The 72,089-nt window shown below is 36.0% G+C and overlaps 1 protein-coding gene across 1 annotated transcript; it reads right to left on the bottom strand.

Annotated features, from left to right (window-relative positions):
* Nucleotides 1-27,101: 27,101 nt before the first annotated feature.
* On the bottom strand, nt 27,102-56,537 carry LOC149576038 (2,3-bisphosphoglycerate-independent phosphoglycerate mutase). Its single transcript, XM_089816164.1, has 2 exons — nt 55,915-56,537; nt 27,102-27,461 (listed from the first exon to the last, which is right to left on the bottom strand). The coding sequence occupies exons 1-2, from the start codon at nt 56,120-56,122 to the stop codon at nt 27,202-27,204; spliced, it is 468 nt and encodes a 155-aa protein (XP_089672290.1). The 5' UTR covers nt 56,123-56,537; the 3' UTR covers nt 27,102-27,201.
* Between the last annotated feature and the right edge of the window lie 15,552 nt (nt 56,538-72,089).

Raw genomic sequence — 72,089 nt, 5'->3', positions numbered from 1 at the left:
CTTGCAGGTTCCTCTTCTACTTCTTTATTACCATCTTTCAAAAATATAGAAAAATACATATGCTCATGTCTCATGCCCTCTAGGAACTTTCTTCCATTAAAAAAAAACATATTCAGGCATTACTACATACATTTTTTTGTATTCCCTTCATTGGCTTTTGCTTAAGGAAATACATCCATTGTGAGGGAATAGGTATTTACATGACCATTATGTACAACATGTGTGTCAAACTACCAAAATATACCTAGCAATATATAACATACATCCATGGGTATGATATCACATATTACCTCATCATAGTAGCTTCCAATCTTGAGCTTCACTAGACACTATTTACTGGCCATGACATTGTGGTCATCCTAAACCTAGGAAATATAATATAGATGTGGGTGTTCCTACCTCAATGTTTAATTTTGTAATCATCTCCTCTAACACCAAATTGTTATTACTTCCACCATTGATAATTACATTGCAATACTTATATTCACACTTGCACCAAACAAGCTCCTCCTTTGATTGAGCTCATTCTCACCATGCAAGATGACTCTTTTGTTAACTAGGACTTATCCTCTTTCAACATCTTCAAAATGTGATAATTTGGCATCTTCATCAACATGTGAAAAATTTTCCTAGTCTTTAATTTTCCTATCTATCCTTCCTTGGAGGTGGGGACATTCAAATTCTCTATGAACTTCTTCTCCATAGTGAAAACATGTTCCACAAAAACCCCTTCCAAATCCTTGTCCTCTTTCTCTTCCTCTTTGATCCCTATTACTCTACCATGGAAATGATTGTAATTGTTTCCCCTTTGATTCTAACTACTACTAGTGACCTCATCCTTCTTTTGATCTTCATTTTGGCCTCCATAAGACCATCCACCAGATCTTCCACTTTGTCTACTCTTAAAGTTATTGTTTAACTTTTTCTCTACTCTAGGGAAAACTGGTATGCCTCTTCAATATTGTTCATTCGGACTAGAATCAATTCCTCTGAAATGGTTGACCTCAACCCATTAAGGTAACTTGAAACTTTCTACTTGTTATCTTTTGCATGGCCTATTCTAATGAGAAATTGGTAGAACTCTTTTCTATACTATTAAATAGGTCTTCCTACTTGCCTTAACCCTTGAATTTTCTTCAATAAATCAAGCTCATAATCAATGGGAATGAATTGTCACTTCAATTCATCTACAATCTATCCCATCTTGTGATTTTCTCTTTTCCTCTTCTATTTCACTCCACTTGGATCTCCTATAACCAAATCTTTGTACGATGCCTTCACAAACTTACCTTATCAGGATCCTCAATATCTTCATACTCAAAATATGATTCTAATTCATTGATCCAGTTGATCAATTTCTTTGAGTTAAAATTTCTCAAAAATTTGGGAACGCCAATCTTGAGTCTCTTCCCAAGCTTGAAAATGGCCTTGAAAATGTTTTCTTCTTCTTGGTTCATAATTTTTCCATCTTCCTCTTGAACAACATTTTCTTCTTCTCTTTGATCCTTACTTTCATCTCTTATGACAAGATTCATTCATTTGTGCATATACTATTTCAATGCTTTTATTTGTTTCTAGGGGGCTCTAAAATCCTTAGGTGGCATACCACTAGCTCTTCCACCATGTTCCCTTCATGAAGGTATTTTCACGCTTATCATTGAAAGCCTAAACCACGATCATGGTACAAATGGCCTCACAATCAATGATCTATCCACACACTCATCTAAAATTATGGTCCTAGTGTGAATTGTCTCATAGTCAATGATATGTCTACACACTTAATAACTCCTACTTTGATACTACTTGATGAAGTCTTCTCCCCTTAATACCATGAACACACAATGGAAAATAGATAAATAACACAATTTTGCAAGAACTAAAAATGAGCTTCTTATTATTTTCAAAAGAATGGAATTACAAATTTTTGAAATAAAATATGTAAAGCCACATGGGCACCTTCCATGCAATATTCAACAAGACAAAGCTACAAACCACCACTAAGAATTGGTATCTCTAACCATTGTTGTTTATTAATGTCAACCACTTACTCATTTACAAGGCATAGTCAGACGGTCATCATTGCAACCAAGCTACTCTACATAGGTCAAGTCGTGTACATAAGAAAGTATGTATTGAGCTCTATAGGAGTCGAGTAAGTTGATGGTCATCGAGTATTTTAATACGAGCCAAGCTCAACAATCACCGAGAAATTTTCAAGCATGCAAGTGTTTAACGATATATTGTGTGTTGAGAACTATATAGATCAAGCAATAGAAATGTCAAGTGTCAAAAAATAGTAAAGGACGAGCAATGTAGAATTTACACAAAAGTTAGGAATGGAACAAATTCTGAGGTAACATGTCTTCAAGCTAACATGGAAGGAACATTTAATATTTTTAGAGGTTGTTACAGAGATTTTTATGCATGAATGACTTGGATTACATAGCCTTATGATTTGTGATCAATGACTCAGATGGAGAGGCTATTATGGAACCATCTAGAAAACTCTTTATGAAACTCTTTAAATAATGATGATCTTAACCTAGATCATAGTGTGCATAAGTATGTATGTGAGATTGAGCAAGAGAAAGAATGGAGAAGTGTATGCATGTGAACAAGGATCAGGATCACATAAGAAGTCAATGAAGGGTTATATTAACACTTAACAAAGCAAGTGACCTATTCATAGGAGTGAAGTGAAAGGGAAAGGCAAGTAATATCATATCAAAGGAGAGGATCAATTAACAAGGAGAAGACTCAAAATCATCTTATAGAGCAAACTGAGAGTCAGGTACTAAATCGGTTTTAACTAACTTGAGTCTAAGTAAATCTTTTAATAGAGTGGTCTTAATAGATCTTCATAAATCTCCTAACAAAATCCTTACTTTTTTGTAAGTGTCAAATACTCTAACAAGGTGAGACCTAGCAGTCTCTTAAGCTTTTAACAACCTAGCAGACCCCTCATAGGGTAGATCATATTTTATGATTAAACATTGTAACCATAATAGGTTAACTTCATTATTGCAGTAGTGAAGATTTGTGGGTATTATCACCACCTTAGTTTTACCTTCACCTTGGAGGATTTTTGGGTAACAAATAGTGTGTTATGTGTTTATTTTCATGCATGTGATAGATTAGATTTATATGTTGCAACAGATTTACATTACAAGTTTTACATGCACAAGTTTACTGATAGATGTGCGTGAATTGGTGAAAAGTTTAAGTGATTAAGTTTATGATTCCACAACCCCCCCCCCCCCCCCCCCCCCCCAGTATCTTGTTTATCCTATTTATACCTCCATCAGTGAACAAAACTTCCCTGGACAACCAATGGGCCTTCCTTATATAGGCATTTTCCACTACCTAGCAAGGTTCCAGACACTTAGACCTAACTCTTGAGGCCAGCCATTCTAAAAATATATTATTTTATTATACTTTATTCCATAGAATAGACTCAAGACAATTTATAAAGTACATTTTTGGGTAACCCAACTTCTGGAGACCATAACTTGCAAATGGTTGACAAAATTGGCTATTCAAATCCCTTTTCAAAAATAGGAGCTTATGCTCTATAGTTTTTAACCACACAAGCATCCATTAGCTAAGGTTTGACCTCCTTTTAGAACCATTTAGGCCCTCAAAACTTAACCTAAATTTTTTATACCAAAAATTCATACCGAAAATATGCAATAACTTCACCAATACATATGATATGGAAATGAAACTTGTCAGGTGGGATGATATATCTAAGATGAACCTCCACTTATGAAATTAAAATACTCAAAGCTCACATGACCAACTTACTACAAATGGTAAGCTTCAACAAATAGCAACTCTACACTAAAACAACTCTTATTGAAATATATATATATATATATATATATATATATATATATATATATATATATATATATATATATATATATATATATATAAAGAGAAATATTTTTGGGCGATGCAAGATTGTCATTACACCTACAAAGCTCCTACATTAGTAATGGATATCCTAGACTAGGATGCAAAGCATAATAATAATCCTTTTGGGCCCAAATTTGAACCTTGAATAGTTGTAACAATGTAGAGTCACAAATTGGCCCTTGATATAGGCCTTCTTCAAAACTTAATCTTGAAATTTGTGAGTTGTGTATAAATACAATTTTTTACCCCTTATTTTAGCAACTCAAGTAGTCGGGTAAAAGTACAAAGTTGTGTCACCTATCAGAATGACTGAATTTGAGTATTTCTATCTAAAATTCAAATTTTTTAAGACATATGATCTAGATAAATTCATTCTAGATAAGTTATATATGGTCTCACACTTTTCCAATTGGAAATGTCTATTAAATGCATATTTTATACGAGTTTGTATCCAAGTACTAAATAAATCAAAATATTTCAGAAAAGTGGTGTTTTAATAACTCTTTTAATTGAGAATTAATATCACTCCAATTGAGCAATTCAATTGGGAATCATCAAGGCATTTTAGGACATATTTGAAGTTGAGCATTCAAGCATTCAAATTCAGAAATGATCAAATGTATGTATTCCTTGATGATTAAAGGAAACTATTAATTCCTAGCAAACAACATCAGGTTTTGTAAAGGCTTCAAGACAACAAGTTTATCAAACGTATTTGTGTATGTAAAATACTTACATGGAACCTTAGATATGTTAAAATCAATTCAATATCAAAAGATTTAATACTATTTAACAATTTGAACTAAAAATAATCAAGAACATCCTATGGATCTTTGTCTCAAAGAACTAAAGAAATAATTTATCAGCAAAGTGCTCCTAAAGTGACAACTCTTATAATGAGAATGCATAGCTTCACTAAATGTTGAGCTAAAATGCAAATTATATGAAAATTATACTAAATGAAGATCAATTGCCCTAGTCTACATGCTTAATTTGATTCTTGATTCTTCCATTATGATATTTCTATGAATTAAAAACTCTCTATTCTAATGAGTTTAACTATAGTTTGGATGCTCTAAATGAAAGTGGATACTTTTCTCTAAGAATGCATCCTATTTAGAAGATTTTCTCAAAAGTGAGGGGTTGAGTTAATTAACTATGATTAGATGAAAGAGTTAAGTTGTGTTTGTTGGTGTGTTCCTTCTAGAGGGACAAGATTGATTTTCCAAAAATGAATTGTCAAGATAGCAAATCCTTGGAGTGATCCATGTGCAAATATATTTGATCTCTTGTTGGTGCTTTAGTTTTTGTTTCTTGGTGGTTGTTGCTAGATTTTAGTAATATTTAATTCCAATAATTATTTAAATTAGTCAGGATTGCAAATTGAATGGGGTGGATTATTTATTTAAAAGAAATATGCAATCAAATGATTTATTCAATTGCATAGTGGTGTAATTTTTTGAATTTAATTGATCCAGATTGCTTGAATTTAATCATTTGATAGCTTTGACATAGCTTGACCAATTTGAGGTGTATACAAATTCCCCTCTTTGAATCAATGTGTGAAGTGTGTTAGTTCAAGAAAGGTTTGATGTTTAACTCCAATTTAATGTATGATGCAACTTTAATTGACTTGATGATACAATGATGATCTAATGACAATAGAATCTCGATATGAATCCCTAATGTGTGATTTTGACTAAATTTTATGCCCCAATGATGTTTTCAAATTTTCAACATCTACTGCCCCTTATTTTAAATGTCTAATTATTTTCAAGATCCTAATGATTGTATGCCCCCTTGAGAAATGAATCGAAATGAATTTGTAAGATATTGATGAGTTTCAAAGTTTTAAGTATTTTTCAAAATTTGAGTGAAATCCCAATTTTGATTAATTTACTACTATGAATAATGAAAAAGAAAATCCAAGGTAAAAAGAATTGATAAAAAGGACTTTATTTAAATATATTTGGTAAAAAAACCCTTTTAATAGGTCATATTTTATATATAAAGGTTCTAGTTGACATTTTAACCTATCATTCTCACATTCTCTCAACCCTTTTCTCCTTCCTTGGTTGAAATCATAGTGGGACCAATTCAAAAGCATAGGTCCAAAAGGGGGTTGATATTTAAACCTTCAACTACCTATAGACCTTTGATATGCATCAATTCTCATCTATTTTTTTGTTTTCTTTCATAGATAAATATTTAGATTTAAGCATTTTTTTCAATTGAAATTTGACTTGTTCCTATTTCTCAAATTTAGAAGGTTTGGGTTTCTCATATTCCTACTTAGATAGAGCATCTTGGTTAAATAGATGGTGTTAGAACTACTATGGGTCCTCCTTTAGATTGAGGTGGTGCTATAGTGATTAGTTATAGATAGAGATAGATTTTACCCCTATTGATCATATGCATAATGATTGCGCCCTTTCTTTTAAAGATTCATCAGTTGAACTAATCACCAACATCTCCCTTCAAGATTCATGAGATGGTTTAACAACCTCCTCTATCTTATATAAGCCTATTGGTTGTATTGAGAATAAAAGGGTGATTTTTTGGTGCAACAAAAACTCCCACTCTAATAAGTGGTATCAAATCTTGGTCATAGGTTTGAATCCCCTAGGGTGACATTAAGGGGGTATGATTGGACTAATTGCAAACTTCTCCTTTCAAGATTCATGACATTGTTTAATAGCCTCATGGGATTTCTATAAGTTTAGTGATTGTATTAGACATTAAAATGTCAATCCTTTGGTAGAATAACAACTACAACTCTTAAAGTAATTAGGTTTCCACAATCCATTAGAAAGGAAAATAGTTTTCTAGAAATTGATTGTGTGTACAAATTTTGTATCATCAACATTTTGAATTAAACACAATGATCCATCATCTTTTTTTTGTCTACTCTCTTACACTCTCCTTCATCCTAACGTTGAATCATTGTGTGTAATCTGAAATTTTGGATTATTTATGAGTAATAACTATAAACTTTGAACCTTTAAATTGATCACCAAATGGAAATATAATAATGCACAATAATATGAAATTTAACACCATAACAAAAGAGTTTTTCTTCTTAGGGAAAACCCCGTCAAGGGAAAAAAAAATGTAATGGGGATGATACCCACAAGATCGTGACTAATATTAAAATATCCCTTTTAGAGGACTTGACACTGTTAGGAGTCGATACAATATATTTAGTACAATTGTCCCTATTAAAGGACAAGTTACTGTTAAAGGACAAAACCCCTATTAAAAGGTTCCAACCCTACTAGGCGTTGATGAGAACAAAGTGTGCACTACCTAGAGAGAGAAGGTTAAATCCACCTATAAAAAGACTCATTGTCTAAGATGTGAAGGTTAAAGCCACCTTCAAGAATTTACAAATTTAAATGATGAATTGACTGATGACAACACACTTATCTTAATAGTTCCAATGAAGTGTACTAGAAATGATAGCAATTCCACTCATACGTCTTCTCAAATCATTTGAAAGTCCTTCAGCTCTACTTTGATACCAAGCATCAAGGATTGCATGTATAATAAGCATTCCATATATTACAAATAAAGAAATTACATTCTTTTATACAAGTTACAAGCAAGCAATTATGTCAATCTATCAGGAATCCCCCCAATGCATAATTAAATAAATAAACTCATGCTAAGGTATACACACCTTTAAAAAATATACAACAATTATATAACTTAAATTGCATGTTATGATCCATAATTAATGCTCAACGCATTAATTAACGTGCTACACCATCTTGTCAACTACCAAAACAATATTCCATATGCCACATGTTAGAAAAAAAATGTTGCATGAACGAAATGATCTACAAATCTTGCAACACATTCTTGTAACATGCATTATGCCCACAAACTAGTCTAGATCACAATCATGTTATACCCAAAATATTGCAACCAACTCTAGCATAATTCCATGTCACTAACCCATAACTAGTCTTCACTAAAATAACTAACAAGTTGTGACCATAGACCTAAGGTCTGCATTTATCCTATAACATAAATCCATGAGTGTATGCTTTAGAATGTTGTACATTATATGTATTACATTATGATTAGTAGCCTGCAACACAGAGAATCTAACTTTTTCTTGCTTCAATCTAAAACTAAAGAACATATGTTGACATCAATGAAAAAACATGTAATCAAACCATCATGTCAACAAAAATTCCAACTTAACAATCTCCCATAATCCTAACAATCCCAAGAGTCTTCCCTTTAGCATTGATGGAAACATATAGTGAAAAAACATCAATCCAAAAGTAACATCTAAATACAACTTTATGAATATCCTCAACATAGATCTCCCTTAGACATTCTTTCCTCAAATAGAGATTGTTCACATGATCTCTCCCCCTTTGACATTAATTTCAAAGGGTGTCAAAATAATTTCAAACATCTAAAATAACAATCTCTCTCACAATGATGATCTCTCCTCCTTTAGGATAATTTCTTCCCTTGGGATATAAATCTTTGCACTTCCTCTGATTATGATTGTTTCTTGGGTCAAGACAATCTACAACCAAAACCTGAAAACAAAATCTAATCCTTAGAGCTCTCAAGCTTAGCTCTACACTATGTGACTGGTCCCCCTGAGGAGTAGCACCAAGGATCACATCCAGGTGTGTGAATATACTTTAATTACTTCTGGAGTAATCCATGCATGCATCAATCAATTCTCAAAAGGTGGGACCATCACCCCAAGCATACTCCCAATATACTCAAAGGTGTCTCTAGGTAAAGGCCTAGTAAATATTTCTTTGGAAGGCTTGCAATGTTAATTAACTTTCAGTGTAATTCCTCATTCCATCCTTGGAAACAATCATGTTCACCATCATGTCACTCATCAAAGAACTCTGAAGAATTCATTGCTCAATTGGAGACATTCATCTTGGGAAATTATATGCTTCACTTTCCTCTAAAAGTTGGTGTTTGTTTTAGTTAGGAGAAATTATTCCTAATTGGAAGATTATTAACAAGTGCAAGTGAATGATTGACCACTTTTGAAACATTTCTTACAAAGTATGCATAATTGTCTTTAACTTCTTTGAATCCTTCAATGCATGTGACTTTATCAGTAAGAGGAGCATTGAGCCACGTTTGCACATCCTCTGCCTACTCCACTCTCCCAATTTATTCAACAAATTCAGCAAATAATTTAACTACTACACTAAGTATTTGAAAAACATCGTGTAGTCTTTAATTTGCAATCCATTTGATTTCTTCATCTGAGTTGAGAATTAGGGAGCAAGAAGAAGCTACAACAATCAATTTTAGAACCTCATAGAGGTTGAGCTTAAAGGAAGTTATAGCCATGTCTTTCAAAGAACCCGAACTTCCCTTTACAGCAAAAGCAATTAATATTGCCAAGGGAGCACTTTAAAACCACCCAATATTTCTCATCTTGTTGCCCTACAAAGTCTCAAGTCCAAGAGCAAATATGTGCATTTTAAATACTTGGCAACGGGTGAAGCACAATGTATCTATAACTTAATACATTTTCATTATTTGTGTGGCAGTGCTTTGTGGAATTTTTGAAATGGTGTCATTATAGTGAATCGAGGCAACTAATGATGAGTTATGGTTTTCAAAAGTCTCACTATCTAAAATGGGAAAAAATGAAATGAAAAAAAATTGAGTTCCTAAAATTGTTGGGGCGTACTCTAATGTAATAAAATATAAAAAATAATAATAATTTAGGGTTGGTTAGCCTAAGGGTCTAGGGTTAAAAGTTCTAGAACCTTATTGGATCATGGAAAATTTTCTATATAAAGAAGGTTTGTAGGGTTGTCTAGGAAACTTCTAGATACAAAGGTATGAATATGTTTCACATTTTACATATATCCAAAGTACTGAAATCGATTATCAATTTAACATAGGAGAAAATGATAAAATAACTAGAAAACACATTTAAGACTTATGAATCAAATGCAATCATAGTCATTCTTTTGAAAATATGCAAGTTCAAAATCCTTCAAGTATGAGTATGAGCACACAAGTTTAAGTCCTATTGTGCATAGTTTCTCCCCTTTTGCAAAAGGTACCTCCCTTTTATTACATAACCAAAGCCTTATATTTTTAGACTCCTTTTGTAACTAACTTTTTTGGTTGGTAACTACCCAAGTTTTTGATTAAGGAAAACAGGTTTTGAAGGGTGCCTAAAACCCTGTACAAAGCTTATGATTTTCAATAAGCACAAAAACAAAAATGGATCCAGTTACCCTCTAGGAAAAGAGGTAACCATGGTGAAAAATCTGATCACCAACAAAATCAAAACATCCAATTAGGAGCCAAAGAAACCAACAATGGGCTCCATCTCCTAAAACCAGGCACAGCAAGGGAGCTCATGATTTGCCCTTTGATTTAGAGTCTTCCTTGCCCAACCTGAGAATCATATCTAGTGGAGGAAAAGAGGGCTTAGATTTATTTCTTTTTACTGCAATTCATCCATCCTCCACCCTTGCTACCTCACCTAGCCAAGCCCCAAAAGAAGAAGAGACGAGGCCAGGGGAAGAAAAATCACCCAATAGATCAATCTACTTGGGAGGAACTGTAGAAGATAGGCCCCTACCAGGACCAGGAAAAGCAGCCAAATCAGGGATAGGATCCAGACCCAAAGGCCAGACATCCACAACGTCCATTGTCCCCGAAGAAGCGTCAGCCAAAAGAGAACCAGCCACAGGGGAAGAGCCATCCTCAAGATCAGACTCGTGTACTGTATAGTGCTCGGAGGAGGTCCCATGCCACCAGGAAAGAGGATGCCTCAGCTTGTTCTTCATAGAAAAGCAACAAGCAGCCAAGTGACCTGTCATATGACACTTCCTGTAGCAGAAGGGGATACCTTTGTAATCTAGCATTTGGGTCCAAAAGCCTCACGAAGAGGCCAAGCATATATGCTCAGGGAGGCCCTTTGAGACATCCAACTCAACAAGAATTCATGCACATTTCGAATGGAGAATATCAGAAGTAGCCGAGTCCACTAACAAAAAATTTCCAATAACATTCCCCACAGATTTCAAAACAGAGTCAAGTCAGAGATGCATAGGGAGATTCGGAAGCCTAACCCAAATAGGAACCTTGTTGAAGGAGTCTGTCAGTGGGTCAAAATCCATATGCCACGGTTTGGCCATGAGAGGGAAATGACCTTGCCATGAGAAAGAATAAGACAAAACACACTTCCTATCCTCAGCAAATGCAAACTTGACAATGAAGAAACCCTTAGCAATCGAGAAGATCTAAACACCATTGTCTAAGATTTGTTCCCAATGCTCGAAGATCCATGCATGAAGAACAAAAAGAGAGGTCCAAAAACCGCGGAATCAAAAAATAGCAGCTAGGGCAGAGAACTCCTCTATCATAGAAAAAATTTCATTAGCAATATCTTGGTCTAAAACAACCCTTGTTGGGCTGGAGACACTCACCAAAGAGGCCTCTTAGGAACAAGAAGGCCTGAAAGAGAGACCCGCAAGAGGAGCAGTGTCGTGCAATCTGGCCTCAAAAGTAGGCACATCAGCATATGAAGAAACCCAACCTCGCAAACTAGCAAATGAGGCCAAAACAAGGGTACCCACAATGGCACTAGGCACGGCCGAAGCAGCATTAACCAAAAGGGGAGGAAAACGGATGCCATCAGGAGAAGACATGAGGGTACCCCTCCCCCGAACAGCACCATACATCACAACAAACCCTAAAGGCAGTGGAGGAAAATCGTCATCAATGAACACAAATGCAAAAGCGAGAGCTAGGGATGGATCCACAGATGCGCGCGTAGGGGATTTTGAAATTCCACAAGCGCGGAAGCCATCAAACCCTAATTGTTTTGATATGTTAGAGCATGGAGTTACTCGTATATTTTCCAACCAACTCTAACTTTTACAAAATTAAATCCAAAACCCCAACTTTAACAAAAGGAAAGTCAAAATCCTTCAGTAAAACTCAAATTCTGACCTTTTTTTGTTACAATGAGTAACTTAGTCATTTTACAAAAGGACAACTTCAAGGCATGACATTTTGGAAGAAAGAATAAGGCAAGGGTCCCATGGGAGGGGGGTGGGTAGCTCTACAATATTTTTTGGAGGGGGCTATAAGCTTTAATTGGAATGTTTTCTTACAAATTAGGAGCTCCAACTTTTCAGCCCTCTTAATTTGAGCAAGTGAAAATGGGGTGGCACTAGATTTAGCCCCACCAACTTATGAGTTTTTTCTGCCACGTGTCAACAATCTATTAATTATTTAAAAACTTTAATTACGATAGTAATAAAATAATGTTATTATAAATTTAAATTTTTCAAGTGATATTCATAGAACCACTATCTTCCTTAAACTTAAGAACTAAATTTTTAAAAATTTTAAGCTAAATTTTTTTTTTTTTTAACTCATGAAGCTGTTCACCTTTAAATATTCCTTAAAAGCCACCCAAAGCCGCCCCCCTCCATGGGACTCCAGCGTAAGTAATCAGTTTTGTCGGTGTGAGCGTCACAATTTATTTTCAATGCCTAAATTATGAACACCATCTTCACCATACTTGTCAGTCATCTGATATGAACACTCAGTACAAATTATTTCTTCGGAGCCACCAGACATTTACATTCTTTGATGTTTTATTATTTTTCTAAACTTCTCGCAATAACTACATTCATCGAATTCAAACTAATGTTCTCAACATTTGTGATTGAAGGAACCAATGACACTTAAATTTTTTGAAGATGCGTGACTTTCGTTTATAATGTCCCTCATAATATTATAATCATCATGTAGCTCTCATTTTTGCATCTACACTTAAAACTATTCACAGCTTTTCCAAACCTTTGTATTCTTATTCTTGTAGAAACTATGGTAACACCTTTTCACTTGCTCACTACATCTTGGTGTTTGTCAAAGCCCATTCATTTAGTAAGTTCTTCACGTGACTGTACGTTCAATCATTTTGCCTCTCATATTTCCATTTTGTGTAAATTTGCAACCCTTCATTTCAATCTTTGATGCAACATCTATTACAGTTGAGGTGTTTCCTCATTGTGGCATTATGTCAAACAACTCACAATCTATAGCAAGGAATTTCTGTGATATGAGATCAATTTCAAGCATTTTTTCGAACATTTTATGTATGCAGTCAAGGTATCCACATTTCCTTGAAGCATCCTGAATATAATACTTGATTGAAATCGCCTACAGATATGCAATGATCAATATCTATAACCTGTTTCCAAACTCTTAGTGTTACTCGTCTATGAGAATGCTATCCAAATTTGTGGAGGCTACATCTTTTCATCTACAGAGGTCTGCAATTGTTTCATTTTATTCCTTAGATGATGTCTATCTCTTTCTTGTTTGGTTGGCATCATACGAACATATATTGTAGGTTGCATCTGTTGTGTAGTTTCAAAACCTTTTTCAACCTGTCCATTTAAAGTTTATCCTTTGTGGCGAGACTCCCAATTTAGCACAGGTAGACAGATTGCTCGCAGAGATCATGATTTGTCTTCACAGCTTGCCAATTACATTCTTTAAACTTTCTAGAGTCTTGTTTATGAATCCATTTTCTAGAAATCTAGCAATTACTTATCTTCAACCTTACGCCTGCTAACAGAATTGTATCTTCTCCAAAGTTGCCAATTGACAGTTGTGTACTTTCCAGATAGAGTTTCCAAATCTAAAAGTTAAGAAACTAAAATCACAACCACCGAAAGGGGAGGTTCCGAGTTAGAAAATGTAAGAAGTTAATGATTTGACTCGAAGGATGTAAAATGTTAAGGTTCTGACCAAGAAGATGCAAAAAGTTAGGGTTTGGGAACAATTTGCTACAGAGTTAATGTTTGGGAAATCATTTTGTAAAAGGTTAGAATTTGGAATCAGGATTCACAAAAAGTGTAAGGTCTTTGGAAAATTGTCACAAAAATTTAGGATCTGGGAAAACTCTTGCAAAAAGTTAAGGTCTGCAATACATTACAGGCAAAAGCGGCTAAATTTCTTAGAAAATCTTTAATTTTGGTGGTTCAAGATCTAGGCAATAGCTACTCTAACAAGCAATAAGGACTGTAAAAGACATGGGATGAACCCAGAATCTCTGTAGAAATTAGTCTATTATCCGTGGGAATAGAGTCATCAAGGGAGGTAATATAGGAACTTATTGGAGAAACTAGACGGTAAAATATATGTAGGGTAGGTACCACTAGTGTGGGCAGCTCAAAGATAATTATACAAAGCTATCACAATTATCCACCATGAAAATGCAAAAGTTCAAAAAGAAGTTACAAAATTCAACTTCCAATTGCTTTCATTTTTAGTCATAAGAAAAAGTTATTTATTATACCATTTTCTTTAGTTTTATAGACCCCAATAAAGTGTGTATATGAAAGAATGAACTTACACAATGACATTCAGCATGTTTCATTACAAGGTATCTTTTTGTATCACGATGTTAAGCGTGCATGCTTGTTTGTGAATGTCATATACTTTTTGCTAACTAATCCTTTGAGATCATCTTTAGTTTATTTATTATTTAGGAAGTAGTTTTATGGCAGTTTAATTATGTAACTATTTATATAGTTTTACTCAATTGCTTGAACATTTTTTAGGTTGAATATATTCACTTCCTCTTATAATAAATCTGGCATTTCATTTCATATTATCTAGGCCTGTTATAGTGGTATCAAAGCCAAGTTGTTGAAGAAGAAGAATTTAGATTGAATAGTGATTCCAATGCATTCTTTAATTTCAATTGTTGGAATAGTTCTTTCTGGAAAAGAGAATTACCATGAATAGTTTCATAAAGTTAAAAGTACACTTGTTTTTAATGATTTGTGGGATGATGTTTGTGAAAGCAAAGATGAAAATGAAGAGCCAGAGCAGCCTACAGATGAAAAGGGCCTCGTTATTTGGAAGAGTAAAGACAAAAAGGCTTATGCTCTCATCAGTGCCTCCATTACAAAAGAGGTAAGTAGACATAATCTCTTGTAAGAGTGCATTTGCAGCATTAAAGAATCTCGAAGATCTGTATGATTCTCATTTAGAACTTGAAATCATTCAATTATTAATGAAGTTATTCAACTTAGAAATGAAAGATAATGATCCGATGAAGTTGGCCTCTAAAATTAGTGTTTTATTTCATGATATTGAAGCCACGAGTGTAAAAGTAGATTTACAACTCACTACTTTTATTAAAGCTCTTTATCCTACCTATTCACACTATCTTGAATCTCTTCAAGCTAGTGAAAAGATGAAAGATATAACATTTGACAAACTTGTAGAGAAGATTGCAAAGAGAGAAAAAGCATTTGGGAAAAAGTTTATTCATCCTAATATCAAAATGTAGAAATTATACATGATTTCCAGGCTGTACATGGGCATAGAAGATTTGAAATTAACACAAAAAATAGAAAACCAATCAAAATAACAACTTAGAGTTACTCCAAATTTGTTTCAAATGTCACTATTTCCTTCCATTTTGCTTTGGTTCGACCATAAATTAGTTTTTATAGACTCTTTGGTAGTTTACAACTTCCCAACTACCTTTTGAACCAACTCCTTACATTCTTTTAATCATGATGCATTTTCATGACAACATTTTATGCATTTTATATATTTTGCATTACAACTTTTACAAATTTAACTCTAAAATTGACAAATCTTTGCATAGACACTTCAATCACCCTAAAATAGACTTAAATTGACATTTTACATCAATTTTAGCCTTTACAAGGCATTCTTTCATATTTTGACCACCTTGACGACTTAAGACCTCCTTGCACAATTTTGATACTTATTACAAATGGCTTGTCTAGCCTTTACAAATTGACAAAATAGACTCAAATACATTACAAATGACTCAGATAAATTTAAATATCTCATATAAGATCTCTTATCCTCCTTGTTTCTTGTTCTTAAGGTGCCCCTACACCATACTCCCAACCTTGAAAAGTTTCCAAGTCTCTTGGAAACATGAAATCAATAACTTGCAAGAAAAAAATTAGACCAAAAATCTTCATCTTTACCTTCATTTCTCTTTGCCTCTTAATGCCTTTATCACCATCATCTTTGTCTTTGAGGACACAAAACTGTCCTCAAAATTATATTCTCAAATACTCTTATCAGTGGAGCATTAATGGATGCAACTCCACAGTGTCTTATCAATAAGAGATCCACCTTTACAATGCTTCTTCAAACTCACCAAAACAACTCTCTATGTGCCTCGCCTAGGGGTCCCATCCTTCCTCTTTTCCCTAGTCTTTTGGCATCCACTTGGACCTTCCCATGGTCCTAACAAAACTTCCTTTTTTGTCAACACAACAACACAACACCTTCCTTTTGCAGCAAGATGGATGAGCACCTGCAACCAAAAACTCACCAACAAATCAAAACCAAATCTTCAAGGTCCTAGTTTGGATTGTCTCCTTCAACGCTCTACCCACACACTGAAGATCTTAAAGCTCTTATACCAATCTATTCACACTATCTTGAATTTCTTCAAGCTAGTGAAAAGATGAAAGATATAAAATTTGACAAACTTGTGGAGACAATTGCAGAGAGAGAAAAAGCATTTGAGAAGAAAGAATCACTTTCAAATGCTGAGACTTTGTGTCTTGCACAACAACATCGAAAGTTGAGTCTTCTAGACATGATAGTAGCAACACAAGTCATGGAAGAAGACAGTCTAGAGGTAGGGGGAGTAAAAACTATCAAGGTGATAGACAATATTCTGAGCCACAATACCAGCATAGAGATTATCAACAAAAAGAGAGGCAATCTATACAATGTTATAGATGTGGAAAAATTTGTCATAGTGCCAATCTTTGTCGAACTCCATGGTAGAAGATTTGTGACAAGAAGGAGAAGCCACCAAACAAAGGTAACCCTCCTAAATCTACACATTATGTTATAACACATTGTAATGTTGGGATTGAAGAAATTTTTAGTACTTCAGTTGTTAGATACTAGAGCCACATGTCATGACATTCAAAAGAGACTTTTTTGAGACATTCAACGATCAAGTGGATGGAGTAGTATATTTTGCTAACAAATCTAAGTTAAAACCTTCAGGCATTGGATCTATTAGACTCAAATTACCAAATCTTGTTGATTACATGCTTTCTAATGTTCTTTATCTTCCACAATTGAAGAGAAAATTAATATCACTTGTGCATATTAGACAACAAGGTAATTCAATACATATGTTCGATGGTATTATTGAGATTAGAAGAGATCTTGATCATGTAATTATAATGACTGGAGTGGAAGATGATAAACTTTACATTTGAAAGGTACTTCATCAAGTTCTCAGAATTATGCAAATTTGTCACAACATTGTAGTAATTTTTCTTCCAGCTTGTTATGGCATGCAAGACTTGGTCACATTAACTATGATAGTCTCAGAATTATGAAAGAAAATGGTATTCAAGGACTTCTCACTATCCCAAAACAAATTTCTCAATGCAATGGTTGCATTTTAGGCAAACACAGTAAAGAACCTTTTCATGATTCTATGTTTAGAGCTTCTAGAAAGCTGGGTCTCATTCACTCAAATTTGTGTGGGCCTATGCCTTTTCCATCAGCAAATGGAAACAATTACATTATGACTTTTATTGATGACTATAGCAAGATGTGTTGGGTTTATTTATTAAAAAAGAAATCTCAAGCTTTTGATACCTTAAAAAACTTCCATTTGTGGATTAAAAATGAAACTCAACTCAATATTGAAACCCTAAGAAGTGATAATGGTGGTGAGTACACTTCTAAAGATCTTGAGAAATATTTGCAAGAAAATGGTATTAAGCATCAGACAATTGTTCCTTATAACCCACAGCAAAATGGTGTGGCAAAACATATGAATAGAACACTCATGAATATGGTAAGATCTATGGTGTTTTTAAAAAATGTTAAGTTAATGTTTTGGGGAGACGTAGTTCTTTGTGTTGTCTACATAAAGAATAGAAGTTCTTTTGCTATACTACAAAGTAAAACTCCCTATGAAATGTGGCATGGTCATCTTCCAAGTGTCAAACATTTTAGGGTTTTTCATTCCACCTGTTATGCTTTAATTCCTACCCAACTAAGAAATAAATTGGAAGCTAGGAGTAGAAAATGCATTTTTTTAGGATATTCTACTACTTCCAAAGCTTATTGTCTATATGATGAGGAGAACAAAAAAATTGTTATTTCTAGAGATGTCATATTTCTTGAATTTGAAAAAGATGCACACAGTATTGACAAACAACTTGCTCATCTTGATAAATTTCAATCAAAAAAATCTATCATGAATGGGATAATGAACTTTCAACTCTTGAAGGGGGAGGGGATTCCCTTTTTAGGTCAATCTTTGGAAGTTATAGAGAATGAAGACAATATGAAAGCGAACAATTCTTAAGAAACTAAAATAGTTTGTGAAGAACCTATTGAAAGAGAAGAGAACAATTCTAAAAAATCTAAAATTGTTTGTGAAGAATCTGTTGAAAAATATTATGAACCAGCTTGTGAGGAATCTAATTCAAAGGCTCTTGAGATTGAGAAAACATTAGAGCAATCAGTCCAAAGATCAATGCGGACCAAGAAAATTCCAAAAAGGTATGTACTATGAAGATGTTGAATTAAATTTTTCTATTGTTTATGAACCTCCTTCATTTCAAGAAGCAACAACAAGTGATGCATGGAGAAGTGCAATGCGTAGGAGTATGATGCTCTCATAAAAAATAGAACTTGGAGGTTAATGGACCCTCCAATTGGAACAAAACCTATTGGTTGCAAATTGGTATGCAAGACTTGTAGCAAAAGGATATGCACAGAGAGAAGGTGTTGATTACACCGAAACTTTTGCTCCTATAGCAAAGTGGGGAACTATTCAAGCATTGTTTTCTTTAGCAGCACAAAAAGGATGGAATATTACATCATATGGATGTTACAGCCTTTTTGAATGGAGATTTGAAAGAAGATGTCTATATGCTACAACCTCAAGGTTTTGTTATCAAAGTTCATGAACAAAAGGTAAGTAAATTGGTAAAATCTTTGTATGGTTTGAAGCAAGCACTGCAAGCTTGGTATAAAAGATCAACTGAGCACCTCCTAAAATTAGACTACATGCAATTTAGTCTAGATGATGCAACTCTCTTTGTCAAGAAAATTGGTAGATCAATTGTGTATCTAGTTGTTGCCCCATTTTTCATTCTCTAACCGATTAGAAAAAGTGAGTAAGTGAGTACTTGTGTTTAAATGATAAGAACGAAGTCTTGGTTTTGTTTGAGTCTAGGTCTAAGTCATTTTAGGTTAGGCGAGATTCTATCAAACTTTCCCTTTTCTCCCTCTCCTCATTTCTAGTCGGGTGGTTTTTCATTTTGTCGAGTGATCTTATGGGTGGGTTAGTGCCTAGTTTGATGGAGATTCATTTTACTCATTTAAAGACCAACTACAAGCTATCTTTGTCTATGGCTTATCACTACTTGAAAAACTAATGTTGGCAAAAATTTGGAAATCATCTTCTCCTCGACGAGTTTCTTGCCCATGATGATGATTTCCCGCGAAGAGCACTAAATGATACACGCACATCAAAAACATGCAAATAACAAAGCATCATGCAAACAATCAATGTTTAATCTACAATTATGACTTTAGAAAATGGTTCACATTCCTTATGGCCCTCATAATCATCCTCAGTAGAAAACTCAAAACTGACTTCTCAGCAGCAAGTTTTCAACCCATGAAGTTGGTTTTCCAAAAAGGCAGTTTGGAATGAAAAGGAATGTTAAGTGGTCCTCGAAAAGGTCTTCGCATCTCATTTAGACATTTTTGACTTCAAGAGAGATGATTGTCCAAAAGTTTGACTAAGAAAGGAAACATTAACAGAGAAGTGGAAATTGTCTTCTCCTCGACAGGATTTCAACCCATGAGGACAGTTTCCCCAATTTTAAAGAAAAATCAACTTAATGGTCAATTTTAATTCACAAGTTGTATTTAGAACATGTCAGAATGATAATAAAGCAAACATAACCATTACGGAAAAGAAATAATAATCAGGATCTAACTTGGCGGACATTCTCCCACAGAGTACTCTAATGGTAACTTCCCAAAACTTAAAGGAAAACGAGAAAGTAAGTTATAATGATATAGAAAGTTATTGTTAAGTGCAATAGAATGATGAAAAGACCTCTAGATGTCCATTAAACTCTCGCATTTACTATTCAACAGGTATCTCCTTAAATTGATTCGTGTGGCACAAATTCTGAAGATCAACAGTTGAATTGAGGCTCCCATATATAGAAACAATAATAGTTGAATGAACTACCGCTCTTTCTTTGAACTGTTATTCTGTTAATGTGCATAAGCTTTTCAAAAAGCCAATGATTGTTGCATTAGCCATTCCTTTCACTTTCTCAATTCAAATCTTGTCCTCAAAGTCATGGCAACCAAGTTTGTGGGTTTCAATGAATTGACCGAAATCAAATTCAATTGCAAAATTTCACTGACACTTCTCTCCACTTCTACGACATGGAGGATTTTCAAAAGAGGGTAAAGTTTGAGCAAATTCACCCCATCACTGAGAAACTCTAAGGATGCAAGTTGGTCGAAGCCACTAGTTTTCCTATTGCAGTTCAAGCCCCAGAGCTAATCTATGAATGCATCATTACAACCTGGAGACAAGGTAGATTGTACTACCTAATGACACAGTGTTGATTTCAATTGACAAGCAAACTATGGTCAATTGCCTCTATGTGCCAGAACAGGAAGAATTCTCAGACTTGACCTTTGAGGGAGTAGTCTCTAATTTCTCCGCAAAAAAGATGATCTAGAGGAAAGAAATCATGCAGACATGGTTCCAGAAACCACAGAGTGCTAAGAGTAAAGTTCCTCAAACTTTATTTGGGACCAACCTCAAACTAGAGATTATTGATATTTTGGTTCTCCTACATAGGTTGAAAGGTGAGGTAGAAGCTTTGAATTTTGTTGAGCAGTATTTCTTTTTAGTACAAGTCATTTGCTCTAACACACAATACGTTGATTGGGCTCATGAGGTAAGCGAAATTTTGCCCCATGCTCTCCGTGCAGCCAAATTTTATAATACATTTTATATGTCCTCTTTCCTCATCTATATGTTTGCTTCACTGCAATTATGGCCAGGCCTCTGAAGAATTGAGAATTTTCCTGATGATGTGAAATCTTATCAGTTTTATCAATGCTTATAGTTACAGAATAGTTATGCAGAGTATGTGAAAGTAAATGATGCATTTACCATTAGGACTTGCAGGGAATTATAGGGATGTCCAGAAAGGAGATTCAATCATGAAGCCATGGCCGACATCAACCAGTTTGGGAGTCATTTCATTCAATTCTAATCTTTCTCTTATTTGCGTCTTTTAGCTTTTGATGAATTCCCCTTGAAGCTACCAAGGCATCCCAGTGACATGCTCGTGTTGATTGAGATTGTGCAACAAGCCATTCAAGTGAACATATTGAGTGAGAGCTTGAAGAAGAAAGGATATGAATTCCCCATGAAAGTGGGGGCTTTTAGTTGCAACACTCGCTCCAACGCCAAGAATATGTTGAAGGTATTTGAGATGAAGTATAAGATGGACATGTATGAAATCCTGAGGCCCATGTTCGACCCGAATGGGTATGCCATGGATGTTTTGCAAATACGAAGTGTAATAAAGTATATCGCCACCATTTAGGATTGGTAGGCCAACTACAAGGATGAGTTTGAGAGCCATGATGGAGCCTTTGCCAGATTAACAATGGATCAAGTAAAGATATACAAAGTTAACATTGATGTAGAAGGGTTGGAGGACGATGGTCAAAATATGTATAGCAACACTTACCTGACTAAGCTTAGAAGCACTCCAATAAGCTCAGAGCCTTACAAAGACACTGAGGAAGAGAGAGATATAATGATGGCTTGAATCTACAAGAGGACCAGAAAATGGGTCAAACGGACCACAGCTCGAAGAAGTCGAAGCAAAGGCACATCCGCTCAAGCTTCCCCAAAGGTTGAAGCGGCTTCCTCTTCCCAAGGTGGTACGTCAGGTGCAACCTTTTCTATTACTCAAGGGCTGACACAACCATTAGGTGGAGGTAATCAACCTCCCGACAAGAGCATTCCTCTTGCCAAAACTTGTTAGGACATTCTCTGTCAGTAGTCGAAACTGTAACAGAAGCTGAGAAGAAGAAGGCGGAGGAATTGAAAGATGGTGCAGTCACAATGGCTCTCTCACCCCATAGCACTTTGATTCCATCTGTGAGTGCTGCACTACTACCAAGTAGTCCCCAAGTACAAGTGGTGGATGTTGGAGATGGTGGAAGCAATGAAAGTGAGTCTACTGAGTCTGATGAAGTAGCAAAGAAGACTACAGAAGCAGAGAAAGGTCCTGAATCTTCAAAGCTCATTTCACAGGTCCCAAAGAATCCTTTCTCTTTAGCTACGAAGACATTGATATCAGTCAAAAGAAAGATGTTCAATATAGACACACTCAGGACTGCATCCAAGGTGATTGGCATAGAAACATGGCTCGAGGACACCTTGGACAGAAAAAGGAAGAGGAAAGAAGAGGGAGTTCCTAATAAAGAGACTTTATCTCTGGCTATCCACTCTGGATTAGCATTAAGTAAAGTCAAGAAGCAGAAGACCCTGTCAATTCTTGGACAAGATCCTGACACAGAGCATCTGACTATGGAGATTGCCAAGCCCACTAAAGAAGGGAGAATTGAAGACATGTCTACAAATGATTTCGCCTTGCATTCTATAGATCTTGGAGAAGTAAGACATGCCACCAAAGTGGGCCTCTGGAAGTCAACAAATGATGTGATAGAGGGACAACACGAAAGCCTCAAGCTAGGTATAGTAAGACTGAAGGCAGAGATTAATGAACTATATTGCTTCATCAGGAAATTAGTCACCTTGTTGGCAAGCATCTCAAGAATGTCAATCACCAGTGATCCTACTGCTACTGACAATCAAGCTCTCATCTCCCAATTACAAGAAGATAAGCACTTCGGATAGATTGGTAGAGAGTGGAGCAAAAAACTCAAGTCTGAGGGACTTGCAATTATAGAGAAAATCGACAATGTAGTACTCAAGCTCAAAATAGAGAAGGATAATATCTCAATTAACCAAGCTACCCTATTAGCAGAGAAAGTCAAGAGTGAAGACTGCATTTCTTTACTGAAGATGATTATTCACATGAAGGCTAAGGAAGTTGTGGAGGTAAAGATTCTGCCTAAGGGAGATGAGCTTTTATTTGAATGGCTATAGAGTATGCAATTCAAATCTGAAATGATCTTGGCGACAGAGGGAGGACTGAAGGAAACAGAAGCTAAAGTGAAAAAGGATCAATACAGAGATTATGAACTTTTAAGAGGTCTGCATACATATTCTCAGGCTAGTGGACAAGGAAAAGGGATAGTTGGAGTGGCTGCCATGTAAACTTTTGATCAACAGAACAAAGTGTCCGAGCTCCAGAAACTTGGCAAGTGTATACACGTGGCTATGGAGGAAATACGAGAGCAGTTCAATGTCGTCAAAGATTTAGCCAGAGAGCATTCCAAGTGGCTCTTGAGATACACTAATGTCCATGTTCATAGGCACGAGGAGTTGATTCCAATCATTCTCATTGCCAAGGCCTATAAGGAAAAGTCAAAAAAAGGAAAGAAGGCGAAGTGATTCATATCCCACCCTTTCTCATTTTGATGTAATGATTGTAACTAACAAATTGGCTCCTTGCCATTTGTCAATTTTGAACAGATGAATCGATTTGAGTCACATTTTGTAACAATCATCTCCGAATCCTATATGTATTGAATTGAAAGATTAATAATGGTCGGCTAATTTCTGGTGTGAAATACTTAATGTTGTAGAGACAATTTGAAGGTATTTTGAGTCAATCATTTTTTGTTCCATTCATTTTTGTATTAGTTTTATATTTTCTCTTTTGGTTTGAATTGAATCAAAGAAATGAATAGAGTTTTATTCCCCTATTTTGAAACAACGAATTGAAGATAATAGTATTGCTATTGGAAGTTCAAGAGAGATCCCTTTTAATGCTTTTCTTTCAAGTTAGTCTTTTCCATTCCTAGAACTAGAATCTTGCCGATATCAATTTAGTTGTAGATAGTATAGATTGTTGAATTGTTAAACTTTGTGTGTTTATAAGATGTGTGAATCCACAAATTTGAGTACTAAAATTTGAATCCTCGCCTAAGTTAGTTTCTATTTAAGCCTAAATTGGTTCACCTTTCCTATTCTCAAGTTAAGAACATACCCCATTTTAGAGTTAGAAACAAACATAATTAATTGCAAATGACAAATAAAGAAGTGTACCTAAGAATTCAAAAGGAAGTTAGTCACTTAGTACAACTTTCCAACTGTTGTAATCAGTTGTTCACAAACATTGGGCATCCAAAGAGTAAAAAGAAAGAACAATCTATTTACCAACAATATGTTGAAGATCTTCTCATCACAAGCAATAATGATGATTATATAGAATCCATTAAGAGAGTTGAAAATGTGTTTTGATATGACTAGCTTAGGATTACTTCATTATTACTTAGGTATTAAAGTCATTCAAAATCATAAGTTCATTTTTATTTTTCGGAAAAAAAATATTGGAGAATTATTATGCAGATTTGGCATAAAAGATTGTAATTGTGTTTCCACTCCAATGGAGCAAAATCTGAAGATTTTATCCAATGAAGGAAATTTTTTTGAAGATCCAACCAAGTACAAGCAGCTTGTTGGAAGTTTGATTTCTCACCACTACTCGTCCTAACAATACCTTTGCAGTAGGAATTTTGTCCAAATTTATGCATAAACCATGTGAAGGGCATTGGATTGCGACATGAGTTTTAAAATATCTAAAAAGAACTCAAATTCTTGGCATAAAATATTCAAAAGTTTCAGACTTCCATCTTATTGGCTATTCTAACTCAAATTTTGATTGTGACAAAGAGAATGGGTTATCTACTTCTGGTTATTTGATGACTCTAGGATCAGCTACTATTACTTGGAGCTCAAAGAAACAAACAATTCTTGCTGACTCTACAACTGAAGTGGAATATGTAGCAGCAGCTCAAGCTACGAAAGGAATTGTGTGGCTCAAAAAAATTCTTGATGACTTGCAAGAGAAACATATAACTTCAACAACTTTATTTGTTGATAATAATCATGCAATACAATTGGCCAAGAATCCTAAATTTCATGATCGAACCAAGCAGATCAATACCAAATATCACTTGATTCAACATCATGTGGAGGCCAAAAATATACAGCTGAAACACTGTTCCACTAACGAACAAATTGCTGATATTTTTACTAAAGCACTAGGACGTGTTAAATTTGAACAATTCCGAATGCAACTTGGCATGATAAATATCCTTTCAGATTAATGGGATCATCTTTAATTTATTTATTATTTAGGAAGTAGTTTTCTGGCAGTTTAATTATGTAACTATTTATATAGTTTTACTCAACTGCCTGAATAGTTTCAGGTTGTATATATTCACTTCTTTTTATAATAAGTCTGCCGGTGTGTGTACATTTCATTTCATATTCTTTCCTATTACACTTTTGAGATATCTGATCACTCTAAAATTCAAATGTACCTCAAAATGAAAGAAACTTTATTTGGCACGATTTATAGATGAATGACTTTTCTCATGTAGATCTATTTGCATTTTGAGAGTTCTTAAAACAATTACATACCAATATATACACGAATTTCTACTAAATTGGGCTTAATCCTCCAGACATCATTTATCCTTATATATACACCTTTCCAGGCATTTATATTTTATTTTATATACATTTACATATTCTCACTTTGATTACATTTACAGTTCCATTTATGAACAAAATCCACTCCCTGCATATGTTTTACTGTTGCATAATCCTAGGCCGTTTCTGCAAGTGTAATATCAATTTCATGTTTGACGATATAACCCCTGTATTTTCAAAATTCAAATTCAAATGTAACCAATTACTGTTGATTCCATTAACTATTAGTATCATGAGCCAAGTAAACACAACTTTGCAAACTGTTACTTTGCCTTTGTATTTAAAAGCATTCATTGGCATTTATTTCATATCCTCTCACATTTGAATGCTCTCTTATCTAAGAAACAACCAGTAGAATATTCTGAATTGGTGCACTTAAAGAGTTAAAAATGCATATTCATTCTAGGAGCATTTGCACAGCTTGAGCTTGTTATCTTTAATCATTAGTATAACCACAAAGCCAATCTCTAAAGGTATTGCCAATCCAGCTGACAGAGAAAAAGGAAGTGAATTCTAGGCTAGAGCTTGTTATCTTTAATCATTGGTATGACCATAAAACCAGCCTCCAATGGTATTGCCAATCCAGCTAACAGAGCAAACAGAAATGAATTCTAGGCTATGTAATGATAAACCAGTTCCTTTACCTTGTTCTTGCCATCTCTCGTAAGCATAATATCTCGGGAACCTAAAAGTTCTGCTAATGCTTTGGGTTAGAACCAACTCCACACCCAGAACCTAACATAGGCTGGGGGATTTGGGATAACCCTCAGTGCTCTTCAGGATAGGGAGGCTTTTGTCATTTTGGTCCCCTTCTGTTTCAATACCCTGGTCTCTGAAATGAGTGCTTTAGTCGGTTTCTACTTCCTGTCATGTTCATAAGCATCTAAACTAGAAGCTTGGACTGGGTAGTCCTATATATCAGCCCTCTGTAAACCCACATATAGACTGCTCAGTATCGTAGACTATAAAAGTATTTTTCTTTCTTTCTGCTTTCTTTCCAGAGCCCTTATGGTAAAGATACTTTCACAGGCCAACACGTGCTTGAGATGATTCCAAATGACATTATGGCACCAAATTGAGGGCTTTCTGCAAAGCCAAGCTGCTCTTGTAACAGGCACTATATTTATGGTGCCAAGCTTACCATATCCAGTTTCAAATTATGGGTGACTTTATATTGTGTGATAATATGAGATGAATCTTCTAGATTATGTTATACTCTTAACCTTGGACATGGGCTGGAGATGATTTCTGACTGCCCCTGTTACATTTTGGTCATGGTTAAGGTTGGCACCTGCAACTGAGTTGGAGAATTGAATCTTCAAATCAATGATTATAAAAATTTCAAATCCCAACAATGCCCTCTAAAAATACATTGTAAGCACAAAAATATAGTGGAATAAAGAGATTCTCGGAAACTTCCTTGTTTTTACATAATATTGTAGCAAACTTTGGTACCCCTTTACAAACATAATTATTCCACAGCTTCAAACTATTTTGACATATACTTACTTAAGAGCAATGTAAAAAATAAGGAGGCCAACTACAATGCTAAATCCTACTACGGTGAACTTTGGATTTGTCCAAACATCCAGTACTGATCTTTCAGTTTTTCGGAAAGGATCTATCTCCTCTGAAAGTGGATAATCTGAAGGCCTTGGGTTCCGGCTTACATACTTTTCCATATCAAAATTAGAAAATAATTTCTTCTTCTTTTTCTTTTTGAAGTTGGACCAAGCTTTATCCCAGTCAGTAGATAAATTCTCACCTGTAAGGATGATGTACAAGTGTAAGTTACTAAGAAGCAACATCACAATGAGAAAGTGTGGGAATAAAACAACTACTACACACCTATAGCAAGCTAGGTTCTTGTATGATCAATTCGCTTCTGCATAAAGAACTTATCATTATAACAGCTCAAGATAATCTTGAATTTTGATTTTCACATGTTGGACACTTGTCCACAATAAAAACAGAAATTACTTTTCGGGCACATATCAAACTATTCCCAAGAAAGCACTAGATATCCTGGTTGAGACTAACATAAGAACAATTTGGACTACTGCATTTTTCATCTTGATCTCTTTGAATCTAAAAAGACACTTGACATTGTAATTGTATATGGTGCAAAGTAGCCCTGCAAAGCAGAACAAACCTCTTCATTACTTGGTTAATGTCTAAATAATGAAATGAATGGTGGTTTTAAGTTAGTGAACCATCATCATCATTATGCATACTGGCCTTGGCCAAAGGGAAACTTGCCATTTTCTCATCCACAGTGAACCTACAACTACCATGAAGTCAAATGTTATAACACAGATTTATGTAAGGATATAATATATAATATATATATAGGATATAATATATATATATATATAAAATATTTCACAACATATTACCCGCAAATGTTGAAAATCATCCAAGTTGAGTTCTCTGCTTAACTGTTTGCCAAATTTTTCATCATCTTCACAATGTATAATGGATTGTGATCCAAAATAATAAAATATTGATCAGAAAAATCATACAGGTTTTCATCAGAAGCATTCAAATCTGATACCCAGCACAAATGTTGGTGCATTAACAAATTCAAGAAATGGTTAAAAAATTGTGGGGTTTTGCATTTTCCATTTACATGCATAGGGTCAGGTTTTTTTAAGTTCAACATGCTTTTGACATCCCGCTTCAAACTGATAACAGTCTTACTTGAGAATTCACTAACATTCACCATGTGCGGGGATGCAGTTCAATTGTTTCTAGTCGACAAGAAGTTCACATAAAGCATGAATTTCAAAGTTCAATGCCCATATATTCAAATCTCAAGATATGTGCATCTGGAAGATATGTCTGAGTCTTCCAAGAGGGCTATTAATTCCTCTAAAAATCTCTGATGCTTGCCTTGTCTTGTCTTCTTTTGTTATGAACAAGTTGTTGCATTAGTCTTAATGGTAAATTTATTGCAGAGAATGTTTAATCCATAACTGTGCTAACAATAACTGTTATGGTGCACTTTTGTTTTTAGTGCATGATTTTGATAATATATATTTTAAATTTATCAAAAACAATGCTCATGATCCAGTACCATCTGTGAAAGTCTTATAATTCATTTGTTACCATAGGATCCGTATATCTATCATAAGTGTTCCTTGCACTACATTGTTTTACTACAGACATTTTGGGCTTTCCTACCAAACTATTTCATCAGGAAATCTATAACTCAAACTTCCTATAGGTTACAATTTGAACAGCTCTCAAAGTTTTTCTTCTAATTTATAATATATATTAATGTAACATAACGATGCAGTTAATCTCATCCATGTTCACTAAGAATCTAAAAATGTGAAGACAGAAACATGGAAAAAGGCTGATGCACAGTTGTATAGATACATACTTGAAGGATTTAGAGAACTATTACATTGTAAATTGGTTAGGTTGAAGCAATTACTGTTTCAAATAATCTGAAGCAATTCTCAAGCTATTTCTACCGGTATATACAAATATTACCATTTCAAACTATAATACTGACTTATGAGCCCAGGTACCCATATCTTGCTACTCTCCTGCATGGACCATTTTCAATTCATGGAAAGGCAATGCGCACTTCATATTTAGCTACCATCTGTTACCAATTCTATGAAGGATGAAGCCAGTGCCTTAGCTTGGATGATTGAAAGGAGAAGAAAGCTTGGAAAGAATTAGAGGCATGGTAGCAAGGAACCAAAATTTTATCTTTTGTCATTCTTTGAGAACTCATGTAATTCTAAGAATGGTATCTACTATCTACTAATGGAATGGGTTCACATTGCATGCTAGGATATCACAAGTAAAAAGAAACAGAAACTTTACAGGATCCTGCATGATATGCAGAATCTATTTCTCATCGCTTGTGCAGAGAATTTATTTGTGTAGCCAATTATTGCTTCCTGTTTTAGCACCACCAACTTCTCCAGTCTGGCTATGCTCATCAATCGAGGGCATGCTTTGAAGCTTCAAATCTTAACAAGCTTCATATGGGTCTTCTGATGGAACTCTTCCTCTTCAAAATAGCTTATTCTCACTAAAGCCACAGAAATATTTCTGAAAAATAACCTTTTGTCTGAGTAGTAATGAAAATGATGCGGCTGAATATCTTTATAAGGCTTTGGACTGGCTTAGTTTCAAATTTTCCTCAAAAATGTCTACCTGTGAACTCTTTTACATGCATTCTGTTTCACTAATTATGCTCCAAAATGACTAACAATCCTTGCTTTGTTTACAACATAATATGCATCACCGTCTTCATCTGATTTACTGCTTTTGAAGCAACTGTTTTGAGGTTTTCACACCATCTCCCTATTACAAATGGGGAGGTCCTCCCTCTTTTTTCTTTAGCAGTGATCTTAGGTGCTTTTAGGTTGCCTTAGGTGGTAACAATTTTCAAGTCTCCAAGTCAAGGAAGTGACTTTGAGAAGTTTTGGCCTGCTGGGAAGTCCTGTCTGTCTCGGGTGTGAGCAAGTGTTGAGCTTAGTCTATCAGGAATTCAGAGTTGAAACCAAGGGATTTGCGATGAAATGTGTTGAAACCTATAGAACATCCATGTTCCAGCTTCAACTTGATCTTAGTAAGCCAAGATAGGCTGCGGGAGGTTAGAATGTTGAAGGCCTGCTGAATCCCAATAATTGGCAAAGTCCGGAATTTTTAGAAACTCTCGAGTCTAAATTCTTTATTATAACTCATACCAAGCTGAAACCTGTGTCAACATCCTAACAGTATTTATACAAATATTATAATGTAGCCTAAAGTATAAGAAAGGAAATAAATGTAACTTATACTATATGTTATATCTGTTGTATTTGCTAAAAATAATGTAAAAATCGACTAAGTCTAGAAAAGTAGTGAAAGAGATGAAGAAATTCCTCTGATCTTGGGAATTCTACAACATAGATCCTCAGACGGAGAAATCTTTGCACCCTTTATAATGATCAAGATTGAATACGAATGATTGCAGGGCATGAGGGAAGATGTCAAAGTTGTTATGAGTGATTTTTTGAGTTGTGATGCCAAACAGTGAAACAAAGGGTCGTGAAATCCCTGAGATCTCGGGAATTCCGCCCATGGAATCCCCACTTGATAATTTCCACCCTCCAAGTGATGCCATATTAGAGCAAAACAAAGAATTAAAGGGGGCTGCAAGATAAAATGGAAGAAAATAATAATGGAGAAGGGATGACGGAGTAGTTTTTGCAATTCAGGTGTCAAAAGGAAAAACCAGGGAGGTGGCAGAAATCCTCTGATGAGGATTCCCGTCTCCAAAATCCTCTAAATTGGAGGAGAAAATTAAATCCGGGCAGATTATGCACCGGAAACTCAAGTATCTTTCCAGTTTTTTTTGGTGGATTCATGCTAAGCTACCAGAGCGATATTATTTTGGATTGCAAGAAGATGGAAAGACTTCATCTTGAACTAGGTAAAGCCATTTTTTTAATGTAATATTATTTTATAAATTTTTCAATTTCTCTTATCCCCTGAAGAACTTAAACAGATTTATTTTTTGTTGTTACAAGGTGATCATTTCTGGAGGATGAAAAAACAAGGAGATACTCAAGACCCCAAACAAGCTTCAGGACGAATGACCAAGGATTTGAAATGGGAAGAAGATCCAATGTCAAGCTATTAGAGGCAGATTCAAGCTCGCGATTTCCAAATGGGGAGAGATGCAGAATCAAATTATCAAGGCTCAACCAGATTCACATCCAATCACATGAAGACTTTGAGGACATTCAAAGTTGACATGATGACAATACTATCAAGTTCACAAGTGCAACCAAATTCAGATCAATTTTACAAGTCACGATGTGAATTCAAATAAAGAGCATGAGGAAATTTCCAAAGGATGGAGAAGATTAGAAGATGAAGCCATCACAGTATCCTCAAGGAGTTAAAAGTGTTAATCAAGAGTTACTTTCTAACAATCAAGCAAGAAATATTTGCCATTTTAAAAGATACATTCCACAAGCCAAAATTCAAACCATGTCCTTAAATGAATCAACAAGATAAGGATGATGAGGTGGCACCTAGCTATCTCCTAAAATCAGAAAATTCAAGTTACAAGCATAAGCAATCACATGATGCCAAGTGTTCAAGTTTCTCATTGGTTGAAAAAGTCATTGTAATTTTCACATTAACCAATGATTTGGTGCCACCATGTAATTGGTTGTAGATTTGGCAACCCTAATTAAGGTTTGTAAGGGGTACCTTTGTTGTATTTTAACATCTATAAAAGGCCAAGGCCTTCTCATTGTATCACATTAGAATTAGCATTAGAATTAATAATAAGAGATTAGAGTAGGCTGGCTAAGGGAAAGACTTGATAAAATTGTTGCTATGATGCTATCAAAATGATTTGACAATCCATTTTTGTTTCTTGTGCTGGATTACTTACTATTTCTTCGAAGTGTTGCATGGTTTCCTCAATCTTTCACTTGGAATAGATTTTTTTTCTTGTTGAAGTAGTTTAGTTGAATGAAAGTGATTGTGGACATTCACTTCATTGCCTTGAAAAATCTGGGCCACTAGCCTCCTGTCAATGGTAAGATTACCCTGTCTAGTAAGTCAATGATTCGAAACACTTAATTTCAATTGATATTCAACCTTTAGTTTGCATCCATTTGATGGGATTGAAGGAAGATATTGATGTGAATATCATTTGTGCATTGCTTAGAAGCTTGCACTAGGTGGGTGTAGTTGTTGATCAAGTTGCATCTAGTAGAGTCCAAGTTCATCCATGATTCCTTATGTTGGTCTAAATTTCCGATTAATATTTTCCGTTCTCTAGTTGAAAAAAATTTCAGATTTAAATCCGTTAATGGTGAGTAGGGTTCCTAGATAAATCTTATTGTTGTTAACCTTTGAAAATTTTGTTAAAACCCTGTGCCCCATTCATTTTAATTTTTTTCCTGGCGCGAAATTTGTAAATGTAGGAGGATATGCGAATTTTTCCCGCCTATGTTAAGTTCGTTGTGCAAACCCTGTGAAAGTAATTGTACCCCACCGTCGGATCCTTTTGAATCCACGGTCATTGTTAACTCGCTATGGAAAAATGCCCGATGGTTATATATAGCAAGTTAGCTAGTCAATGACACATGTCTGGGTATTGAAAGGTGGAATCTGGCGCCAAGAATCATGATGACATGAGGTAAAATTTTGCACATGCTGTATCCCAGGTTTGTTAGTTTTAAGAATAAACTGTGAAGAAAGTGGTGAATCTGGTCATCGGCATCCAATTTTCCCGGCCATTCGCTAAGTCGCTATCGGAGAAATCAATGCGACTTGTCGGTGGCAACATAGCGAATGTCAAATTAATGCAGAAGGACAATGCTCTTTTAAAGGGCAAATATGACCGTGGCGATTCCCACGTAGCATTATAAATGTGCACGGCCACCTTTTATGACGCCAGCATTAATTAATAGGATTTTCAATCAATGTGCATTTTGTTTCTATCACCGGAAATAAGAATCCGTCAAAGGTTGCTATAATAGCTAGCCAGAATAAAGCACCACTTTCTCGGTAGCGACTTAGCGAGGACCCGATCATTGGAAAACATGGCGCTCTTTTATAGCAGGAAGTGATTTTGTGAATCCCGAAGAAAATCTTGTGCAGATTTTGCTTCTATTGCTGCGCAAGTGGAGTTTTTTTCGGCATTTGTCTACCGGGAGGTCGCTAGCCAAATATTTGGTGTTTTTGCCAGTAGCGATATGGCGACCCGCCTGAAGATCACAAACTCGGCAAGGCCAAGAACCCGTGATGTCATTAACAGATAAAAAGGAGTACATGTGTGTGCCAGCGTGTTCAGCCATCTTAGTGGCAGCAGTATATGGACCCACTCCCTATGTATGAAGCACACAATGAATTCTAATTGTTAGATCAAACCAGGATCAAAGGCCATTATTGATTCGCTATGGAAAAACACATGAAAGATAGGCATAGCGAGTTAGCGAACGATGGCCCACCACTGTTGCAGTAAGTTGCTGTCCACAAGATCAAGTGCTAATCAACGGTGCTCGTTAACTCGCTATGAATAGATGTGCAAAAGATAAGTATAGCAAGTTAACAAGCGAGGGACCCAACATTGTTTTCTTAAAAAAGTCATTTCGAATATTTGCCATACGATCAAAGCAAGATCAGTGGTTATCATTAGTTCACTATGGAAAGTGCTCGAAAGATAATTATAGCAAGTTAACAAATCGATGTCACGTGTCCTTGGTCATCCGTGGGCCAAGTTTCAAACGCCAGCTTTGAAGGAAAGATACAGATGGAGGCATTTTATTGGTTTGACTGCCAACATGCTAAAAGGAATATTAAGTCAGCCTAGTTTTCATTCCTTGATCATATGATGTCATAGGATCGACGACGCAGGTTTAAATGCTGAAGGTGGTGGCACTCTGCACATTAATAAGATGTGAAAAGCTTCGCATGTGAAGTTAATAACAAAGTATAATAGGCAAGATTTTCCCAGTTTTACCTTGCACGAATAGAGATTTTGAAATCTTTTCTGAACGAAGATAATTACTGCAAGGATTGAGATAAATCTGGCATGAGGGTGAAGTGATTGGTTCAAAGATAAATTGCAGACCTACGAAAAGCAAAAAATTCCAAGTAAGTTCTCGTGCCATAGTTTCCGAAAATTTTCAGTCTTGTATGGTATAATCAAAGGATGGTTCTAAAGAACTCATTAGATCCTGGGTTGTGCATAGCAGAGGGATTACTAGGTAAAAATACTTGGGCCTGGGATTGTAGTATCCCACGTGCTAGTTCAAACTGGTTTGCACAAAAGAAGTATTTTGTCCCATGTAGAAGTATATGGATTTTTGATAGAGGAAAACTAGTAATCCTGAGTGTTTTCTTAAAGTTTCATCTTTTTGAAACTGTGGTAAGATGTCGTAGTCAAGTAACCAAGGTTTTGAGAAGGATAATGAATGAACCTGGTAAGATAACAGCCCTCTCAACGGTAACATCATCCTTTAAACAAATTTTCACGATATAATAGCCTGATGCCAGGGTAACAGAAATGTGTGGGGTCCTGTGCATGGTTTTTGAGGAAGATGAAGAAGATTTCATACTCATGGGTATGGTCTTTCTCGCTTTTTGTTAGCATGCACCTTTTTTGTATCAATGGATGGAAAATTTTGGTCAAAAGGTGGTTATTTAAGCAGACGTGGCTAGGAATCAGAAGTTACCCATTTTGTTATATTTGACAGCCACATTATCTTCCTGCTCAAAGGTTGCGCACTAAGTAATTTTTTCACTATTTCTGAAGCCTGGCATGATCAGAGAAGAGTGGGAAGTAAAGATGAATTTCACAAAGCAATTATCTTGACAAAACCCACGGGTCGAGGATAGAGTGCAATCATCAGAATAGATTTTGTCAGGGACAAGCTTAGCAGTTACATATACGACAGAATCACTGTTGGAGCAAAATCAACGAAAGGAGGTGATAGACAGAAGCCCGCAAGAGAATGTGTGATTGGCATAACTTCCTGTTAGTCTTTTTCTTTTTGACAAATGTCTATGTCTTCCTCTTATAAAGGACACCTATCATTTTCTCTTAGCCTGAAGCTTGTTGCATCTCACACTATTTAAGTGAGATTCCAAAGCTAGAGAGTGGTCCGAATTCTATTTTTCTAAGTGATATGCTTAGTCTGTCTTTGGTCCAATGTTTTGAAAGCAAGTTTGTGATGTATTTTTTCTATCAGATCTTGAGAATATATGAATACAGAATGAGATGTGTTTCTTTCTGAAGGTCATTCTGAGTCTATTGTAAATTGTATATAATTTTCAAGGAAAATGAATACAAATTTTGAACTGTCCCTATATCAGTTCTTTCTGAACTTTGTCTCCTTTTGATTACTTGCTTATCTTGATGTTGTATAGGTAAAGGCCTGTGCAATTGAATGCAATCCAGTTAGGTTGTATATATGTTTATCACTGCTGTTAACTCAATGGATTAAGTAAAAGCTTTGGTGAATGTGATAAGATTGCTATAGTAGTCGAAAGGGTTTTGAATGATAAATTATGATAAGAATTGCTGATAAAATTTCTTGTAAGGCAACAAATTAGATCTAGAAATTTGTAATAGACTCTATGCCCCAATGGATTAGGCACTGATCAAATTTGATCCAGCTAAAAGAGGAATATGTCACAAACGGTTGTCAAAAATGCAGAATTAAATCAACTTTACTTTTGTTTCCTATAGATCTTAAAAGTTGGCCAGTACTTGTCTGCATAGAATATTTTAGCTTCAGTTAGCCACTTTTGCTGAGAGCACTTGCAGATCTATAGAAGAATTTTCGGCCATATTTGTTATATGGGATGTGTTTATCAAGTTATCAAGAATTGTGTGTATTTGAGGATTTGAGATGAGAATCAAAATGAAACTAGAAATAATCTTCATACAGATTTCTCAGTCTTGAATCATCCTTGGGTATACCCACCCTGGTTTTGCAGAGCCAGACGAATAAAAAACCACCCTTGGTTTTGTTGAAGTTGGACCCAAATGCTTTGCCCATGCAATTGTTAACAAGAATTGGCTAGTCTTTAGATTGTATGAGTACTGTCATCTTGGTATTAAGCATTTTGTTGCTTAGTAGTTTTAGTTCATTTTAAAACACCAACAAAATGGCGACTCTGTTGGGGATATAAGATGGCAATCCATTTTGTTGAAAGGACAAGAGTCTTTGGTGTTCATTGAAAATTTCAGTCCTACTCTCAGTTGGATTTGGCCCATCCGAGTCACCAACAAAACGGCGACTCCGCTGAGGATGTATTGAATCAAATTTAAGACAAACCTTGAGAATTGGAAATGATAGATTCAATACAGCAGGAGAAGTGCGTTAAAAGGTTTCAGCAGTAAGTTCTCTGATGTTCTTTCCAGTTTTCTTACTCTAAATCATGCACCCTAGTTAAGTTTTATCCATTACAGCAGTATTTTTCAAGGTTGAATACAGATTGTGTTGTCATTAAGTGTTATTTTCAATTAATTCAGTCGATTGTGGTTTTCAGAATACTGCTGTAAGATCAGAGTCAGAATTGTTGAATAAAGTTTTTCTCTCTTCTAAGTGTTTTAAAGATTTGCAAAAATTTTACAAAGTTGACAATTCAGTTCAGATCTGTAGTGTTATGAATCATGTTTAAAAAGTTCTCACAAAAGTGAGTGGCGACTCTATCTAAAGGATCTCTGAACCATTGTAGATCGGTGATGTATAAATTATTTTCAAGAGTTTTCAGTTGAATCAGACAAATCTGAAAGTTGTATTGAAATTTTTAAACAGAAGAGAGAGTATATAAGGTTCTGACTAGTAAGTTTTGTAGTGTTGTTCGATCTGTTGTCATAAGAATTTGTAATGATAAAGATGAATCACACTTGTGATTTCATTTCTCTCTTCAAGGAGATGGCAACTCTGTAAGGTTATGATCAGTGGTGTAAAGAATTCATATTAGCACCAGGCCAATTAGCAGATTAATGTTTTCAGCAGCAACACTTGAGGTATTTTATGCTTTCATATGATTTCTTTTCAATGAAAGTGAGTTCCACATATGTGTTCTCCGTCAAGTGAAGTTTTAACACTAAAAAGAGGAGAATGATTTGATAAGTTTTATGCACTTCATTAGATCGAGTTTCAATTGGTTATATTTAAAGTTTGTGAAGTGTATTTGAAGCATTCATTTGGTAGAAAGTTGTGTAAAGCCTGCTGCAAATTATAAATCAGAATTTACTAGGGGCGAATGAGTTTGATATTTTGAAACAATGTCAAGATTCAGTTCACCTAGGATGCAGCTAGTTAATGAAATGCCTAGATCCATTTCTACCAAGCAGTATATGCCATTGAATTTCAATGGTATTCATGGTTTCCCAAATGTCATTCCTAATGATGTTAGGAAAAGTTTGCCTAAGTTTAATGGGAACCATCTTGTTACAGCTAGTCACCATATTGAGTTGTTTGCTGATTTGATGGGTGACTATGAAATTGCTCATGAGGACTTACATATGAAGTTATTTGTTCAAACCTTAGACGGTGATGCTAGAGACTGGTTTTCTTTTCTGCCAGCATGTTCTCTTTCATCTTGGGGTGAATTGCATTTTGCCTTCATGGAGCAATTTGGAGAAAGGGTAAGCGTATCTGATTCTTATGATAAGTTCTTGAAGATTCATAGTCAGAGTGATGAACTTGTCTCTCATTTCAACATCAGATTTGCAAGAGTTTTGAATGAAATCCCTGAGAATTATAGACCTGATGATCCAATGTGTTTAGCAGTATATTTTGATGCATTTGACAAGAAAATGAATTATCTACTAAGGGATAAAGAACCACAAACATTATATCAGGCTTTTGTGACCGCTAGGGATATTGAAAATAACTTGAGATATGGATTGACTAAAGGTCATTTTTTGGGTGAATGTGGTGTTGGTGCTTCAGTTTCAAATAAGCGTATCCATACCCCTGCTGTAGATTTCAATCAAATGGAAAATTTTGATCAGAATGTATGTATAGGTAAGGTTAGCTTGGTTACAAATGACAACACACATGTTCATGATGCTATGGCAATAGGATGTATCTCAGACTTTAATAGGATTTAGCAATGTGTTGATATTGAAGATCAAGCATTAGATACATTAGTAAGTTCTTGTGATGTTGATTGTATATATGATTCTGTTGCTAATGAAGTTGCTGCACCTAGATCTCAGTTTTGTGCAAATGAGAAAACTGAGAGTTACCTTTCTGATCATGGACCTGATGTTGCTGATCCAACAGACCATGAAGAGATAACACGAGATGATAAGGTTGATCAGCAAAACGTTCAGGAAATGAACTATCTTATTGAGAGATGGCATTATGTTGAGAATGTTTTAAAGATTAAAATGGAAAAATATGCATCTCAACATGAAGATGAAGAAGTTGGAAGCCAGTTTTAAATGACGATAATGAAAATGTTGACCCAGTGTGTTATCAAGACGAATTATATGAAGGAGATGATGAGAGTGATAACTTGAATCACAGTGAGGACAATGACACAATATGTTCAACTTTATATGAGTCTGATGCTGATTGGGAGGAAGAAAGCAATGGCAGAAGTGAGTACTCTTTGGTCAGTAAAGGTATGAACTCTTCTTTTGAATCTGAAAAGGAAGTGCATCTCAGCTTTTGTGTTACACGAATCAGTTAGCAAATGAAAAATATGAAAGTGATTTATCTACAAAGTATGAAGATAAAGAGATGGTGAAGTCAATTGATGCTAATAACATCGAATATGAAGATTTCAGGGAAGAGTTGTCAAATGCTCTTATATCAAACAATAAAGATCGAGTATATAGTGGGATGTTTAGGAATGAATCACAGTCTGTTTGTAATGATTATCCTGAACAAGCTAATGAAGAGGATGAAATTATGGACACTATATATTTGGTAGAAGTAATAGAAAAGGAGTCTTCATATAGTTCTGATTTTTCTTTGTACACTGAAATCTTCCATGAAGATAAAATGGGTAGCGAATTTAAAGTATATGATAACACTTTATATGATGATGCTTGTGAGGATGAGCAACTCATGTTTTGTCCTGATGTTCAAAAGGGATCAATGCATGGAGTCATTAACCCATTGTTTGAAGAAGACATGGAAAGTTCAGATTTAGCTGAGAATGAGTTTAATGAGGATACACTGTCTTACTGTTGTGAGAGATCAGATTGTTCTACTTCTGGATATAATAGTGAAAGTGTTGATGAAATTGCATCTTATGAAATTGGTAACAAGGTGTTTTATGAAGGTGTTGTTGAAAATCAGCATGCACCTTATAATAAATTTTATGATAAATATTCTAATAAGATGACTAACCCACTTGCTAATCTCAATCATTTGAAGATCTTGGATTAGTTTCAGTTTCTGACATTGATGACATGTATGAATACCAGTTAGATTGTTCTTCAAAGTACCATCAGGATGTGCACATGGATACACAATTTGAAGGTATGAGTGATCCTTTTCCTCAAGTTGAATATGAAACTTTCATATTTGAGATTGACAACATGCATAAGTCATCAAGTAAGGAGGATTTTCAGTTTGGTATATTTAAGAGTGCTGATCAGAACCTTTATAATGAGCAAGTGATTGCAAGTGAATTTGGTTTTTATATGCATTATGAAGTTGAAGTTGTAGTTTCATTTTTATCAAGAAAGTTGATTCATGATACCAACCTGATTGATGAAATTGATGAAAGATTTTTTTTCAGTTTACCTCATGCATTTTCAGATGAAAATCAGATCTATGACAAAGGTAAAATATTTTGTTGAATTGCAGTGGCCCGGGGCCATTGTTTATACATAACCTTAATGGTTGTTTTGTTGGAAGCCTGTGTGTGGTTTGCTTTCTCCAGAGATCTGAATTCTTGCCATGCCCGCAAGGGACATGCATCCCCAGACAGAGCCACTGTTGGTCTGAATTTCCGATTAATATTTTCTGTTGTCCAGGTGAAAAAAATTTCAGATTTAAATTCGTTAATGGTGAGTAGGGTTCCTAGATAAATCTTATTGTTGTTAACCTTTGAAAATTCTATTAAAACCCTATGCCCCATTCATTTTAATTTTTTTCCTGGCGCGAAATTTGTAAAAGTAGGAGGATATGCGAATTTTTCCCGCCTACGTTAAGTCCGTTGTGCAAACCCTGTGAAAGTAATTGTACCCCACCGTCAGATCCTTTTGAATCCACGGTCATTGTTAACTCGCTATGGAAAAATGCCTGATGTTTATATATAGCCAGTTAGCGAGGCAATGACACATGTCTGGTTACTAAAAGGTGGAATCTGGCGCCAAGAATCATGATGACATGAGGTAAAATTTTGCACGTGTTGTATCCCAAATTTGTCAGTTTTAAGAATAAACTGTGAAGAAAGTGGAATCTGGTCATCGGCATCCAATTTTCTCAGCCATTCACTAAGTCGCTATCGAAGAAATCAATGCGACTTGTCAGTGGCGACATAGCGAATGTTGGATTAATGTAGAAGGACAGTGCTCTTTTAAAGGGCAAATATGACCGTGGCGGTTCCCACGCAACGTTATAAATGTGCACGTGTAATAACCCCAATAGGTTATAATTTCTTCAAACACCAAAAATCTCTATACTTCAGTTGTTTGACATTTCATCAAACACTTTGCAAGCAAGCTCTGATACCACTGTAGTAACCCTCCTCAAATCTGCTCTCAAAGATGCTGATTGAAGGCTCAAAGAATTTTGTCAAACAATTCACATGCAAGAGACATATGACTGATATAGTATTTCAGCTCGCTTTAAATGACTTTTTTTCAATTTGCATCAATGAGAAACTTGTGCTAGAAGACTCAAAATGGACTACACAATGACCTAACATGAGTGTGCTCCTAATTTTGACAATATTCAGTGCATATATTATGATCTAAGCATGAGAAAAGAACACCTACAGCCAACTGGCATTTTTGCAAACAGTTGGTATGCAAACTATCTAGCTGATAAATAATGAGATTGAATTGCTTAAATGACACCAGCAACTATTATCTTTTTGATTGCAATCAAATTTCTAATACAATGCTCATGAAATATGGCCAAGACTTTGGCATTTACATGGATTACAAAATGACAATGCTGGTATAATGCACACTTACAGCTGAAACTTATAATACCCTAAAAAATACAATACTAACAAAGAAACCTGATTGTAGATGGCTATAATAATTTTCCTTCAATTCTGCCACTTCTGCTTTACTTTTTCGAACTGCTTTTTTGGCCTGCTTTTACGGTTCCGCTTTTTCCGCTTGCTTTTTCGATTCTGCTTTTTCCGCTTGCTTTTTCGATTCCGCTTTTTCTGCCTGCTTTTTCGGTTCCGCTTTTTCCGCTTGCTTTTTCGATTCCACTTTTTCCGCTTGCTTTTTCAATTCCGCTTTTTTCACCTGCTTTTTCGGTTCCGCTTTTTCCGCTTGCTTTTTCGATTGCTACCCATTGAATCTCAAGACCATATCTTTCAATGGCGTCAAGATTTTCAGCTTGAAGGGATTTCGTCCTTCAAACTATTGAGACATAACCTCCAGAAAATTCTCCAATTTCTTTGATATTTCCAACCATGCTTAAAAGAAGCTCTTCCATTTCTTTTATAGTGTTCTCACAAGAGCTCCATCCTTCGTTTTCTCAATGTGGGATAAAACATAACTCCCTTTATGTAACTTATGTCTCCAATGTGTTATAAAATAAAGGGGACTCTTTTAATTTAAATATTTCCCACAAACTATAGTCTATGCATTAATAAAGTTAAATATTTAAATTTAACTTTATAAAATAGCTTTATCAATGCAAAACAAATCTTATCAATGATAAACAAGTCTTCTTGCCGATTTTAAACAATTACCATCGACATACCGCTGCCACTGGATGTCCACCCATGCCCAAAATGACTTACTATAAATAGTAGGTATGCCCAAAGTTGCCTCAAAACCCCTCAGAAAGACCTGCAACTGAAATTATCTAGGCCAAATGGCCTCTAAGCCCCTTTAATGTCCTGGTTAGCCTACGGGACCGTGGGGAAATAGGCTAACGACAACATCATGCTATGAATGCTAAAAAAGGGACATCATAGCATGGCCACCTTTTATGACACCAGCATTAATTGATAGGATTTTCAATTAATGTGCATTTTGTTTCTGTCACCGGAAATAAGAATCCGTCAAAGGTAGCTATAATCGCTAGCCGGAATAAAGCACCACTTTCACGATAGCGACTTAGCAAGGACCCGATCATTGGAAAATACGACGCTCTTTTATAGCAGGAAGTGATTTTGTGAATCCCGAAGAAAATCTTCTGCAAATTTTGCTTCTATTGCTACGCAAGTGGAGTATTTTCCGGCGTCTGTCTATTGGGAGGTCGCTAGCCGAATATTTGGTGTTTTTGCCGGTAGCGATATGGCGAGCCACTTGAAGATCACAAACTCGGCAAGGCCAAGAACCCATGATGTCATTAACAGATAAAAAAGAGTACATGTGCGTGCCAACGTGTTCAGCCATCTCAGCCGCAACAGTATATGGCCCCACTCCCTATGTATGAAGCACACAATGAATTCTGATCGTCAGATCAAACCAGGATCAAAGGCCATTATTGATTCGCTATGGAAAAACACATGAAAGATAGGCATAGCGAGTTAGCGAACGATGGCCCACCACTGTTGCAGTAAGTTGTTGTCCACAAGATCAAGTGCTAATCGACGGTGCTCGTTAACTCGCTATGAACAGATGTGCAAAAGATAAGTATAGCAAGTTAACAAGCGAGGGACCCACCATTGTTTTCTTAAAAAAGTCATTTCGAATATTTGCCATACGATCAAAGCAAGATCAGTGGTTATCATTAGTTCACTATGGAAAGTGCTCGAAAGATAATTATAGCGAGTTAACAAATCGATGTCACGTGTCCTTGGTCATCCGTGGGCCAAGTTTCAAACGCCAGCTTTGAAGGAAAGATACAGATGGAGGCATTTTATTGGTTTGACTGCTAGCATGCTAAAAGGAATATTAAGTCAGCCTAGTTTTCATTCCTTGATCATATGATGTCATAGGATCGACGACGCAGGTTTAAATGCTGAAGGTGGTGGCACTCTGCACATTAATAAGATGTGAAAAGCTTCGCATGTGAAGTTAATAACAAAGTATAACAGGCAAGATTTTTCCAGTTTTACCTTGCACGAATAGAGATTTTGAAATCTTTTCTGAACGAAGATAATTACTGCAAGGATTGAGATAAATCTGGCACGAGGGTGAAGTGATTGATTCAAAGATAAATTGCAGACTTATGAAAAGCAAAAAATTCCAAGTAAGTTCTTGTGCCATAGTTTCCGAAAATTTTCAGTCTTGTATGGTATAATCAAAGGATGGTTCTAAAGAATTCATTAGATCCTGGGTTGTGGATAGCAGAGGGATTACTAGGTAAAAATACTTGGGCCTGGGATTGTAGTATCCTGCGTGCTGGTTCAAACTGGTTTGCACAAAAGAAGTATTTTGTCCCATGTAGAAGTATATGGATTTTTAACTAGTAATCCTGAGTGTTTTCTTAAAGTTTCATCTTTTTGAAACTGTGGTAAGATGTCGTAGTCAAGTAACCAAGGTTTTGAGAAGGATAATGAATGAACCTGGTAAGATAACAGCCCTCTCAACGGTAACATCATCCTTTAAACAAATTTTCACGATATCATAGCCTGATGCCAGGGTAACAGAAATGTGTGGGGTCCTATGCATGGTTTTTGAGGAAGATGAAGAAGATTTCATACTCACGGGTATGGTCTTTCTCGCTTTTTGTTAGCATGCACCTTTTTTGTATCAGTGGATGGCAAATTTTGGTCAAAGGTGGTTAAGAAAGCAGACGTGGTTGGGAATCAAAAGTTACCCATTTTGTTATATTTGACAGCCACATTGTCTCCGTGCTCAAAGGTTGCACACTAAGTAATTTTTTCACTATTTCTGAAGCCTGGCATGATCAGAGAAGAGTGGGAAGTAAAGATGAATTTCACAAAGCAATTATCTTGACAAAACCCACGGGTCGAGGATAGAGTGCAATCATCAGAATAGATTTTGTCAAGGACAAGCTTAGCAGTTACATATACAACAGAATCACCGTTGGAGCAAAATCAACGAAAGGAGGTCATAGACAGAAGCTCGCAAGAGAATGTGTGATTGGCATAACTTCCTGTTAGTCTTTTTCTTTTTGACAAATGTCTGTGTCTTCCTCTTATAAAGGACACCTGTCATTTTCTCTTAGCCTAAAGCTTGTTGCATCTCACACTATTTAAGTGAGATTCCAGGGCTAGAGAGTGGTCTGAATTCTATTTTTCTAAGTGATATGCTTAGTCTGTCTTTGGTCCAATGTTTTGAAAGCAAGTTTGTGATGTATTTTTTCTATCAGATCTTGAGAATATATGAATACAGAATGAAATGTGTTTCTTTCTGAAGGTCATTCTGAGTCTATTGTAAATTGTATACAATTTTCAAGGAAAATGAATACAAATTTTGAACTGTCCTCATATCAATTCTTTCTGAACTTTGTCTCCTTTTGATTACTTGCTTATCTTGATGTTGTATAGTTAAAAGCCTATGCAATTGAATGCAATCCAGTTAGGTTGTATATCTGTTTATCACTGCTGTTAATTCAATGGATTAAGTAAAAGCTTTGGTGAATGTGATAAGGTTGCTATAGTAGTCGAAAGGGTTTTGAATGATAAATTATGATAAGAATTGCTGATAAAATTTGTTGTAAGGCAACAAATTAGATCTAGAAATTTGTAATAGACTCTATGCCCCAATGGATTAGGCACTGAACAAATTTGATCCAGCTGAAAGAGGAATATGTCACAAACGGTTGTCAAAAATGCAGAATTAAATCAACTATATATACTTTTGTTTCCTATAGATCTTAAAAGTTGGCCAGTACTTGTCTGCATAGAATATTTTAGCTTCAGTTAGCCACTTTTGTTGAGAGCACTTGCAGATCTATAGAAGAATTTTTGGCCATATCTGTTATATGGGATGTGTTTATCAAGTTATCAAGAATTGTGTATGTATTTGAGGATTTGAGATGAGAATCAGAATGAAACTAGAAATAATCCTCATACAGTTTTCTCAGTCTTGAATCATCCCTGGGTATACCCACCCTGGTTTTGCAGAGCCAGAAGAGTAGAAAACCACCCTTGGTTTTGTTGAAGTTGGACCCAAATGCTTTGCTCATGCAATTGTTAACAAGAATTGGCTAGTCTTTAGATTGTATGAGTACTGTCATCTTGGTATTAAGCATTTTGTTGCTTAGTAGTTTTAGTTCATTTTAAAACACCAACACCTTACATTCCTAGTTAACGTAAAAGTATCTAATGATTAGCAAGTTTTTTTCAGTTGAAGTGGATGTTGGAAAGTAAAGACTATATTCTCTTTGCACATTGTGAAGCTAAACCTTTAGAAGTGCAAATAGTTGATATCCATTGAATAAATAGCATAAGTCCCCTTAGTGATTACAAATCACATTATTTCACTAAGCAGGTATCCACTATAGAAGGAACCTTGAAGCCATTTCATGATCTTTGCAAGCTTAGCAAAGATGACTTTATTGAAAAGAGGATTGGAAGTTTGATGTTACACGTTGAAACATTGTATATTTGATTCTACATGTTGTGATGGAACGAAACTCACATTAGCAAAAATTGGCACCAGGAGGAGGGCATGAACGAAGTTCATTCATCAAGTTATCAAAGAGAGTGAACTTTCAAGTTATATTTGAGATGGAAGATCTCTCTTTAACTCAAAAAATATGGAAAAAAGGTGAAAAGTAGAAAAAGAAAGTGAAAGAAGTGAAAATCCAAAAGAAAATTAAAAAATCAGAAAATCTAAAAGGAAGTAAAAGTTTTCTCAATGGATTGGCTAGTTAATGTTCTTCCAATTTGGTTTGATTTGAAGAAGAGGTTGCATCCATGTGGATTATCTCAGCTTGCAACATCCAGGCAGTGTACGATACATGGTACCGCTAAACATGAGGAGATGCATTGTTTAGTGTTCCTTTTGAGAGTGGCTTGGCATTACAAGGAAGAATTTGTTTTCACAAGTGTATGAACTTGCAGTACTTGTCAATTCAGAAGCAGAGTTCCTTGAGTTTAAAGAATATATCAATAGGAAACCAAGAAATGGATATGGAGGAAAGGGTGAATAGCCTTTCAAATTTGGATCCTACTTGCCTAACTTGTCAAGACACCATTGACTTAATCAAATTCCAAATGGGTTGGTATGAGGAAGTATCAATGGGGTGGTAAAGATTTCTTTTAGCTTCAATTTGGATTTCAAACAAAGAAGGCAATCACCACTCAAGTTGGGAACCAAAGGACGAAAATGGAAATCAGTTACATCAAGGTAGCACAGTTGAGTATGATGTCAAGATAATCAAGTGGAGAATCAAATTTCATGCATTAAATCACAAGGAGAAGAGATTGACAAGAAAATCAAGGAAGCAATAGATTTCATCCAAGGAAGAGGAGACGTATTAGACAAAGATCAAAATCATGAAGACTAGAAGAAGATCATCACAAGTTTGAAGAAGCGATCCTCAGTGAACTTTCCCTCATGCTACAAGGTCAGATTCTTGAGGATGAGTTGCAGGAAATTTCAAGCACCCTTACAGAAAAAGATAATCAAGTGGACAGGTTGAACAAGGAAATGCAAGTTGTTATAAGCAAATCCATAAAATGAAGAACAATTTAACAAGAAACTCAAAAACATCATCACCACCATATTCTTTGGGGGTGCTAAAGGATATTATAACATAAGTTGATTCATTGACAAAGGTATTTCAAGATAATCATGTTATTGCAAATGGCATGATTCACCATCAACTTCAACCTCCTGAGACTTTATCACTCAAAATTGAGGTTGAGGATCTTCCTATCAGTTTTGAGGATGATATGTTCGATGAGGCTCTACATGAAGAATTGCAAGATGTTCCTAAAGAAATATCTACATGCAACCCCATAGGAGAAGAAGATGAAGAAAAGTTGAGGTTGGTACTGCAATTTGATGTTGCAGCTAAACCTTCTTGAGGAGATATTTGAAGGAGAAATTGTTAAGGAGTACTTGATTTTTGAAGATGCACTTATGAATTTTCAAAAGGATGTGCGGTTCATGTTGTACAATGACAAGCTTCCTAAAGTGATATTCCAACGGCTTGACTTCTAGATTGATCCTTTCTTGACCAGCCATGAATTCAATGTTGATGCCAAAGGGAGAATCCACCAACAACAGTGACCCGCTGAAGCTAGGAATGATCAACAGGGACTTAGACAAGATTCTTCATTCAAATCATACAAAGTTGTTTCTTTCCTTGCTTCTAATGTTAAAAAGTTTAAAAGTTATTATTTTGATTATGGAGATTTAGGAAAGAAAACTTGCATATGGATTAACCATGGATCTCATAAGTTGCCTCAATTGTTGATTTTGCATCATATACTTCTCGAGTTTGACTGTGAGGTGACTTAAAAAGTTCAGTACAAAAATGAATTTGCAAAACTAACTATCACCCACACCTTGTTGCTCTTGTGCATTTTGAGAAACAGTATCCAGTCAAGAATGTATATAGCTCTTGTGAGTGTTGTCCCTTTGGGAGTCTTGTACATAATTAGACTAGGTTTGTCTTGAACCACTTGGATCAAGAGGGTTAGAATAGATTTCCTTCTTGTTAGTTAGAGTAGTTGTCTTAGGAGCCAAGAGAGTACTTTGCATAGAGTGAGTTGATCTGAAATCTTTACTGGCTCAGTTAGTCATTTAGTTTAGTTTTCCTTAGAGAGTTAGTCTTTAGGTTTGGTCTTGGGTCGTGTGATCCAAGTAGTCATTTTCTTTAGCTGTATAGTTGTTTTAGTTTAGCTGTTTCCTTTGGTTAGTCTAGAGGGATCCAAATTTGTAAGAAAGGCAAGGTATTAGACAACACACTCTAGCATTTCTCCCAATGGATTTGTTTAGTTTATTTCTTGGATAACTCTCTATGAGGTTCTCATGAATCAGAGGTTGTTCCTAATAATCTTATCTTGCGAAAAGGATTGCCCTAAATTTGGACTGAATCATGGTTGTGTTTTGATGTACATTAGTTTTCAATTATGACATTACACCCACACTTAATTGCTCCAAGTTCTCTAGAAGTTTCCGAAGTAAAGTTGTGATTAGGGAAAATCATACACCTACTCCAGCACCACTGTGGTTTTCCAAACTCTTTACAAGTTTCATTGCTTCTAGACCAAAAAAAAAGATTAAAGAAAAAAGAAAGCAATATCAAAAGAAGAGAAAGAAAAGAAAAAAATGCAAAAGTGAAAATAAAAATGAAGAAATTTGGCTCTGGGCATGCAGATACCTCTATCAGTGCCACTAAATAAAAGTCACTAAAGGTAGAGCAATGCTCACAGTGAACCGCAGCAATAACCTCCTCGAGGCTATGGACACTTGATTGGAAGTGAGGCTCTATATAGGATTCTTTTGGAGTAAGGATATCAAAATATGCCTGATGGATCTAAGAAACTTTCTAGGTTCCGGCTGAGCGGGGAATATATACAATTGCACACGAGAAATCGAGGATGAAGGCTCTTAGCTCAATTTTTGGTTTCCTCCATTTTGATTAAATCTCCTAGTTGTTTGATAGGTGAAAGTGAAGTTGATCAAAAGTTCTTGGTTTTTCAAATGAATTTTATCCTTGAAATGTTAAGGAACAATTCTTTGGGTGGGTGCTAGATGTTGTGAGGTTTTCATGCCATTGCCCAATTACAAATAGGGATGTCCCTCTTTGTGTTTAAGCAATGGTCTTAGGTGCTTTTAACTTGTCTTAGGTGGTAACAATTTTCAAGTCTCCAAGTCGAAGAATTCCACCATGGAATCCTCCCACTTTAAAATTTCAGCCCTCCAAGTGATGCCATATTGAATTGAAATGAACAATTAAGAAGGGCTGTACAACAAAATGGAAGAAATAACAATTGAGAAGGGTTAATGAAGCAGTTTTTGCAATTCAAGTGTGAAAAGTTAAGCCAAGGAGGTGGCGGAAATCCTTTGATCAGAGGATTACTGCCACCAAAATCCTCTAAATTGGAGATTTTTCTATTTTTAGTGGTGGTTGTTATCTTGAAGATATTATGTATAATTTGTTGCCTTGAAGGAAAAGTAGGAGTTGAAAATTGTAGATTACAAGAGCAGTTGATAAGAGGTGAGAATTGTAGATTGCAAAGCAATTTATAAGGTTGTGAGTTGTGAATTGTAAATTGCAAAGTGCAAGTGTATGTGAATTGCAAATTGCAAGAGTAAATGTGATAACAATGGCTGTTGAAGATTTTAATTCTTTTCTCTGAGCAATAAGAGTACCAATACATTTCCCTGTCAATGTTTTGTCAAGGTTTTTAACTAAGTAAATCAATGTCTTATGTGATATTCTATTATCCACTCTACACTCTATGTTTGTTTCTTTGCAACCAATTTGCACTGCGAATATTTTATCATCTAGGTTTATGTTTCTGCTTCCACAACAAAGGGTATCTAAGCAATTATTCATGCAATGATTGTGTTAGAATTTGGTGTTGATTTTGCAACATTAAATAGCAAAGTTTCTGAATGCAAGGTTAAGGGTGGAGAAATGTAACAGAAAGAATACATTTGAGTTGTAGAAGCTCGAGATGCATGATTTGTTAGTGTAACAAAGATTGCACAAGGCATTGGGAGGAAAGTTAAAGAAACCTGCAGATATGTCAAATGAAGACTGGGAAGATCTGGATATGAGAAATCTTAGCACAATTGGTAGATGAGGCTTTACAATATTGATAGAGAGGAAACAACAGCAGTGAGAAGGTGTTCATGTTGAATGGCTATTGACATCATAGTTATATGGAGAAACACCAGCTATTTGGACTATAGGATGGAATGCTTATGTTGGATTCATGGTTTTAGCTCGTGGTTATATGAATATGTAAGCACTTGAAGATAAGCCCAGTTGCATGTGAGTTGTGGAGTTGGCTAATCTATGACTTAATGCTCATGGACAACATGATAGGTTTAGCAGTTTTCCTGTTTCTAGAAGTTGTTTTCCTTAGTTTGAAAGATGGTTTGGTGTTGTACCATGGTATACTCTTGATCACGCATTAGAGTTTTTGCATGACGACTTCTCTTGACAGCATGATACATTCATTTGGAGCATATATCTTCATTTTGGAGGATTTTGAGTACGTTGGCATTTTCTTGGGAGCTTTATGAGAGTGCAATATTGCATTTTGAAGCTTAGCAAGGATTGATTGTTACATCCCAATTTTTGGTTCAATTTAAATATGTTCATATAGCCGTTGAGGTTTCATGTGATATTAGTTGACAGGTAAAATTAGTTATCATCATGTCAAATGGTAAGGTAGTTAATCATTATAATTTCATATTAAGAGGAACATTTTAGTTAGTTGTTATGATGTTATTATAATGTTACCTTGAAATATTGGGAAGTCAATTATCCTTCATAAATTCAGAGGAAGTGAAATGGTGGTTAGCCATTATGATGGTTTATGAATAATGTGTTATGGTAATTGTGATTATATAGAGGAATATGATATTATCGTGGAGAATTTATTTTTCTTGCAAGAGCACGTCAAAAGGGGGGCAGCATTGCCAGAAAGGAATTGGGCATGGGGGCACCACCTATCACTGGGCAAATAGGTACAAGTCTTAACCACCAAGGCTAAGGGTAAACGGCTAAGTAGGCAAGAGTGTACGTTAAATGACCATGAGCTAACCAGTTAAATTATATATCACCTAGTAATAAACGAAATCAGTAAGCATAAATTGAAATATGAACAAGTTGTTACCTTTATCATTTGAATTATTTGGTTGGAGCCTCTTGGTGTTTAAGGCACGTCCTAACATATCGATGCCATGATACCTAAATATCTATACATGAATAGATATGTATATATGTGCAAACCAATAAAGATATATAAAAATGTATATGCATACTTGATATTTGACATATACTTAAGAAATATAAGATTGGGGTTTATGCATGTACATGTATATGTGTACATAAATATATAGGTATTCATAGATACCATGATGTTATATATTAAGACTATATTTTTTTATTTCTTTCATCCTTGGCCAAAGTCTTATATATTTTTCATGAGCAGCCACTTTGTTAATTATCTCATCGGGCCTTATGTCACCATGGTGACAAAATTAAATATTATATGTTTACCACTTAAGCCAAGGGCTCTTGTTTCCTTTGTAACTCTCTCTGCCACCCTTTTCTTGTTATTGCCATAACTGAGCATGTGGAGAAGCAAACATATACATGGTGAGTTCATTACCCAGGAGACCGCCATTAACATATTTTTCTTTACTATGTATTGAAGCTATGATTCTGCCATCATCTCCACCCACAATAATCTTTGTTATTGCATCCACATTCTAGCCACAATAGCTTCATGATCTGCATAGTTACTGTGTGCAAGCACCTCTGATATTAGAAGCATATTTACTGCCTGCAAGTGTCATAGGTCTCCAATGCTTGGAGTTCAAAGTCTGCAAGTGCAAGGAACTCTCTTGAAGGCAGTGATCATTGTCAGGTTGTGTATTAGCGTAAGTCTTGAAGATCAAGTACAGCCCGAATGAGTAAGTTAAACTTTGATTTCATAGTTGAATATTGATAACATATCAGACTACTAATTCATAGCAAAATATCAATTGTTTATCAGAATGTTGAAGCCATAACAGATCATGGAAATCATAATGGAATATTGTTTTCATTGCAGAACGCTATCTCATATTTGAAGTATTAAATCATATCATAATATAGACTTTATTATAGAACTGTGTTTTAAAAAGTTCTAAGAAGCTGGATTCGTCCCCTATTGCCTGGATTCAGGTTTGGATCTGCATGGGTCCAGATTCGCGTCCGGATTTGCTGCAGGTCTAGGCAGTGTCCTTAGTTTGGACTGTGGTTCGCCCGGGTCCTTGCTGGAGCGAACCCACGGCAAACCCAGGACCCGCGGCAGTAGGGTCCAAAATGTGAAATAAAACAACTTTAAAGAGTGTTTTAAAAAAAAAAAATTATGCAACTCTAAAAGGGACCTAATAAAAAACATTTTACTCATCTGATCTCTCATGTTGAGGAGGAGAAGGATGATATAGCAGCATATGGGACTAGTTGAACCAGTTTGGGTTCCAATGATGAGGATCTAGATATAGTTGCAGTTGGGGATGAAGCCATTGATCCCTCATTTTATGATGATCCATTTGACCCTTGAAGGGCATTTGACACTATTATCATTGATAAACTACTAAACATTTGTCATCTATCATTATGTTTCAAACTTTATTATTTGATGAACTAGTCTATGTTTTGCAATTTAGTAATTCAATGTATGATTTTCTTTACAATCACGAAGATAGATTAATGAGCGAGTATTTAATATTTATCATGGACATTTGCCATTGATCAATGATCAAGCAACAATTATTCATAGTATGAAATGACTTTGTTTTGCAACTAAGCATGTTTCTCTTGTGTGTGTGTGTGTACTCACGTACCCAAATGGGGAAAAAAGGATTACCAAAAGCCATGAACCTGAACCTTGAAGTCGAATCTGTCGCCGAACCTGAATCAACAACTTAGAAAAAACTCCATTCCAATGCCAGCTTATACAAGTACATTCCTTCATATGTCTCTGAGATTAGGGAAGCACCCTCAAGGAGGATCAGAAATACATATGCAAGTAGCATGAATCTTTTTGTCAAGCCTTAAGCAATTAAACAATGTTTAGAACTTTACCTCAGATATTCATCTAGGACAACCAGTAAGGTCGAGATGAAGGGAGTGAATTGGTAATCATTAAAAGTGGGCTAACCCTATAGGATAAAGAGAATGAAATCAGTAAACAAGTAATGAATGTAATCAATCTAGATTAACTAGTCAACTCATGCTAGTCCAATGTTTAGATCTTGTTGTCTAGTTAAGCAGCAGATTGGTACTCTATCACCAGGTTGCACAGAGGTTGGACAATGGTGTCCCATGCTTAATCCCAAGGTAGGGAGGGCCTTTCTCATTTGAGATTGTGTGGGGATACTTAAGGGTCCACGATTGGGAGGTTAAGCCCTTGGCAATGCTTCTCCTCTCCATCAGATGTCAAGGCTTGCACCAAACAAAGATATGATATGCATTCAAATATCTGCTAGTAATAGGTATTTTACTTTTACAAAATTGCAATTTCATATTGAAGATATGTTAAATGGTTAATATCGTTTAATCTGTTATTTTCTTCAAGTATAACTATTGGTTTTCTTCCATCTAAATATGCAAAGTAACATATTTTCATTTGAAAAGTAGCATATCTTTTTAGCAGATAATGATCACTCTTTCCATTAGGTAATGGTTAGTTATGATGGCATATATATATTGTTTTACTTGCCTTCTCATGCTCATGAATATGGAAAAGTAATTGTGTTCACTGATATGAAAGTTGTTAGCTAAGACCCAGAAAAAGGGGTTGTTACATTGGTTGGTTAGAGGTGCTCATGGATACTTGGAGACTTAAGTGAGACTTGGAGTTCTCATGATTAGAGACGTATCTTGATATTTCAATAGGAAGTCTAAAAAGCCTACACCTTGGTTGGGCATGAGGAGGTATTTGGTAAATTGTTGTCAAGGTAGAAATTGTTGGATTGTGATTCCACCCCGTGGGTGCTGTCGCATAGCTCTTCAGCCCGCTCGTAGATGCCTCTCTCCCAGGCCCCACTTTGCTCTCCTAGTGGCTGGAATGTTCAGCACCCCCGCTCAGCCTCTCCATGACGTGGCTCGGGGTGGTTCCCAGTTGCTCCTCCTGCTGCTCCTACCTCTGCTGGCTGGCTAGTTCCTCTTGCCTCTGATCCCAGGTGCTCCTTCCCCCACCTAGACCTGGCCATTTTGCCTCCCACAATGGAGGGAGAAGATAAAGAAGAAGATGCTGCTGCTGATGACGGGTGGGCTCCTCCTGAGCCTCCCTCCAACCCTGCAAATTATTGGGGTTTTCATGATCGGCAAAATCCTCCTCCCTCGGTTGGCACTGCTCTGGCCACCTGAGGGCAGATATGTTTTTATTTTTAGTGAATGGTTGTTAGTTGTTTCTGGCTTTGTGCCGTGTGGACTCTCGCAGGGTGATCTTGTATCCCCCATCCCTTTTTTGTGAATATGTAACATAGATTTTATTTAATAGAGAAAGGACTATTCATCAAAAAAACAAAAAAAACAAAAAATCATTTTTAAAAAATAATAATTATGTCCTTTAAGGACAAATTGTTAGTTTCTTTAAAGGAAAAAAAAAGCTGTTTTTCTCTGTCCAATGATTTTTGTTATCTTGAAAATATTATATACTTTGCTGCCTTAACGAAAGCAAGATTTGAAAATCGTCTAGTGTTTTCTGTTATCTTGGAAACATTATATGTATAATATATATACTTTGTCTCCTAAGGAAAAGTAAGAGTTGGAAATTGTAGAAGGCAAGAGCAATTCTAAATTGTAGATTGCAAGAGAAAATCTAGATTTTAGATTGCAAGAGCAGTTAAAAGAGTTGAGAATTGTAGTTACCAAGAGCAATCGTGAATTGAAGATTGCAAGAGCAATTGTGGTAGCAGCGGTTGTTGAAGATTATAATTGTTTTCTCTGAGCAATAAGAGTACTGACTGCTTGCCCTGTTGATGCTTCATTGAGGTTTAGTCAAAGTTTTACCATCTGGGTTAGTGTCTTGTGTGATATTTTGTTATTCCATTTCATTCTCTATGTTGTTTCTTTGCAAATATTTTACTATCTGGATTTACACTTCCACTTCCACATCATCTTTACCTTCACTTAAACATAGTTGTTGTCATATACTTCCTTTGGTTTTGACCTTGTACTACACAGGATACAAGCTAGCTGAACAGGTTGATCAAGAGATTCTACAGTTTGTCAACAAAGCCAGAATTTGATAACAAAATCAGGTTTTTGGTAAAAGAATTTTTTTCCAAAGTTAGTCGTTGGCTTTGGCACTAATGCTTATATTTTTACCATTCTCCCTCTTTGGCAAAGTAGCATTCCTGTAGTTTCTCAAATACCTTGCGGGCCTTGTTATTTTTGAAATATTTGTAATTAATAGTTATTCATTCTAGATTTAAAAGCCGGTTATCATATAGGCATATCCCTCGTGAATACTCTTCTTCAGAACATGTGAGGAATTTGTTGGAGGAAACTAAGCTGGACAAAATAGCAAGCCTGTTGATCAAGATTCCCTGTCAAAGGCAGATCAAAACAGGAGTTTGCAAATTGTTAAAAAAATTGGGTGCCCTGTTTTCAGGGTGTGTGCTATTCCTGGATCCTATAGACTACTTCGGCCTTATGAACATAATCGAAATCTATCTTTCATTCATCTCAGATAATTTTTTCGCCTCATTCAAAATCCAAAATGACCGAATGTTTTTATCTCGCTAAAGTCCCAAAATTGAAGTTCCTTTACAAATTTTACAGGTCCTTTACAAAGCACATCCAGAGTTTCATCAGTTCGATGTGACAGAGACCCTAATTTGGGTTTAACAAGAAGGAAACGAAACATTTTCATATAATTCGACAAGCGCACACTGAACTCATTCTGCAGAATTATAAAATCTATTAACTAACTGAATTCAACTAAAATTTGAAACACACCTTTGTTTGCGTTGCTATCATCACTGTTGGAAGCAGAATCCTTTCTGTTAGCAGAGCGAACTATGAAATTGTATCTGCGAGGCTTGGCGGAGAAATCAATGGAGAACAGAGGACATGTGGAGAAGCGCCTGATTACCGGTAAGGGCTGGAGTAGATACATTCTAACATACATCACCTGAAAATACCTGCACACAACATTCCTAATCATATGTCGCCGTTCTCACTAAACTCCTCACGAAATTCCAGCCACAAATTTCGCTCAGTCCATGCCACGTTGGCAAGCTCGTGCTTCCACGTGGACAGTGTACAGACGACGTGGACTGTTGCGTGTATGGGGAACTTTGGCATCGTCTTAGCGGATAAAAATTCTAGCCGATACTAAACAGAAATATCTGAGGCAGGGAACGGAGCAGATTTATTCCAGAGGTTTGGCGTTGATAGACACCATTATATACAGCGTTAGGCAATGTAATAAATCACTGTGGACAAGGTAAATCCGTCATCACTGGTCCAAGGTTCGAATCGCCCGCGTTAAAATGTGGTTTTTTTTCTTTCGGCGTTACAAATGTGGTTGAATCACTGTTGACAAGGTAAATCCGTCAACACTGGTCCAAGGTTCGAATCGCCCGCGTTAAAATGTGGTTTTTACTCATGTAGGAGCGCTAATGGCAACGTAAATTTTCCCATGGGGGATAGAAGTTTGGGAAAAAACACTATTCTCCTTGTAAGATTTTTAATCCATAAGATAGGGGAAACGAGTGTTTAGGCACAAAGTTTTAATCTTTGACTATAGTTAAATGGTATATTATTCTTTTAGTAGGGGATGCTTAAATGGGTAGTGTTTAGAGAAATAAGAAACACATGGGTAAAGTTTAGAAATGAAAAGATGGGTTAAATCTAAAGACCAAACAATATATATAAGTCATTAAGTAGTTAAAGCAATTGTTGTTAAGTAGTTAAAGCAATTGAAGTGGGTGGTAGAAGAGGATCTTAATCATTCTTGGGCTGTCATTCAAGATGTACCACCCTTTTTTAATTAGCAACCTCATTTTTTTTTTCTTTGTCATAATGACAAAAAAGAGTACACCTTGTGTTAGTGTAGCTTTTCATTTTTTCTATTTTGCTAAGTTTTTCTTACACTTTTAATAATCTCGCTTAGGTTAATAAAGCATGTCTTATTAGGTGAATGGTTGTGAGGTGTCACCTTCCTACATGTGAGCATCCATTAGCTATCTTGGGAAGATACTTTGCTATCTTTAGTTCGATAGATGGTTGCTCTTCATTGGTTGGTGTTGCCACCTCCTCCCTCTTCCTAGCCTATATAAGTATGCTACTTGGCTTGTATTTGTATATCTTATTTTTGCATCCTCTTAATGCTATTTTGCTTCAAGCATTTGCATTACTCTCTTGGAGACTAACTCTATGATGCTATTTTGATTTTGTATCATTTGCATTCATAGTTTAGATATTTACTCTTTGCACTAGTTTTCTGGTTTATTAATCTTTTCAGATTCTAACATGGTATCAGAGCTTTTTTATGTGCAAGAGTAGATTTTAGTTTCCTTATTTAAGAGATTCGGGGGGGGCAAATAAACTTTATTGTAGTTTTTTGAAAAACGAAGTATGCTCTTCTCTTGCATCTTTGGATGATCCTGAGAATCAGAAAAGTTTTGACAAAAAACACTTTCTGGGTTTTGTTCGCAGCCCCGAAAAACCATCTGGGTATCTTTTAGATTTTGCATGCAGCTGTATATTTTTAAGAATCAAGCATGCAAAGCTACAGCCATACCCCTCTCCGTTGGCAGTCACAGATTTGAATGCAATTTTTCTTCAAATCAGGGGATCAGCGAATTTTCCGAGCACTTTGGGCCCAAACGAACATCACCATTGGATCCGGAAGGCCGTTTGCAGTTAGGATTCATATAAAACTTGTCGTTTTTGGAGACAGAGCTCCACGAGGCAAAAAAATTTTGGTTGCAGGGCTTCCGTACGGATCGTACGGACGATTTTCGGCATCAAAAATTTAAATTTTCGGGCGCCACCGCGCAGCCCGCAGCGGCCGCAGCAGGCAGCGCCGCCCGAGCTCAGCCGCGGCCCGGCCGCCTCCGGTCCTCCGCCCTCCGCCGGCGGCTCCTCCTCGTCCGCCGCCCTGCGGCCACCTCCGCCGGTAGCTCCGCCGCCCCGGCAGCCTCCGCTCAGCCCGACAGCTCTGCAGCCGCTGCGTCAGCCATTGCAGCCACTGCGGGGGTGACACGTGGCATGGGTGCCACGTGGCACACTGCCATGTGGACCTGCCACGTCACCCCTGCCACGTCACCCCTGCCACATCGTCCATACTACCACGTGGCACTCCTTTTTGCGGCGACGGCTGTCTAGCCGTCAAATTTAATGCCCTAAATTGCTGACGTCATCAGCCTTGCTTGCACTCTCCTTCAAATTCTTTTTTGGACCTACCTTTGGTTTTTTGGCCATAACTTTTGCATACAGAGGTATTTTTTCGATCCGAAAGAAGCGCCGGAAAGCTGGTTCCGAGACGGAGATGTTGGTATAGGTTTTTTTTATTTTTGATGTAGTTTGGTTGCCTGTTATGGCAGTCAAAGCCGGATGTTCTATTTTGCACTCCGGGAGGTGTATCTTGAGCTTCCGATCTCTGATTTTGGACTTCTTTATATCATTGGAAAGCCCTTTCTATGCTCTTTCCATTGATGCTAGTTGTTGTTCCAGATTCTATTTCAGACACATCCTATTCAATCTTTTGCATTTTAGCATTCTGGTGGATATTCTGTTTGTTTCAGTTCCGGAGATCAATTTTGTTGCTTCAGTTGCTTCATGTTGGGCTTTACCTTCTGTTGTTTCAGCCTTATATTTTTTTTGATCATTGTTGATATTCACTGTAAGCATCTTTATGCAACGCACTAAGATAAAGTGCCACTCTTGCGATTCGGGATCCTTTTCATCATTGTGATTCATTGTACTCGCACTATTACATAAAGTGCCATGGGGGGGATAGTTGTTTGCCGCTTATAGGCCCTCTTTCTCTAATTCCTCATGCAGTGTCGACGACACATGCCTTTATTTGTGTTTGTACCTCACTCTCGATGTGTTTGGCTCCTGTGTTGTAGGAGATTTTTGGCCCATCTTTTCAGCTGCCTGTCACCTCACCTACCTTAAGGGGAGGTTATATTGTTGTTCTATGCTTTTTTGGTTGATGGTTTGTGCCTTCTATTTCCATGGAGGTTCCTTTGGTTGATGGTTCGTGCCTTCTATTTCCATGGGGGTTCTACAGATCAGCATTTTGACAGAGTTTTGTGGTTCTTCATGCTTCAATGATGTTGCTTCTTCATGATCACTCCTTGTTCCTGTTTTAGGGGACAATTTCCCTAGTGGGAGACTTCTTCAGTTCTTCACTAGGTTCTTACCTCTTTTTGGGGGAGGGTTTTTCCCTTGTGCTTTTCTCTCTTTCCCCACTTTCAGAGGTTGCATCTTCTTGCATTGTACTTGGGTACCTAACATGGCCTCGTTGCCGGGACCCATTTCTACATCCACCTAAGCTTCGCTTATGGGGGGGTGTTAGTGTAGCTTTTTATTTTTTTTATTTTGCTAGGTATTTCCTACACTTTTAATAATCTCGCTTAGGTTAATAAAGCATGTCTTATTAGGTGAATGGTTGTGAGGTGTCACCTTCCTACATGTGAGCATCCATTAGCTATCTTGGGAAGATACTTTGCTATCTTTAGTTCGATAGATGGTTGCTCCTCATTGGTTGGTGTTGCCACCTCCTCCCTCTTCCTAGCCTATATAAGCATGCTACCTGGCTTGTATTTGTATCTCTTATTTTTGCATCCTCTTAATGCTATTTTGCTTCAAGCATTTGCATTACTCTCTTGGAGACTAACTCTATGATGCTATTTTGATTTTGTATCATTTGCATTCATAGTTTAGATATTTACTCTTTGCACTAGTTTTCTGGTTTATTAATCTTTTCAGATTCTAACACCTTGCACACCCCACTTGAAGGGTATGCCCCCACATAAGGGAGAGGTGGAGTGTCCCCTATGAAAAATTTTGCCACCTCCAAATTGGCGGTGAGGAACATGGGATTATGAGTTCTAAGAGTGGCACATGCAGAAAAGCTTCAATCATGTCATTGGCTATGGGGAAAAGATCAAATATGAGAAGCAAAAGGATTTGGAGGCACTCTTGCAATTATACAAGGGGTATTTCCCCCAACACTCTAAGAGCTCCTGCAAGTGAAATTTTGAATTTTGTATAGTAGGTGATCTCAATAGGGTGTGTTGGAATTGATGTACACTTCTTGATATAATGTGAAAGTTCTCATCATAAGAGGACAAGTGGTTCATAAGTAGGTTCCAATTTTATTTATGAAATGGAGCAAAAATAAAGCATAAAACATCAAGTGCAAGCTTTTTATACATTTTTTTCAGCACCTCAAGATAACCTAGATGAAGAAAATTTGCACCCAACAATATCTTTTATTTTCTCTCAAAGATAGAATTCATTGAGTGGAATAAGTATGGTTAGTTTTGCGCACTAAGGTTTTGAGTCGCGTGGTTTTACCTTACCACTTGGCTACATTTGAGAGGGTTTGAGTCTATAAAAGCAAGAAAATGTTTAGTGGTTAAGCTTGGTTAGTTGGGTTTTTATTTTTGTCATTATATTGAGCTTTTTTAAGGAGTGTGTATATGAAGCATGGCATGGGATGTGTGTACACATTCTTGGTAGATGGATAATGTGTTGGAGGATCTTGATGTTTTAGAAGTATTCACAGTGAATTTGTAAATTGAGTAATATTTCTATTTTTGAATAATTCATTAAATATTGTTCACCCTAGAAGATAAAGGGGACTAAGCACATCATAACATGTCTTCCATAAATGATTTCATCAAAGCACATGTACTACAACACTCTCCAAAGTCGACACCAAACTTATTGTATAGAAAAGCATAGGAATGCATTAACTGGCCAGCCCAAAAAAGATATGTGATGCACATAACTCCATGTGGATCTTAACATGTCACAGCAAGATCTACTTCAACTTCTTCACTCTCCTTTAAAGACATTTTTGAACCAATGGGTCATAACTCAAATCACCACAATCTACTAAGTCTACGAGAGACCAATACTGGCAACAATATACACTTGAAACAACATAATTCACTGGTGGAGAAAACCAATATAAGATATCTAAAATGGGGCACTACAAAAATGTTAGAATTATGGCCACCAAACCACACACCTACAAACATCAATGTAGAGAAATGCAGAGCATTCTCCAAACATGTCTTGACAACTATGAACAACTAGCCTTAGTTTTGAGAAAACAAAAAGCTCTAACCTCTAAACTTTTGTGGGCAAGGAAAACGGATTGTGCAACATCCATAGACCATACTTTATAACAAAAAGAATGAAAGACATTAACTTCTTATGCAAAGTAATGCAAAACATTCTCTCATAATGAGTTCAAATACATTTTCTTGCATATACCAACTTTTCATACTTGTCACCTTTTGTATATACAACATACTAACTTCTCAACATCACTAAACATCATAACAAGAATTAATTGCCCAATAAAAAACTTAAATACTCTTTCCTACATATCTAACTTCAAATACTCTTTCTTTCATATTTTGGCTTCCCATAACTTGTCACTTAATGGAGCTGAGCACATCTCTCAGATGCACATTATTAAACACATCTCTAATACTTTTTTTTCATTAGTTACAATACTAGATTCATACATCTCTCCATAAATTTGGCATCATTGCACACAACAATAGCAACAATCCATAATGCCAATTTTATGATCATTAAAGAGCTCGTGTTAATAACTACATAGTGGTATTAGTTTATTTTACTGATTGACTAATTTTGTTAATGTTTAGTACCATGAAATCAAACACTACTCTAGAACATTGATTCAATCATAACTTTAATGAATATAACTATATTTATATTTTAAACAATGTTGATGGAAAGCATTTGTAGTATATAACTTTCATGTAGGAGTTGTTAAAACAACTACAAGATCCAAGAATCATCTTCAAAAAAAACATCTATCATATGCTGAAATCAAGGAAAGTTAAAATGCTTGATAAAAACCCTATAACTGTATCAATTGCATTGATGAAATAGGAGATAGAATTACAATGAATAGCTTTCTTTATAGAAAGCAAGGGATGTCCTAATCATAAATTTAGGAGAACTAAAGAAATTTAAGGTAAGATCTAAGCTGAACAATATTAACTAAATCTAGAGAAGAAAACTTTAATAGGATAAAAGGCACAAAAGTTTAGCTTAAGAAAAAAATCAATTAAAGGACCAAATTAATAAATAATTAAAGTATTTCCTAATTTCTCTAACACCATCGCTCCCCCCCCTATTAAGATAAACTTAGGGTAAAGATAAAAGATAATGGTGAATGCAATAAGCTTGCATGAATTAGTACCAACAATGAAGGTTTGATTAGGTACTCATGTGGAAACTAACTCAACTCAAACCAATAAGGTTTCTGTAAATAGAGAGGGAGAAAAATTACATGGGAAAAAATCACTCTCCAAAGGTGAGAGATGCAATGAAAAGAAGGTATGTGTGCCAAGCATGAAGGACTCAATATGCCCCCCTAATGAGAGAGAGAAAATCATGGGAAATCCCCCTAATAAAGAAGTATCTTATGTGATAATCATGAATGTTTAAAGGAAAAATACAATACATTGCCTACAAACTACATGTATGATCCTCTTCGAAAGAAATAAATACAATAGAGATAAGAGAAACAAGTCCTATAAACTGGAAAATGGGGTAATCCAAATCCAAATTGCATGTGTCATTGGAAACTATTCAAATATTTCTTTGTTTAGGATATATAATGATGTCACAAACCAATAGGAACAATACCCAATCAATGTAGGAGGTGACAAATTTGAACTTTGTAAAAGATGGTGAAGACCAAGATCCATGGGTGATACAAATGAACTAACAATATTGATGTATCTATCAACAAAGAGGAGATGAATGTCCTAAAAATAATCATCTATATTTGCAACATGAGATTCCAAAAATAAGGTTCATATCTTTGCAAGATATGAATCCCAAGTAGCTATGTTTAGAAGAACAATTACTTGATGAACTAAATCAATGGGGCTTAAAAAATAATAGACGATAAAGATGATAGAGATGTAATCTCAATGTGAGAAATATGACTGTGAAGATAGGTCTTCAATTTAGTGTAATATACAAGATTCTAATATGGTCAAGGTCCTCTATATTATCATTGTCAAAGCTTGTTGATTGCACAAATTATATTGGAGAGATACAATTGCAATGAATGAATGAATTTATTTATATAATCAAGAGATTCTCTAATCCTAAATTGAAGAGAATTAAAGAAACGCAAAGTAGTAGCTAAATTAAGCTCAACTGCACTTGAACTAAAGCTAGAAAAAAATATATAGTTGAATAAAAGGCACCTAAATCCAACTTAAGAGAAAAATAATTAAAGGACCTAACAAATAAGTAATTAGATAATATGTCCCAATTGGTCTAATATTGCATGGTGGTGTTGATGTTTTTGCACTTAGGTTAATGTAGAGAGATGATTGTACTTGTTCATTCGCTTATGGGAGCTCAAGATTTTGGAAGTGATCATGTAAATATTTAAATAAGTCAAGAGGAAAAAACATGAGGCAGAGCATATTTTTATGAGATCTAGATTATTGTTGTCATATCCATTTTTCAAATTTTTCTAAAAATAACAACTTACTCCAAGTAGTAAGTCAATAGCCCCAAAACAAAAAATCAAAGTAGTTGATTACTAGAAAATGAATTAATTTTGATGACTTGTTTGTGAATAGAATATTTTTTGACCTCCAAATATGCTTTACTTTAATTATTCTCCCAATTCTAGCATGGGTCTTCATGTAGCTTGTTTTTGGCATTTAGTAGTTATGGCAAGCCGAAACAAAGAAACACAATACATTTGGACTGAAATAAATTAATGGGCATTCAACACATGAATAAATTCCTTTGGTTGTGGCTTGGTTTTCAAATTGTGTTTTGGCCTATTTTTTGCACTTAGTGTCTTATGGAAAGTTAAGAGAAGTGGTAATTTGCATTGATAGTGGAAGAGGAAAAGTAACATATGGCTATGGAGGTTACATACATTTAGTGGAGTGCGAATATCTCTGTGAGTGTGTGATTTGGACTCCAATTTTGGAATTAAAATGGTTTCATATTATAGAATATGAAAGAGGAAGCAACATGAATAAGTAGATCTTTTCTCCTTTTCAAGATTGCACATCCAAAAGTAAGATGCCCCATTAGGCTTTAGAATAGACTCAAGCGATTAATGGGACAATGATCCTTCTCCAAATATCTAATTATGAAAAAAGAAACGATAAGAAAAATTAATATAAATGATAATTTATACAATTTACTAAAAATAAAAAGAATTAAGAGACAAATACAAATTGACAAAGAAATTGTAAGGATTTTCCTAAGGCAAAGAATGAAATGTCAAGATCTAGAAGCTTAATTGTTAGCACAAGAGAGATAAGGAAAATGATGATCAACAGATTAATTTAACAATGATAAAAAATACAATGAATAAAATGTCCATTGATTTACAATGTAGATATTCCTAAATATTTGGCCAATGCACAATAACTAGAATACATGTGTGACACAGCTTATCAATTAGACAAGGTGTAATCACATGTTCACAAATAGCCAATCATCCTTTGTTGTACAACAAAGTATGTGCAACAATAAGAAGATCATAATGTGACATGATCAGTAAATGTATATCTCATACATAAAGTGGTATGAGATGACAACTAGCTCCACCTCAAGTGGATTTCTCCAACATTGTATGCTAAAATAAAATGTAGACTCCTACCTATCTACATTAAAACTACTATGCAAACTCATTACCCTAAGTAAACTTAAGTAAAGTATAATTAGTGAATATATAGTTACACCAACACTGTTGGAATACTTTATAATAACTGAGGGGGGGGTGTGCGGGAATCAATTATCCAAGGTCCAAATGTACAAATAAAACTTTTCAGTACTGCAACTTATTTTTATGCATGCATTGATCATTCAATATTATAAACATATGCATATTGACGTCCTATGCCAAAGTAACTTTGTAGAAACATAAGCATGCAATACCATAAAATCAATCACACATTTTGACACAAGGATTTTACGTAGAAACCCAATTTGGGAAAAACCACCAGTAACATGTTACCAATTTTCACTCTTCTGAGGTGAGCCCTATGAGGAGCCCACCCTATTAAAGGTTACAATGCACACTATTAAATGTGACCTTGTAGAGGACATTAGAACATTCCATTAGAATGCCACCCTATTAAAGGATTTATTAATGACTGTTAGGTCAACCTTAGTCCAAAGTATTTATCTAGATTAATACAATTGTTAGAGCATAACAACAAGACTTGATCTAATAATGAAAACTCACTTGTAGATTATAGATCTCACATTCAGTCCTCCATTCTGTGAGGCCTCACCTTGACTTGTCATAGCATAGATATTTTACTTGCATTTTGATACTCAGGATTTGGATATTTTGACATTTATTCAAGGCTTAGATTTCAGAAGCTTATATTATCAATTGATTTTGGTATTTACAGTAGTGATTTCCATTTATGATATGTATTAAAAATCAAATTTTTGTATGGGATGATCGAACAAATATCGATGCAACTTTACACATGGTAGGAGAAAAAAATAGATTATGATGTGATGCAAAATGTTAACTCAATCATGTTGATTTAAGATTAAATGTGATATGCAGATTTTGATATTTTAATGTTTTGAATATTTTATTTGAAATGATTAAGAAAGGAAATTTAATTGAATTATGTTAATATGGAGTACACAAAATTGGAATTTGTATGCATTTATGATATGTATTTTATATGACTTCCCTTTAGACTATTGATGCTCGAGTTTGGTGTACAGGAAGTGGAACTGTGTAAATTTATTGGGGAAACAAGGTCCAAACTCATGTGAACACGGTTTAGCCAAGGCAAATCTTTTGAAGATTCAAAAAGCCTCGTTGTGATGTATTTTATTTCATAAATGTAAGCTTGCATGTGTGTGAAAACTTTAATCTCAAAGATACATTAGGTATATGTCATGATGATGTGTAATGTGCTTTAATGTGTCACTTGACACTTGTAGATTGTTCTGTGTCAATGGCATGTCACCTAGGGTTTTGGTCATGATAGCATTTAACCTTTAAACTAATTACCTTTTTAAAGATTAAGTAAACCTACTTGACAATGGATAGGATGAGTCACTATCAAAGGGAAATTCAAATTCAAACTTGACTAGGATTTTAAAGGGTCATTATGTGGTCCCAAAGTGTCCTTTTTGTGAAAATAAGCCACTCATATGTTAGTATAACATGTTAGGGGCCTAAATTTGACCATGTTAATGCTTAGCTAGCCTAGGGGGCCACTTTACCAATGCATTCTTCCATCAATTCGAAATTTGAGTTGTCCCATGAGTTCTTCCCCATGTCTCCACTAAGTCAAAAATAGCAAACTTGGCATGGACAAAGTTGTAATAGAAAGTGGCTTGATGTTTTTTGCCAAAAAAGATAGTGAGAGAGCCTTTTTTAGGGAGTCTTGGACAAACTAGTGCAGTGTTCACCCACTCTCTAAGTTTAGAGACATTTAGGGTTTTGGAAGGGAGGCTCAAGAGAAGGGAACTCTTCATCAACCATAATTGCCTTTAGCTTGGACCAAGGTTGGTGCTCAAGCCATGACCATCTTTTGCATTTGCATAATGATGTTGAAAGCATGTATTGTTTTTGTGGATTCATTTATTATCATTGTGAATTCTCGTATTGTGTGGTGATGGTGTGATTGTGATTTGTGTTACATGTATATTATTGGTTTTTCCTTCTTGATCTCTTTGTTTTGTTTTTGGGATGTTGAATTGTTAATGGGTGTGAAGGCTTCACTCACCCTTGGGAGGGAAAAGAGTAGCCTTGGGCGAAGGGGTTAGTTGGGCTCAACATTGTAGTTGGGTAAATTTACCTCATATTGAGGGGTTGCTTCTTCTTTCATGGAGTATGGACTCCATTGAAGCCATATGCCTTTTGTATTTTGGGAGGTATAAGGGATTGTGTGAGGAGGAGATATTGTGATAGCCTTGAAGAGGCAAAAACAATGCAATTGTAGTTTGATATTTATATTATGGATATGGCATTCTCCTCTTTGAAGAGTCCATCTTCACCCATTGTAATCATGATTCCAATGATGAATCACTGTGCAAGCCGTGGGAGGGTTTTTTATGTGTTATTTTGTGTGGTTGTATGCTTTAACAGATGTTTGTGTGTATCCCATTTGGGCTTGTTTCCCCAACTCAGTGGGTTGCCTCTTTGGAGGCCTAGGATGGGAAGTGAAATTCCATGGTTCCTAGTTTTGTGTTGTGGTTGCAGGTTTGTGAGAATGGACCCTATGAAGAAATTAGGGTTTCCCTATTGCATTGTTGAAGAAGAAAAATATATGTTTCCATATAATGTATATGGAAGGATGAAATCCTCCTCTATGTCTTGAGCATTGTATTTGTAAAGTCAAAATCTCCATGGTTGTATTGTGTGAAGTATTTGAAAGGAGGAATCTTCCTCCATGTCATTGAACACTGTGTTTGTAAAGACAAAATCTCCATTTTTTATTTTATGTATTATACTACAAAGTAGAGACTCTACAGTTTATGTATATCACTATGAAGAATGGTTTCATGGAAGAAAGAAAGTAATTTGGATATTCCCTTAATTATTCGTATTGTAAAATTTATTGTTATGCATCTAATTGTATTTAAAAAGGAGGGATCAACTTGTCATAGTAGGCACATATGAAATGTATAGAGGTTCTCTTCAAAGGATAGTGATTATGTTTATATATATATAGACATAGTGGAATCAAACTAAGGAGCATTATGATATAAATTCACCATTGAAAACACAAGCCTATAGGTGCATAAATTACTCTTTGGAATTTTTATGGGAAGTCGAAAAATAACCCTCTTGAAATACAGGTCAATAAAATATTCAAGGGAGTCTTCCTTGAAATCTTAGGAATGGAGAACAATATGGTAAAAGTGTTAGTAATAGACTAAAGCAAATAAGAACTTATGAATCAATGTAGGAGACTATCCCATAATTGACCCATGACTAAACTTGGTACATGAATCACATCAAAGTGAAAATAACAATAATAAAATGAATAGAATTTTGGAGTCAATATTGGGGAAGAGAAGGATTCTCGCTTTGCTAGGGTTTCTTGCTTCATGCGAACTTCCAACTTTTTTGTGTATGACTCTTCGTCTAAGCTTTCCTCTTGCAAGCACCACTTGTCAAACCACAATTACTGTGGGAGCTTTTAGGTTAGGTTATAATGGCTTTGGCTAGCAACAAACTAGTTATTTCTGGTTCTCTCGCTGCTACTTCGGAATGCCATGGCATCGCCTCCGAACAAATTCCTGCGCAAGTTTGTCTCGAAGGTCTTTCACAAGGTAATCCTGATATTATCCTTCCTTTACAATAATTTGATGTTGCTTGTGACTGGTTAGAACACCATACCTTGATAGGTTATTTTGTTGGTAGGAATCCTCCTGAAGCTATGCTCTGAGACTGGGTTAACAAATGCTGGACTCCTCATGGAGTCCGCCTTGATGCTGTGCAAAACCTTACCAAAGGTTTTTTTAAAATTTCGCTTCACTAACCCATCACAAGTAGACACGGTCTTTAACAACGGACCTTGGTGTGTGCGTTCCTGTCTGCTTGTTTTCCAAAAATGGTCCCGAGACTTCACAGTCTTGGATGATAAAAATCTTAGGGTTCCTATGTGGGTCGAGTTTCCAGGTCTTCCGTTGCCATCTTGGCCTTTCATTGAGTCCATTGCCAAAACCCTTGGCAAAGTTGTCAGCAAGGAGCCTGAGAAATTTTTTAATGCTTTCCCACAATGACACGTTTGCGTTGAAGTTGATTATTCCAAGGATCTCAAGGATTTTGTGGAAATCTAGATTGGAGATCAAACCTTCTCCGAGAAGGTTCTTTACTTGAATTTACCCAACACCTGTTATAGGTGCTAGTCCGCAGAACACAAGATCAAGGATTGCCCTCTAGCTATGCCTAGGGTCAAGCCCATGCCTAAAGAAGTGCCTACCAAATAGGCCGAAGGAAAGAAGGAAGAATGGGTTACTGTTGGGCATAAGGGCAAGGGTCCCTTGAATCCCTTGTCCCCCAAGCTATCTTATGCGGCGATCGCCATGGTTCCTACTATTCCCACAAGAGCATCTACACCGGCTAGCATGGGGCCACAAGCGGCTCCCACATCACTTATTCTAGGGGTTTCATAGGTTCCAAACCCTACTAGTACACAAGAGATTAAGGCAGTCGCCAGGGTTTCTGCCTTGGCTAGGGTTCATGCTCCTATTGCAGTTTCTTCCATCATGCCATTATCAACAAGGCATTCTTGCAATCCTCCTGGATGTGCGAAGAAACCAAAGGTGAAACAGTAGGCTGTTAGGTCAAACGATATCTCATCTGACTTCCACCAGGTTTCTACCTTCTTGCAGAATAGCTACTACTCTCTTGAGGACAAGGATGATATGGAAGAGTTCTCATGAACTTCCTCTCTTGGAATGTTTGAGGTCTTTTCGACCTCTCCAAAGAATTCTATGTCCGGGACACCTGTCATAGACTTGGTAATTTAGATTTTCTTTGCCTGCAAGAAGTTAAGATTTTTGGTTTTATGCTTTCTGTTACATGCCACGTCATTTGGCAGGATGGTGTTCTATTTTCCTCTTAGCATGAACCTGGCCGAGGTGGTGTAGTTACTCTCTTGTCACCTTGCCTTCATTCTGCTATTATTTCACATGATTCTGACCCCACGCATAGAATTATCTGGCTTTTTCTTTCCATTCACAATCATTATTTTGGAGTCATTAATGTTTATGCCTCCAATGATGTTGTGGAAAGGTCCCAGATGTGGGTTTGGCTAGCTGACAACTTGCCTCCCACTACTTGGGTCATGTGTGGGGAATTCAATATGGTTGAAGTTGCATCTGAAAAAGATGGCATTTTTCCCCTTCCGTGGACAACTGGGGAAAGAGAAGCCTAGTACTACATGTAAAATAAATTGGGCCTTTTTGATCCCAATACAAACTACCGCTAGGGTAGTGGGGTCAGGCACACTTGGTCCAACTTTCGAGCTAGCTCTGACCACATTTTAAACTGCCTTGATCATGCTATGATCGAGCTACACAATCTCTTTTCTCTTTTTCTGAAGATCGAGATCTGCCTGTCATTCCCCTGATAGATGTGACATAATCCGACCACTATCCCATCTATTTTGTCATTTCTTGGAAAACAGCTATCCCCAAGGTGGCCAAGTCTCAGTTCTTCCTCAACACATTTGTGTTGTTGCATGCTTCCACCATCTCGCACATCCAATGTGTCTAGAATTTGGAGCCACATCCGCCATCCCAACGGGGATGGATTTAATGGTGGAATGATGCCATTACAAGAACTGCATGGTTTTTGCGCATCTATGGGTGCCAACTGGAAATTTTTAGGAAACACTCTTATGAAGCAAACACCCTCGCCCTCAAAAAAACCTCTGAGGCTCTCACCTTCAACCCCTTTGATGTGGATTTTCAAATTAATCTTGCTAAGCTTTGCTATGACAAGCAATTTGCTGACAACTATGCTGCCTATGGAGCTCAAATCAAGGCCTGTCTCCACTGGTTGGAGGTTAGCGATAAAGCCTCCAAGGAGTTCTTTCAGGCTCTCTAGGCCTGTCATACCAATGTTAGGATTAAAAAGATCAAATAGGGAACAATTGTTCTATCCAGTCTCCTTGACATCCTGCAAGCCTTCGTTCATCATTATGAGAATGTTTTCGCTTCACAGGGAAATTCGGTTGCTTAGGAGGAGGCTCTCAGAAAGTGTATCTTTGTTACTCCAAACTGCCTTGCGGTTGAGCAACATGCTTTCTATGAGCAACTTCTTTCCCCTAGAGACCTTAAAGAGGCAGTTGACTACATGGCAGATGACAAGTCTCTTGGATGTGATGGCTTTCCCTATGAATTCTACAAACACCTTTGGGAACAAATAGGTCTTGACCTACACAAAGTCTATCTTGAAGCATACCATACTAAAAGCTTAGGAGAGATAATAAATAAAGGTAATATCAAATTCATACCTAAAGCTGGTGATCCTAAGGACACATGCAATTGGAGGCCCATTACCCTTCTGAATGTGTCTTATAAGATCATTGCCAAGGTGCTCTCTCTCAAAATCAGGCACATGTTGCCTTCAATTGTGCGGCCTAAGCAGACTAGCTTCATCAAGTCTAGATATATTCTGGACAACATCATTGCTTTCTGGGAGGGTATGGAATGGGCTCGCAAGTCCAAGCAGCAAGTTATCTTTTAAAAGATTGATTTTGCTAAAGCCTACGATTGCATTGAATGGCCCTTCATCTTGGCTATGCTTTAGGCTCTGGGTTTTGGCCCCAATTTTCTTCAGTCCGTGGAGATGCTCTTTGGTGATTCTAATGCTTGCATTACCATCAATAATTTGCAATCTGAGGCTTTTGGGATTTTTCATTCAATCAAGCAAGGTTGTCCTCTAGCTCCAGTGCTTTATGTCCTTGCTGCTAATGGTTTTGGCTATTTGTTAACTCATTCTGTGTCTTCTAGACTAGTTCATGGAATTTCCTTGCCTGATTCTTCCTCCCAGTTAGTCAATGGACAATTTTCTGATGATTCCTTTCTTACACTTCTTGAAGATGAAGAAAATATCAAAAACACTTTAAATTGTTTGGACACCTTTTGTCAAGCCTTTGGCTCTGCCATCCAATGGCATAAAATGCTTTGTTAGTGCCAGTCTTTTTTGCCAGCTCCACCTTGGCTTAGCCAGTTCTAGTGGAAATGGGTTACTCATGGGGAAATATTTCACTTTCTTGGCATTCCCTTTGCCTTTCAGGCCTCTCTTGTGGAGCTTTGGAATGCTATGCTTGCCAAGATTAGCAAAAAGCTTGACTATTGGATCACCAAGCCACTTTTCTTGCTGGTAAATTCCAGATTTGTTCTAAGATTCTAGCCACCAC

Source organism: Cupressus sempervirens, chromosome 1 (genome assembly GCF_028749045.1).
Source record: "Cupressus sempervirens isolate cs-2001-9-10 chromosome 1, ASM2874904v1, whole genome shotgun sequence".
Taxonomy (NCBI): Eukaryota; Viridiplantae; Streptophyta; class Pinopsida; order Cupressales; family Cupressaceae; genus Cupressus; species Cupressus sempervirens.
Note: the sequence above shows the minus strand (reverse complement) of the source record. Positions and strands in the feature narration are given on the sequence as shown.

What these genes read in the sequence shown, in the direction of transcription:
- LOC149576038 (XM_089816164.1), bottom strand. Translation starts at nt 56,122, where the DNA reads ATGATTAGGAATGTTGTGTGCAGGTATTTTCAGGTGATGTATGTTAGA. An exon ending in TGATAGCAACGCAAACAAAG is followed by an intron (nt 27,462 to 55,914) that starts GTGTGTTTCAAA and finishes TCATCCTTACAG; the next exon opens with GTGAGAATTTATCTACTGAC.